The 70,743-nt window shown below is 39.8% G+C and overlaps 1 protein-coding gene across 1 annotated transcript; it reads right to left on the minus strand.

Moving 5' to 3' along the window:
- Positions 1-10,527: 10,527 nt before the first annotated feature.
- LOC128697958 (uncharacterized) lies at positions 10,528-60,394 on the minus strand. Its single transcript, XM_070092209.1, has 2 exons — positions 60,220-60,394; positions 10,528-11,728 (listed from the first exon to the last, which is right to left on the minus strand). Exon 2 carries the CDS (start codon positions 11,558-11,560, stop codon positions 10,667-10,669), a length of 894 nt encoding a protein of 297 aa, XP_069948310.1. The 5' UTR covers positions 11,561-11,728; positions 60,220-60,394; the 3' UTR covers positions 10,528-10,666.
- Positions 60,395-70,743: the final 10,349 nt, after the last annotated feature.

Consider the following 70,743-nt stretch of genomic DNA (forward strand, 5'->3'; position numbering starts at 1 on the left):
AGGGAGAGGAGGAGGAGGAGGGAGAGGAGGAGGGAGAGGAGGAGGAGGAGGGCGAAGAGGAGGAGGAGGAGGGAGAGGAGGAGGAGGAGGAGGGAGAGGAGGAGGAGGGAGAGGAGGAGTAGGAGGAGGAGGGAGAGGAGGAGGAGGAGGAGGAGGGAGAGGAGGAGGAGGAGGAGGGAGAGGAGGAGGAGGAGGAGGAGGGAGAGGAGGAGGAGGAGGAGGAGGGAAAGGAGGAGGAGGAGGAGGGAGAGGAGGAGGAGGAGGAGGAGGGAGAGGAGGAGGAGGAGGAGGGAGAGGAGAAGGAGGAGGAGGGAGAGGAGGAGGGAGAGGAGGAGGAGGAGGAGGGAGAGGAGGAGGAGGAGGAGGGAGAGGAAGAGGAGGAGGAGGAGGAGGGAGAGGAGGAGGAGGAGGAGGAGGAGGAGGGAGAGGAGGGAGAGGAGGAGGAGGGAGAGGAGGAGGAGGGAGAGGAGGAGGAGGGAGAGGAGGAGGAGGAGGGAGAGGAGGAGAAGGGAGAGGAGGAGGAGAAGGAGAAGGAGAAGGAGAAGGAGAAGAAGAAGGAGGAGAAGGAGAAGGAGAAGAAGAAGGAGAACAAGAAGGAGAAGGAGAAGGAGAAGGAGAAGGAGAAGAAGAAGGAGAAGAGGTAGTAATAATAAGTTGCCTTGAAGCATGACAAGCAAAGTCCACCCCTGACAGTGACATGATGAGATAACAACTGATAAGAACTGACGTTTGATGAGCATACTCAAGAGTGCAGTGATAAGAAAAGATTAGAGGTGACATTTGATGAGCATCGTACTCACTTTTTTTTAGCTGGTACACAAACATGTCTGTCTATTTGTCTGTCTGTCAAGCTCCCTGTCTATCTGTCTATCCATCTAGCTCTGTGTCTCAGAGAGAACCACAGACTGCGCCATCACCTTTGCTCACATCTTCAAGCAGAGTATAGCACTTTGTCTGGATTTTTGGGGTTATCCTAGGTAATTTACACTATGTATACTTGTATTTATGTGTACCTATGAGACAGAGATAGACAGAAAGAGATAGATTGAAAGAGATACAGAGACAGATACAGATAGACAGAGACAGGCTGACAGAGGTAGACAGAGATAGAGACGGAGATAGGCAGAGATCGACAGACCCTAAACTTGGGGTTAACATCACTTTCCTCTTAAAAGAGGAGTGTTAATATGACATTACATCAGTGAATCCTTCGTATCTGCAGCACTGTTTGCTCTAGCTGGTGCTCCCATGAGGTACTAAGAGGTCCCAGAATTTTTTAATGCTGCGCACACTGAGTGTTAGGACCCATTCTATGCTGACAAGGCATTTCAGGCCAATCGTGCCAAATTTGAAGGCAGGAAAAATAAAACGTATACAGTTATCTCCAGATCTCCAGATCTCCAGTAAGGCCCCACTTTACGGCGTTTTGCCTTACAGCGTTCCGCTAATACGGCGATGTCAAATTATGACCAAAATTTGCTATACGGCAAGCGGTCTTTCAAATATGGTGCCCCCCCCACCCAGTTTGTTTACATTTTCCGTGGCCACATCTATTATGTCAGGAAACTTTCCAAAATTTCAAGTGTTTTAAAGTTACTGCATATTTTATATGTACTCTGATAATTATACTTATGTGTACCTGTACCTAAATACACTTACACACTGTGCTGGTGTGCACAGTGTACACATTAAAATAGCTAAGTCTCTCTCTACTCATGACGCCAATACTACGTAATAATAATCACTCTTGGGCACACTAAATGTCTTATTTTACATCAATATAGGCATTTTCATTAATCCACTATGATATTTTCCTCAAAATTATATATGAAACCCATTACATAGCATATAAACATGATACATACACTCACAGAATAAAAATTGACATAAATATGAGATTTGTTTACAAAGCAGCTGTGTAGGTAGTGTCGGAAGAATTACAGGTCTCCCTCAACATTCGCGAGGGTTAGGGGATCAAGATCCTTGCGAATGTTGAAAAATTGCGAACGTTTGGTGCCCCAAAATATTGTAGGGAAATATAATACAATACTGCTTCCTTAACTTGTTGAACCATGAACAATCATAAAATACATGAAAACTTCGTTAATTGTACTAAATACATACATGTTATGGTTTAATAACATGTATGTTATTAAATACCACTGCCTCCACCACTGCCTCCACCAATGCCTCCACCACTTCCTCAACCACTGCGAGTCCCTACTACCCTCCCTCTGACCCCGCAACTGGCAGCCAGCCCTCCCACCACTCAGTGTGGTGAGTGTTTTGTTTGTTCATTATTTGCTATTAAACTACAGTATAAATAATGTAAACACATTCATGACTGCATATTGGAATGGCTATTTGGACAGGTATTGGACGGTGACATCATGTGTTTACTCTTGAACACAGCAAAGAATCAAACATTTCTGCTACTGCTAATAATAACAATAGTAATAATAATAATAATAATAATAATAATAATAATAATAAATGCGATAGAATTGAAGAAGGAAATTGTACAAAAATATGAGGGAGTGGTTGACACATCGTCAGTGTGGTTTTGTTTATGCTGGAGTGAGCATTAGTCTCCATGCTCTTCCAAACATTTCACAATAATTCACTGTGTTTGGTGCTTGTAGATTGAGTGCGACTGGAGTGGTAGAGGCAGTGGTTGAGGAAGCAGTTGAGGCAGTGGGTGAGGCAGTGGTTGAGGCAGTGGTTGAAGCAACGGTTGAGGCACTGGTAGAGGCAGTGGTTTAGGCAGGGGTTGAGGCAGCGGTTGAGGCAATGGCGGAGGCAGCAGTTGAGGCAGTGGTATTTAATAACATGTTATAAATAATAATAATACATAATATTAACATTTATTATTATTATTATTATTATTATTATGTATGTTATTAAATATCACTGCCTCATCCACTGTCTCACCCACTGCCTCGCCCACTGCCTCAACTGCTGCCTCGCCCACTGCCTCACCCAAGATACGATACTACGTGCCGCAAACTGCCCTTCTCACACTATACCATTCACTTATATATCCATACCTCACCTATGCTATCTGTGCTTGGGGTTCAACTGCAGCAACACACCTAAAGCCAATAATAACCCAACAAAAAGCTGCAGTAAGAATAATCACTAAATCCCATCTCTGGCAACACACCCCCCCCACTCTTCATAGATCTAAACTTACTCCCTGTTCAGTACATCCACACTTACTACTGTGCAGTCTACATCTACAGGACCTTAAATTCCAATATTAACCTTGACCTAAAATGCTTTCTTGATAGTTGTGACAGAACCCACAGGCACAACACCAGACACAAACATCTCTATGACATTCCCCATGTCCGACTAAACCTTTACAAAAATTCAATGAGTGTCAAAGGCCCTAAAATCTGGAACACCCTACCTGAAAATGCTAAAACTGCAGACACATTCATCACCTTCAAAACTACCATCAGAAAACATCTTATCTCCCTGATACACCCTGTCAACTAATTACACGAATACCACCTGGTGGTTAACACACTCACTCACCCATTTGACCATAAACAGAAATATCAATCTCAATCTCAAAATAATGAATCTTAACTAGTCATAAGTTGGCCTGTGATACTCCAATACTGAAACTATGTATAGTGCCAAAACAAAAGCATTCACATTGCTAAACTCACAAACTAGTATTTAGTCACTTAGCCATAATACCAACTTACCTCATAATTTTGTAATATTTTAAACTTAAGATTTAATATAAGTCTGCCCAAAATGCCTAGCCATGCTAGGTGCTCTAGTGGTACACTCTGTAATTATTATTATTTTTTACTTCCTCAACCATTGCCTCAACTGCTGTCTCACCCACTGCCTCGCCCACTGCCTCACCCACTGCCTCACCTTCTGTCTCACCCACTGCCTCACCCACTGCCTCGCCCACTACCTCAACAGCTTCCTCAACCGCTGCCTCTACCACTCACTCTACAAGTACCAAACATAATGAATTATTGTGAAATGTTTGGAACAGCACCGAGACTAATGCTCACTCCAGCATAAACAAAACCACACTGACGATGTGTCAACCACTCCCTCGCATTTTTGTACAATTTCCTTCTTCAATTCTATTGCATTTTTTATTATTATTATTACTATTGTTATTATTAGCAGTAGCAGAAATGTTTGATTCTTTGCTGTGTTCAAGAGTAAACACATGATGTCACCGTCCAATACCTATCCAAACAGCCATTCCAATATGCAGTCATGATGGGTTTACATTACTTATACTGTAGTTTAATAGCAAATAATGAACAAAACACTCGCCACACTGTTGGGAGGGCTGGCTGCCAGTTGCGGGGTTCAGAGGGAGGGTAGTAGGGACTTGCAGGTGGCTGGAAACTTAAATATGATTTGGAGGCTGGGAATTTGGCAGTTGGGAATTCGTGAATGTGTGAAGCCTGCGAAAGTTGAAAACGCGAATGTTGAGGGAGACCTGTACGTTTTCTCTAGTCAAACTGGGGGATAACTGTAGAAAAATATTCTTTTTGTATGCCTTTACTCTATGTATAGCAATTCATGACCCTTGTGGGTTTAGTGCTTTTTATAATAATAATAATAATATTATTATTAATAATAATATTATTATTATTATTATTATTATTATCAACATTATTATCTTCATTCACTCTAAAAATGGTGTGTTGCTGTTTGTTTCTTCTGAACTAACTTGTACAAAATGGAAGAGTACAGTGGACCCTCGACCAGCGATGGCATCGATTAACAATAAATATGACTAGCGATACATTTTATCGCAAAAATTTTGCCTCGATTAGCGCTAAACAACTCGACCAACACTATTTGTTCCGTCTGAGACGCGTCCACTTCTGGCCAGTGTTTACAAGCCAGCCAGCCACCGCGGTCGCTTCCAAGCATACAATAGGAACATTTCATATTATCACAGCCTTTTTAGTGATTGCACCTGCAAAATAAGTCACCATGGGCCCCAAGAAAGCTTCTAGTGCCAACCCTACAGCAAAAAGGGTGAGAATTACTATGGATATGAAGAAAGAGATCATTGCTAAGTATGAAAGTGGAGTGCATGTCTCTGAGCTGGCCAGGCTGTACACAAAACCCCAATCAACTATCGCTACTATTGTGGCCAAGAAAACGGCAATCAAGGAAGATGTTCTTGCCAAAGGTGCAACTATGTTTTCGAAACTGAGATCGCAAGTGATAGAAGATGTTGAGAGACTGTTATTGGTATGGATAAACGAAAAACAGATAGCAGGAGATAGCATCTCTCAAGCGATCATATGTGAAAAGGCTAGGAAGTTGCATGACGATTTAATTAGAAAAATGCCAGCAACTAGTGGTGATGTGAGTGAATTTAAGGCCAGCAAAGGTTGGTTTGAGAGATTTAAGAATCGTCGTGGCATACATAGTGTGATAAGGCATGGTGAGGCTGCCAGTTTGGACCAAAAAGCAGCTGAAAAATATGTGCAGGAATTCAAGGAGTACATAGAAAGTGAAGGATTGAAACCTGAACAAGTGTTTAATGGTGACACTGACAATGTTGTGAAACACTTTAGGAATGTCATAAAGGAACGGGAGGTACAGGCCTCTATGGGCAGATATGTTGTGCGACAGAGGTCCAGTGACTCTCAAGCTGGTCCTAGTGGCATTAAAAGAAGAAGGGAAGTAACCCCGAAAAAGGACTTGCCACCTCAAGTCCTAATGGAAGGGGATTCCCCTTCTAAACACTAAGACCATCAACACACTCCCCTCTTCCCATCCCATCAATCATCACCAGATCTTCAATAAAGGTAAGTGTCATGTAACTGTGCATGTCTTCTTCAGTTTGTGTGTGTATTAAAATTAATATTTCATGTGTTAAATTTTTTTTTTTCAATACTTTTGGGTGTCTTGCACGGATTAATTTGATTTCCATTATTTCTTATGGGGAAAATTAACTTGACTAACGATTATTCTGACTTACGATGAGCTCTCAGGAACGGATTAATAGCGTTAGTCGAGGGTCCACTGTATTTGTATTGTGAGGTAATTATTATTACAAACGAACATGAATGAACTAAAAGTAAACACACATTAACCCTTTGACTGTTTCAGGCCCCTTTCTGAAACTGTCATTCTATGTCGCTAAATTTTTGAAAAAAAATTATTTTTTCTTATGAAATGATAGAGAATCTTTTCCCGATGGTAATGACACCAAAAGTTCGAAATTTGGCCGAAAACTCATGGAATTACGCTCCCGCGAAGTTAGCGGTCTCGGCGACATATGCGTATCAGCGATTTTGCCGACTTTGAGCCCTGTTTTCAGCCAATTCTGTTGTTCCAGTTGACCAAACTCATAGCTATTTCTTTAGAACTCCATTTTATCTATCAGCTGAGTACAAGAAACCTCCCATTTACCAATTTGGACTACCCAATATTGTGGTCAGAAATTGGCAATTTGGCCAATTTCACACAAACTAAAAAAGATGCCAATTTCAAAATAGGGTCCAGAATAAACAAGGTAGACATTCTTTGCACTAAAATAACATATCCTCTGTTCATTAGTCACATCTCTAGGCCCCTCTTATATTATTATTGCTTTCTATTTTGATTTTTTATTCATACACAAAAATAAAAAATTTACTGTTATGCAGACTACTGCATTATTGTAAAAATGGTGTAAATAATATCAGTGCACTAGTGAAAGAATATTAGACTCCCCAGTTGACGTGTATTGGACGTGTGGTGTGATTTGTTTACTCCTGAACATTGGTAAAAATCGAACATTTCCGCTTCTTTGAGCTCAGTTTCAAGGTCGTTTTCATCATCAAAGTAATGAAAATCATCTCTATTTCTGTAATATGTTTTCCATTTCATCACCTAAGACCATGAAAACGCAAATACATCGATAAATACTATACGAAAATACACCTCAAAGTCGGCGTTTTAATCCAAAAAAACGATCAGTTTTTTTTTTTCTCATTACGCACTGTGTGCTGCAGGATTTTTTTTATGTGGTGCACACTGACCACACAGACCCAGTCTCTCACATGTGGGCCTACCAGCTTTCTTCCGCTTGATTTGAAGCCGCTAGAATTATTGAGTATATATACGTCTGAAACACTGGCTCGTAAGACGTATATATACGACCAAAACAGTCAAAGGTTTAATACGCATTTATTTCGCCTGACCAAGTGATCGTCCACTACATGTCCAGTTAGTGTTCTTACATTGTCTCAACTCTTTATCTTGTTCTCTCTCTCGTTTACTCTTTTGTTAACTAGTTGGCTCTCATTGACGATGGCATCTAAGGTTAGCTGTGATAAAAAGAGAAGTCATAAGCCTCTTGCTTTAAGTGCCAAGTTAGAGGATGATGGTGTACCATTCTGATTTTATTCAATAAACACCCTGCCACTCACCTCTCACACATTAATATTAATATTTTAAGGTATCAAGTGTGCTGTGTGTGTATCTTACCTTTTATTGTGTTTTTAATACCTATTTCTATTGCTAGCTTTATATAAGTTAGTGTAAACTTGTTGTCTGGCATTTATGCATATTTTATGTGTACTCTGATAATAATACTTGTGGACCTGTGTGGTAGCCGGGTGGAGGGACACCATTACGTTTTCTCTGCTCAGCCATCAGAGAAAACGTGAATGAATCTGCATTTGGCCCAGCCACTCCCTCACTCCGCTTTTCTTTACAATTTTCGGCATGAATTATTCATTACTTCTACCTTTGTATGATGTCATCTAAAGGTAGTTGTTAGAAATGATTAAATTCAGTGAACAAGGCATGTTGATGTTAATAATATGGCTCTGGGCCACAGTGTAGGTAGCCGGTAGGTGTAGCCCAGGCGGGCTACACCTACCGGCTGCCTACACTGACTTCCTACAAATAAATACTACTCACCTCTCTTCCTATATTAAGACTACACATATTTTAAGGTAAATAATGAGTGTACCTTATTTTACCTCTCTGGGATGTTTTAAATATTGTATATTAAGTATGACACGGGGAGCCATGGTTACCTACACCTGGGCTACCTGCACCTGACTTCCTACAAATAAGTACAGGAGGGCCCCACTTATACGGCAGGTTAGGTTCCAGGCTACCGCCGTAAAGCGGAAATCGCCGTAAAGTGGAACACCCTTTTTTTCCACTTATAAATGCATACAAACACTAGATAACAAGTTTACACTAACATATATTAAGTTAGCAATAGAACCAGGCATCAAAAAACAATAAAAAAGTACAATACACACATAGTGCACTCATTACTTACCTTAAAATATTTATAGTCTTAATCTAGGGTGAGACAAGTAGTATTTATTGTAAGAAATCAAGTGTGGTACGTATGGTAATAGCCAGGCTACCTTACCAGGCCACCCCACCCACACATACTATTCTATGATATTTAAGCATCCCAGAGCGATAAAATGTATATACAGTTCACTCATTACTTACCTTAAAATATTTGTAGTCTTAATGTAGGGTCAGGAGTAAGTAAATGAGATAAAACGAATAAATGAGAGAGAGAAAGAATGAGTACATGAGAGGGGGCAGGCGCAGAGTTATGTAAACAAACCAGGCGAAGGTAAGTTTTGTAAACAAACGAAGTGTACACGTCTGGTTTGTGTACAAGTTACATTGTGTACAGGTTGTCTCTACATTGATACGGTAGAATTAATAAAGAAGAACACTCCCATTCTCATGTAACATCATTTTGAGAAGAAATGAAGCTCTGAGTGAAGGCAATGGAAATAAGTCACACTGACTTTTTTGGGTTATCCTAGGTTCTTGGAGGAGGACAATGAAGAACTAACCACTGATGAGCTAATAGATCAACCACACGTATGTTGTTATGTATGATAATCTATGTAACTGTATTTGTGTATACCTGAATAAACTTACTTACATACATACGAAAGGAATAATTTTCTACAGTTACCCCCAGTAACACAGTTTCTCTTATGTTAGATTAGAGAAAATGTTATTCTTGCCGTCACTTGTACAAGTTATGTGGCTCCCACATCTTATATTTATGTTTATTTATTCTATTGTGGGGTGTATTTATCATCTTTTTATGTTATGTATCGTGTTTATTATATAATTTAAAAAAAAATATCATGGATGGATTAATGAAAATGTGTATATTAACGTAATATACGACATTTAATGAGACTCGGTGAGTATTGTTATTATTATCATTTCTAATATGGTGTCACTTGTGCAAGTCGTCTGCTACCACATCTCACATTTATGTTTATTTATTCTACTGTGGGGTGTATTTATCTTATTTATATGTTATGCATCGTGTTTATTATATAATTTTGAAAAAAATATCATGGATGGATTAATGAAAATGTGTATATTACCGTAATATACGACATTTAATGAGACTCGGTGAGTATTGTTATTATCATTTCTAATATGGCGTCACTTGTGCAAGTCGTCTGCTACCACATCTCACATTTATGTTTATTTATTCTACTGTGGGGTGTATTTATCTTATTTATATGTTATGCATCGTGTTTATTATATAATTTTGAAAAAAATATCATGGATGGATTAATGAAAATGTGTATATTACCGTAATATACGACATTTAATGAGACTCGGTGAGTATTGTTATTATTATCATTTCTAATATGGCGTCACTTGTGCAAGTCGTCTGCTACCACATCTCACATTTATGTTTATTTATTCTACTGTGGGGTGTATTTATCTTATTTATATGTTATGCATCGTGTTTATTATATAATTTTGAAAAAAATATCATGGATGGATTAATGAAAATGTGTATATTAACGTAATATACGACATTTAAATGACTCGATGATTATTATTATCATTACTAATATGACGTCTGGAGACATAAGACACTTACCAATTTTAATGTGTACCTGCATGCCAGCACAGTATGTAAGTTTATTTAGGTACAGGTATACATAAGTATAATTATCAGAGTATATATAAAATATGAAATAACTTTTAAAAACATTTGAAATTTTGGAGTTTCCAGACAAAATGGAGAGACTTAGTGCTTACTGAGCTCATGGAGAATGTAAACAAACAGGGTGGGGCACGGTGACCGTATTAGAAAGTCAGGTGGGGGGAGCCGTATAGCGAGTTTTGGTCATAATTTGAAATGTCCGTATTAGCGGAACGCCGTAAAGTGAAACGCCGTAAAGCGGGGCCTTCCTGTACTACTCACCTCTCTCCCTACATTAAGATTACAAATACTTTAAGATAAGTAATGAATTTACTGTGAATGTATTTTACTTTGTGTGTTTTTAATACCTAGTTCTATTACTAACAATAAAATTTAGTGTAAACTTGTTGTCTGGCAATTATTTGCATTTATAAATGGAAAAAATGGCGTTCTGCCTTCCGGTGACAGCCTGGAACCTAACCCGCCATATAAGTGGGGCCCTACTGTATATACGTTTAGACCGTTTAAGGGTTAACACACATTTGTAGCTGGGCGAGGCAGGGTGACCTAAAAAGAAAAACAAGTTTTTTTTTTTTAAATTTAGTAATAAACACATAATATATAAAGATAAATTTCCACAAACATAAAATTTAACTTATGAAGTTAAAACGGAACAAAATTATATTGATTACATTTGTAAAAAGGATGTGTATGTAATTTCAAGTTTTACAGTAAACCTAAAAGATGGTCAAGTGATCTGTACACTGCCCAAGTATCATTTGCCAAGGTTGAGAAGTCATAATTATCTGCTGTTTCTTCATTGCTAAGTCGATCACACTGAGCTGACATCAACGACACAGCTTGCTTCACACAAAACTTACGTTCTCTACTCAAAGCTTCTTCAGGGGTTTCTCTGCTGCTACTGAGAGAACTGACTTGTGTATTTCTAGCCTGAGTTGCAGGAAAAGTTGATAGGAGGTCATCCTTTTGTTTCTTGGAAGGTGTTCCATTATCAGAGTGGACTGAACAATGTTCAAAGGTAGCATTTGATACTTGTAGTGAAGATTGTGGAGCAGGTAAAACTCTTGACTGAGAAGGCTTATCTTCCAATTTTGAAATCTCTGGAACCTCTTCATTGAGATTTTGTACATCTAGTTGTCTTCCATTAATAGATTGCAGTAACTTTGAGTCTGGTGAGCTCTTTGTAACAAGTGAAAAATCACTGTGGTATGCTGTGTATGTGTCAGGTATGCTAACATCTAAGGTAGAAACTGAAGAGGGGGCAGGCGATACAGTGTGCTGCGAAGGTGATGAAAATGAGCGATCAGGTGAGGTAAATACCACACCCATGGTTCTTCTAGGTCTGAGAGTGACAGCATGACGCAGGCCACACCAACGAGGCTGCTGGGTTAAGGGAAATGGGCCTCCCTTCTGCATTAAATCTACTATAGGCTCAGGTACTATTACCGGCTCCGGTGGTGGGATGGTTAGCAGATTAGCATACACAGACATATCCATTTTCACTGCTTGATCAGGAGCATTTGAATCTGCCCACCATCCTTTAGGGGATTTCTGCTGCACTATAGGTACTACTTGACGGGGTGCTAACTTAGCCACCATCTCCAGTAATTCTGGGTAGGATGAGTGATCACTGTAGGGCACAGTGAAGATTCCTTTTCCATGCTGACTGCTGTATGGACCATTGGACCAGCCAACATACAGTGCTGTCAGTACAATACTGATTGTTGGCTGTTCTTGACTCCACTTTTTGTGAGCACTAACCTGGAACTAGAGAGAAATAATGAGTAGCAAACATTACAGTGTGTACCATAACAACCATCAATAAAATTGTTTACCAACATAACACAGTAAATATTTGACATAAGGAACTAACAGAGGGGAATGGGTTGCTGGTAATGGCAACTGTGTAGATAGGGATGAGATTATATTGCCACAACTGACACACACACACACACACACACACACACACACACACACACACACACACACACACACACACACACACACACACACACACACAGGAGCACATAAGGAAAAATGAGGGGACTAAAGAAATTGAAGGAGCTAAGCTATATGCAGAGGCCCTAACAGACCACTGCAGTGCCCAGGAAAAGCTGAGAAGGAAAAAAAGACAGATGAGTGAGTACAGGGACATCAACTAGAGAAGAGATTGAAGGAAGGAATGCCTTAATAGAGGAAATTAAATTGTCTAAAGGGATGCACAGGGAAATGCAGTGAGAGGATGAAAGGGAGAGGTCAATTTTTGTCTATGGGCTCCAGGAAGTTGAAGGGGAAACTTATGAAGCAAGAAGACAGGAGAAAAAAAGTGATTGAAAGTATCATGACAGCAATAGGAGAGGATGACATGACCCACTTGACAAATTTTCTGAGAATTGGGTGGTTTGCAAGAGGAAAAGAACAGCCAAAGTAATTCTGAAGACAGAATCAGCTCAAAACAGGATCCTGCAGGAGAAAGCACGACTAAGAAACATACCAAAGTACCAGAGGGTGTACCTCGACCGAGACAGAACACAAGAACGCAGAAACTGAAAGAGAAAGTACAAAGACACAAGGAGGAACAAAAAGCAAAGATGGAGATGAGCAGGAGAACCCAGACTCAGGGGGAAGAGCAAATACAACCTCTGTCAGAACAACCCACAGAAGGACTTCAACCACAACAACTGCAATGCAACCCAATAACCTAAACCAAAACCCACACACTGTGCCCTCTGCCCTCATCACAAACTCTACTCCCACAGCAACCCCCCATAGTTCCCCGCCAGGTCTCCCTGTCCCCCAACCTTTACGTTCTCCCCAGACCACAGTTTTAGAAAAGAAGTTGGAGGTTTGGTATATGAATGCGGATGGAATAACAAATAAATGTGAGAGTGGCACGAAACTCGCCAGAATGATAACAGACACAATCTTCCCACCTGGATATCAGATCCTGAGGAAAGATAGAGGGAGCAGAGGGGAAGGAGTTGCACTGCTCATTAAAAACTGATGGGGATTTGATGAAATGGAAGGAATGGACGAAAATGGCAAAAGGTAGGTACAGTAGGTACAATTCAGTCTCGGGGACATAAGGCAGTCATCGCAAAGATGTATAACCCACCACAGAAATGCAGGAGGCCAAGAGAAGAATATGAAGAGAGCAACAGAGCAATGGTGGACACACTAGCTGAGGCGGCCAGAAGAGCTCACATGGGTAAAGGAAAGTTACTAGTTATGGGCAATTTCAATCACAAGGAGATTGATTGGGAAAATCAAGGGCTGTATAGCCCTTGTGGCTTAGCACTTCTTTTTGATTATAATAATAATGGAGCCACATGGGGCTCCCAAAACATGGAGAGCCAAGATGATGGATGTGGTACTGGAAAATCTCATGCATCAATATGTTAGGAACACTGCCAAAGAGTAAAGGGGGAGGATGAACCAGCAAGACTGGACCTCATATTCACCCTGAGTAGCTCAGGGTGAACATGAGCCCCTTGGAGCTAGTGATCACATGGTTCTGAGCTTTGAATACATAGTAGAGTTACAAGTGGAGAGGGTAACAAGAGTAGGATGGGAAAAGCCAAATACAAAAGGGGGTATTACCCAGGAATGAGGAACTTCCTGCAGGAGTTTCAGTGGGAAAGAGAATTGGTAGGAAAGTCAGCAAACGAAACTATGGACTATGTAACAACAACATGCAAGGAGGGAGAGGAAAGGTTTGTTCCTAAGGGCAATAGAAATAATGGTGTAGGGAGGCAAAAACTAAGTGCACTAGAGAATGGTAAAGTACAGATGACAAAGAACCCAGGAAAATAAAGAGATTAGTTGAAGAGCCAGAAATTAGTATACACAGATAAGGAGGGAGGCACAGCAACAGAACGAAAACGACACAGCATCAAAAGTCAAGTCTGACCCAAAGCTGTTGTATAGACAATAGTCAAGGACCAGGTAATCAGGCTGATGAAAGAAGATGGGGAGCTCACACAAAATGACCAAGAAGTATGTGAGGAGCTCAACCTGAGATTTATGGAAGTAGTGGAACCTCGGGTTATGAACGCCCCACCACTCAAATTTTTCAGGATACGAACCGTCATTCGGTCGATTTTTTGCTTCAGGATACGAAAGAAATTTCAGGATGTGAACTTCCTCCTCAAGGGAGGTTCCTTAAATAAATAAATAAATAAATAAATATATATTTCTTTGCAAAGGTTACAATATGATTGGAGCAAAGAAAGCCACTATCATGCCGAGGCATTTCAAGCAGAAATGCCTACTTATGACTAAAGTCTAGACAGGTGATAAGTGTACGTACTAATAGTGGTTACCAATGTTTTGCTGATGGTGGCACCAACTACTGGCAGCCTTTTGAAGTTTCTCCTTACTGTTATTATTATTACTATTATATTGTATTATAATAATAATAGTTGTCGGCGGCAGCAGCAGCAGCAGTAGTGGTAGTAGTGGTAGTTGTGATAGTAGTGGTGGTAGTAGTAGTACATATGTGATGAGGGGCTCTTGATCTAGGGAATCGGATCTCTGCTCGAGGTCCTTAAATTAATAATAATAATAATAATAATAATAATAATAATAATTATTATTAATAATTATAATTATTATTATTATTATTATAATGCATACAGTGGAACCTCTACTTACAAGTTTAATCCATTACATGACCTTGTTCGCAACTGGATTTGCTCGTTTGCAGAGTCAACTTTCCTCATTTAAATTAATTGAAATGGAATTACGTAATTCGTTCCAGTGGAATTCCAGGCACGAGAAAATACTTTAATAATTTCCCTAATATCAATTCTACAGCTTATTTATCTATCACAATTCATGTAATATGACATAATAAACAATATTAACATATAAACATGATTTATACACTAGAATGAATAAAATACATGTCATTAGGTATGTGGGTAGTGGTGATGACAGCAGCCATTGTTGTTGGGGTTTATAGGGCCACCAAACCGGCCATTCCTGCTCCTGACTACATGTGTAGAGAACCTAGGATAACCCAAAAAAGTCAGACAGAGTGACTTATAAGTGCTACACTCTTAATGCTTCACTTAATTGCTACACTCTTAATGCTACACTCTACCACTGCTACCTCATGATGCCTGCCACTGCTGCTTCATGCTGTCTGCCACTGCTACCTCATGATGTCTGCCACTGCTGCTTCATGTTGTCTGCCACTGCTACCTCATGATGTCTGCCACTGCTGCTTCATGTTGTCTGCCACTGCTGCTTCATGTTGTCTGCCACTGCTACCTCATGATGTCTGCCACTGCTGCTTCATGATGTCTGCCACTGCTGCTTCATGTTGTCTGCCCCTGCTACCTCATGATGTCTGCCACTGCTGCTTCTTGTTGTCTGCCACTGCTGCTTCATGTTGTCTGCCACTGCTACCTCATGCTGTCTGCCACTGCTGCTTCATGTAGTCTGCCACTGCTACCTCATGATGCCTACCACTGATGTCGCCAAAGAATCGAACATTACTACCATTTTGAGCTCCAATTAAAATCATATTTATTTTTGTAGTATATCTTCCATTCTATCACATGAGGTCAAATAAAACGAGAATACAACCATAAAAACCATACAAAAATATACCGCTAAGGGGAGGCTAATGGCTGAGAAGTGAACTCCGTTATTTATGGTCCGATTTCTTTCATTTTTGGTATATGTTAAGTAGCATCTTTTCATCATACATTGCCCAAGTTTCAATAAGATAGTCCAACAAACAACTGAGATCCAATTCCCTAGATCAAGAGCAAGAGCCCCCCTCACCAGTGTCATTTAACCTCCCTTGAGGCCCGCTCGCATCTGGAAATTTTGCTTGCGTCTAGAAGCAAAAAATCAACCGAGCAGCTGCTCGTATCTGCAAAAACTCGCACGTGGATGCACTCATAAGTAGAGGTTCCACTGTACTACTAATAATGATAATACATAATAATTATGTACAGTGGAACCTCGGCTTATGAATTTAATCCGTTCCGTGACCTTGTTCGTATCCTGAGTTGTTCGTATGCTGAGTCAATTTTCCTCATTTAAATTAACGGAAATGCAATTAATTCATTCCAGCCTCTCAGGAGTCATGACACAACAATGCTAATATCAACTCTATGGCTTAGTTATCTATCACAATTCATCTAATATGACATAATAAACAATATTAATAACACAGAAACATGATATATACTCTAGAATGAATAAAATAGGCCATAATATGGCAAGTGATGGCGACACCGGCAGCGGCAGAAAGCATCCGCCATTTACTCTTCCACTCTTGTATCTTCCCAGTCCATAACCCCCACACCTAGCTTGTGTTTATCTATGATTAGTGGTGAGGTTGTCACATATGTAACTACAGGTGTGGTCAAAACAGATGTATATATAGGTGAAGACATGATCACTGTGGCCACAGTGGTTGTGGTAGCGGCAGCGGCGGCCACAGTGGTGGTGGCGGCGGCCAGCTGCCTCACTCTATGCTGCTGCCTTCTTCGTTTCTCTATGTTTTTTCATAGTTTCTAATCACTTCTTGCTGATTGTAACCAAATACTGTCTCTTTGGGTGAGGCATTGTGTAAGAAATTTGTACAATATAAGACAAAATTACGCATCCCCAGGGTCTGCTGCGATCACTCAGAGCAGCATACCTCCTCTTCCTTTTGACTCTTGGTTGGCGCTGAGATAGCTATGGTCATAGCAGCTGTACCTACAGCCACCCAGAGGATTACCAATTTCTATTCTGAAGCATTTGGCACAAAAATATGAAAAAAAAAAACATACGAAAAATGTCTAAAAATGACAACGTATTATTATTATATCGTATTATTATTATTAGTAGTAGTACATACATATTATTACATACATATTATAATTAATATTATTAATTTAGGGAACTGGAGCACAGATCAAATTCCATAGATCAAGAGCCCATCACCACGTACATACAGGTCCTCCATCAATAATCCAGCATCATTGGGACCTGTAGTGTGCCGGATTACTGAGTTTGCCGAATTACAGAGTGGTTAGGTTAGAATACACTTAATAAAATTAACCAACTTGACTTACACAAAGTTCATTGAACATCGGCAAAAATCGAACATTTCCGCTACTTTCAGCTCAATTTCAAGGTACTTTTCGTTATGAAAGCAATCAAATTCATGTCTATTTCTATAATATATCTTCCATTCTATCAAATGAGTCCAAAAAATGAGAATACAACCATAAAAACCATACGAAAATGTACTGCAAAGAGGCGGCTAATGGCTGAGAAGTGAACTCCCTTATTTATCGTCTGTCTTTTTTATTTTTGTTATACGTTAAGAAGCATCTTTCCATCATACATTGCCCAAGTTTCAATGAGATAGCCCAACAAACAACCGAGAAAATTTTTTTTTACCAAAAATCATGTAGAGCAAGCCCAAGCCAGGTACTGGAAATAAGTCACTTTGTCTGACTTTTCTGGGTTATCCCAGGTTCTCTATACATACACTGCTATGTATGATAATCTATGTAACTGTATTTGTGTATACCTGAATAAACTTATTTACTTCTAGTCTGTCAACTGAGTACAAGAAACTGCCCATTCACTTATTTCAACTACCCAATAAAGTGGCCAGAAATCGGCAATTTGGCCGATTTCACACAAATTTCAACAGATGCCAATTTCAAAATAGGATCCAGAATAAACAATGCAGACATTCCTGGCACTAAAATAACATTTTCTCTGTTCATTAGTCACGGCTACAGGCTTCTCTTATATTACTCTTGCTTACCATTTGGAATTTTTATTCACAAAAAAATATAAGATTTACTGTTATGCAGACTACTGCATTATTGTAATAATTGTATAAATAATGTCAATCCATTCTTGAGTCCGTATTGGAATTTAGACTGGCAGGCGGACAGGTATTGGACAGTGACATCATTTGTTTACCCTTGAGTTTTGCTAAAGAATAGAACATTTTCGCTACTGTGAGCGCAATTTCAAGGTACTTTTCATCATGAAAGCAATCAAAATCATATCTATTTCTGTAACATATCTTTCATTCTATCAAATGAGACCGAAAAAATGAGAATATAACCATAACAACCATACAAAAATATACCGCTAAGCGGCCGCTAATGGCTGAGAAGTGAACTCTGCTATTTATGGTCCGATTTCTTTCATTTTTGGTGTACGTGAAGAAGTATCTTTCCATCATACATTGCCCAAGTTTGAATGAATAAGATAACCCAACAAACAACTGAGAAAATATTAATAATAATAATAATAATAATAATAATAATAATAATAATAATAATAATAATAGTAATATCTTTATTTACTACACGTACATGTACAAGGTATACAGGCCTAGCTGACATCAGTGACATACTACTGTATAGAAAGGCACTTGTTATGCTGAGTATTTCAAGAAAATTAGGTCAGTGTCCCGGGATAACACCCACACTAGTCGACTAACACCCAGGTACCCATTTACTGATGGGTAAACATAGACAACAGGTGTAAAGAAACACGCCTAATGTTTCTACCCTGGCTGGGAATCGAATATTTACCAAAAATCATATATGGTTAACCCAAGCCAGGTACTAAAAATAAGCCACGTTGACTTTTTTTTGGGTTATCCTAGGTTCTCTACACATATGCTGCTATGTGTGATAATCTACAGAGAGAAAATAACTTTTTTGTTTCATGCTTATGGTGGAGTACGAGTGTATATCATAGTTAGCCCTCTGCTATACTCCGTTTTCTCTAATACAGTGGACCCCCCGCTTTACGATCAGCTCCCAATGCGACCAATTATGTAAGTGTATTTATGTAAGTGTGTTTGTACGTGTATATTTGGGGGTCTGAAATTGACTAATCTAATTCATAATATACCTTATGGGAACAAATTCGTTCAGTACTGGCGAGACTGAGTTCATGACAACCAACAGTGGCTTCAAAGCCACCTTATCTTTAATGGATAATGTACTGTGTAGGTGCTTTACATAATGAGAAGCATTTCTTTTATTCATTGGAACCATGGCTAGGGCTAAAAGTAAGCAGGTTAAAACAATAAATGGAGAAAAAGAAATTGGAATAACTTATGCAGCAAGTAGCGCCACCAAACAGTACCAGCAGGTTGGTGTGGCGACCCTGAAAATTTGAAATTATGCTAGCCAAAATTAGTGCCGAATAACTGAAGGAACCGAATAACTGATTGCCGGATTTGTGATGGCGGACCAGTACTACTACTAATAATAATTGTTATAACAATAATAATACAATGTAATAATAATAATAATAATAATAATAATACAACATAATAAAAATAATACAATGTAATAATAATAATAATAATAACAATAATAACACTAAGGAGAAACTTGAAAAGGCTGCCAGTAGTTGGCGCCACCATCAACAAAACATTGGTAACCACTACTAGTACACCTTTCATCTGTCTAGACGTAAGTCTGTAAGTACAGTGGACCCTCGTTTTTTGTAATTAATCCATTCCAGAGTGTGTGACTTTTATCGAAAATGACAACTGGCAAATCCACTCTCCCCATAAGAAATAATGTAAATCCAATTAACCCTTTGACTGTTTACGCCGTATAAATACGTCTTACGCACCACTGTTTCTGACGCATATATACTCAATACTACTTAGGTAGTAGGTTGGTAGACAGCAACCACCCAGGGAAGTACTACCGTCCTGCCAGATGACTGTGAAACAAAAACCTGTAACTGTTTTGCATGATGGTAGGATTGCTGGTTTCTTTTTCTGTCTCATAAACACACTAGATAACAGGGATATCTTGCTACTCCTACTTACACTTTGATCACACTTCACAGACACGCACATGCATATAAATATATACATACATCTAGGTTTTTCTCCTTTTTCTAAATAGCTCTTGTTCTTTTTTATTTCTTCTATTGTCCATGGGGAAGTGGAAAAGAATCTTTCCTCCGTAAGCCATGCGTGTCGTATGAGGCGACTAAAATGCCGGGAGCAATGGGCTAGTAACCCCTTCTCCTGTATACATTTACTAAAAAAGAGAAGAAGAAAAACTTAATAAAACTGGGATGCTTAAATGTGCGTGGATGTAGTGCGGATGACAAGAAACAGATAATTGCTGATGTTATGAATGAAAAGAAGTTGGATGTCCTGGCTCTAAGTGAAACAAAGCTGAAGGGGGTAGGAGAGTTTCAGTGGGGGGAAATAAATGGGATTAAATCTGGAGTATCTGAGAGAGTTAGAGCAAAGGAAGGGGTAGCAGTAATGTTAAATGATCAGTTATGGAAGGAGAAAAGAGAATATGAATGTGTAAATTCAAGAATTATGTGGATTAAAGTAAAGGTTGGATGCGAGAAGTGGGTCATAATAAGCGTGTATGCACCTGGAGAAGAGAGGAATTCAGAGGAGAGAGAGAGATTTTGGGAGATGTTAAGTGAATGTATAGGAGCCTTTGAACCAAGTGAGAGAGTAATTGTGGTAGGGGACCTGAATGCTAAAGTAGGAGAAACTTTTAGAGAGGGTGTGGTAGGTAAGTTTGGGGTGCCAGGTGTAAATGATAATGGGAGCTCTTTGATTGAACTCTGTATAGAAAGGGCTTTAGTTATAGGTAATACATATTTTAAGAAAAAGAGGATAAATAAGTATACACGATATGATGTAGGGCAAAATGACAGTAGTTTGTTGGATTATGTATTAGTAGATAAAAGACTGTTGAGTAGACTTCAGGATGTACATGTTTATAGAGGGGCCACAGATATATCAGATCACTTTCTAGTTGTAGCTACACTGAGAGTAAAAGGTAGATGGGATACAAGGAGAATAGAAGCATCAGGGAAGAGAGAGGTGAAGGTTTATAAACTAAAAGAGGAGGCAGTTAGGGTAAGATATAAACAGCTATTGGAGGATAGATGGGCTAATGAGAGCATAGGCAATGGGGTCAAAGAGGTATGGGGTAGGTTTAAAAATGTAGTGTTAGAGTGTTCAGCAGAAGTTTGTGGTTACAGGAAAGTGGGTGCAGGAGGGAAGAGGAGCGATTGGTGGAATGATGATGTAAAGAGAGTAGTAAGGGAGAAAAAGTTAGCATATGAGAAGTTTTTACAAAGTAGAAGTGATGCAAGGAGGGAAGAGTATATGGAGAAAAAGAGAGAGGTTAAGAGAGTGGTGAAGCAATGTAAAAAGAGAGCAAATGAGAGAGTGGGTGAGATGTTATCAACAAATTTTGTTAAAAATAAGAAAAAGTTTTGGAGTGAGATTAACAAGTTAAGAAAGCCTAGAGAACAAATGGATTTGTCAGTTAAAAATAGGAGAGGAGAGTTATTAAATGGAGAGTTAGAGGTATTGGGAAGATGGAGGGAATATTTTTAGGAATTGTTAAATGTTGATGAAGATAGGGAAGCTGTGATTTCGTGTATAGGGCAAGGAGGAATAACATCTTGTAGGAGTGAGGAAGAGCCAGTTGTGAGTGTGGGGGAAGTTCGTGAGGCAGTAGGTAAAATGAAAGGGGGTAAGGCAGCCGGGATTGATGGGATAAAGATAGAAATGTTAAAAGCAGGTGGGGATATAGTTTTGGAGTGGTTGGTGCAATTATTTAATAAATGTATGGAAGAGGGTAAGGTACCTAGGGATTGGCAGAGAGCATACCTGGAGTTTACCTGGAGAGAGTTCCGGGGGTCAACGCCCCCGCGGCCCGGTCTGAGACCAGGCCTCCTGGTGGATCAGAGCCTGATCAACCAGGCTGTTGCTGCTGGCTGCACGCAAACCAACATACGAGCCACAGCCCGGCTGATCCGGAACTGACTTTAGGTGCTTGTCCAGTGCCAGCTTGAAGACTGCCAGGGGTCTGTTGGTAATCCCCCTTATGTGTGCTGGGAGGCAGTTGAACAGTCTCGGGCCCCTGACACTTATTGTATGGTCTCTTAACGTGCTAGTGACACCCCTGCTTTTCATTGGGGGGATGGTGCATCGTCTGCCAAGTCTTTTGCTTTCGTAGTGGGTGATTTTCGTGTGCAAGTTCGGTACTAGTCCCTCTAGGATTTTCCAGGTGTATATAATCATGTATCTCTCCCTCCTGCGTTCCAGGGAATACAGGTTTAGGAACCTCAAGCGCTCCCAATAATTGAGGTGTTTTATCTCCGTTATGCGCGCCGTGAAAGTTCTCTGTACATTTTCTAGGTCGGCAATTTCACCTGCCTTGAAAGGTGCTGTTAGTGTGCAGCAATATTCCAGCCTAGATAGAACAAGTGACCTGAAGAGTGTCATCATGGGCTTGGCCTCCCTAGTTTTGAAGGTTCTCATTATCCATCCTGTCATTTTTCTAGCAGATGCGATTGATACAATGTTATGGTCCTTGAAGGTGAGATCCTCCGACATGATCACTCCCAGGTCTTTGACGTTGGTGTTTCGCTCTATTTTGTGGCCAGAATTTGTTTTGTACTCTGATGAAGATTTAATTTCCTCATGTTTACCATATCTGAGTAATTGAAATTTCTCATCGTTGAACTTCATATTGTTTTCTGCAGCCCACTGAAAGATTTGGTTGATGTCTGCCTGGAGCTTTGCAGTGTCTGCAATGGAAGACACTGTCATGCAGATTCGGGTGTCATCTGCAAAGGAAGACACGGTGCTGTGGCTGACATCCTTGTCTATGTCGGATATAAGGATGAGGAACAAGATGGGAGCGAGTACTGTGCCTTGTGGAACAGAGCTTTTCACCGTAGCTGCCTCGGACTTTACTCTGTTGACGACTACTCTCTGTGTTCTGTTAGTGAGGAAATTATAGATCCATCGACCGACTTTTCCTGTTATTCCTTTAGCACGCATTTTGTGCGCTATTACGCCATGGTCACACTTGTCGAAGGCTTTTGCAAAGTCTGTATATATTACATCTGCATTCTTTTTGTCTTCTAGTGCATTTAGGACCTTGTCGTAGTGGTCCAATAGTTGAGACAGACAGGAGCGACCTGTTCTAAACCCATGTTGCCCTGGGTTGTGTAACTGATGGGTTTCTAGATGCGTGGTGATCTTGCTTCTTAGGACCCTTTCAAAGATTTTTATGATATGGGATGTTAGTGCTATTGGTCTGTAGTTCTTTGCTGTTGCTTTACTGCCCCCTTTGTGGAGTGGGGCTATGTCTGTTGTTTTTAGTAACTGTGGGACGACCCCCGTGTCCATGCTCCCTCTCCATAGGATGGAAAAGGCTCGTGATAGGGGCTTCTTGCAGTTCTTGATGAACACAGAGTTCCATGAGTCTGGCCCTGGGGCAGAGTGCATGGGCATGTCATTTATCGCCTGTTCGAAGTCATTTGGCGTCAGGATAACATCGGATAGGCTTGTGTTAATCAAATTTTGTGGCTCTCTCATAAAAAATTCATTTTGATCTTCGACTCTCAGTCTGGTTAGCGGCTTGCTAAAAACTGAGTCATATTGGGACTTGAGTAGCTCACTCATTTCCTTGTTGTCATCTGTGTAGGACCCATCTTGTTTAAGTAGGGGCCCAATACTGGACGTTGTTCTCGATTTTGATTTGGCATAGGAGAAGAAATACTTTGGGTTTCTTTCGATTTCATTTATGGCTTTTAGTTCTTCCCACGATTCCTGACTCCTAAAGGATTCTTTTAGCTTAAGTTCGATGCTTGCTATTTCTCTGACCAGTGTCTCCCTACGCATTTCAGATATATTGACCTCTTTTAGCCGCTCTGTTATTCTTTTCCGTCGCCTGTAAAGGGAGCGCCTGTCTCTTTCTGTTTTACATCTACTCCTCCTTTTTCTTAGAGGAATAAGCCTTGTGCATACATCGAGTGCTACCGAGTTAATCTGTTCTAGGCATAAGTTGGGGTCTGTGTTGCTTAGTATATCTTCCCAGCTTATATCGGTTAGGACTTGGTTTACTTGGTCCCACTTTATGTTTTTGTTATTGAAGTTGAATTTGGTGAATGCTCCCTCGTGACTAATCTCATTATGTCGGTCTGGGGCTCCGCGCATACATGACTGAACCTCAATTATGTTGTGATCTGAGTATATTGTTTTTGATATGGTGATATTTCTTATCAGATCATCATTGTTAGTGAAGATGAGGTCTAGTGTATTCTCCAGTCTAGTAGGCTCTATTATTTGCTGGTTTAAATTGAATTTTGTGCAGAGATTTAAAAGCTCGCGTGAGTGTGAGTTTTCATCAGAGCTGCCTCCTGGTGTTATTACTGCAACAATATTATTTGCTATATTCCTCCATTTTAGGTGCCTTAAGTTGAAATCCCCCAGGAGCAAGATGTTGGGTGCAGGAGCTGGAAGGTTTTCCAGACAGTGGTCAATTTTTAACAGCTGTTCCTGGAATTGCTGGGATGTTGCATCCGGAGGCTTGTAGACTATCACAATGACTAGGTTTTGGTTCTCGACCTTTACTGCTAAAACTTCCACTACATCATTTGAGGCATTTAGCAGTTCTGTGCAAACAAGTGACTCTGCAATGTACAGGCCAACCCCCCCCTTTTGCCTGTTCACTCTGTCACATCTGTATAGGTTGTAACCTGGGATCCATATTTCGTTGTCCAAGTGATCCTTTATGTGGGTCTCAGTGAAAGCCGCGAACATTGCCTTTGCCTCTGCAAGCAGTCCACGGATGAAAGGTATTTTGTTGTTTGTTGCTGGCTTTAGACCCTGTATATTTGCAAAGAAGAATGTTATCGGACTGGTGGTATTGTTGGTACTGGGGGGGGATTTTTTTTTCCGGCATTAGTATCTGTATCTGTTGGTTTGGAGTGGAGGCCATCGACTGTGGTTCCACTCCAGGAATGACTGGATTTGGTGTACGATTTCTGCCATTTCCTGCCAGTTTTTTTTCCTTCCTGGCACTAAAAAACCTCTCCCTCTTGAGTGGCTGTGGCTACCCAGGTTTTCCCATGGCCTGGATGTTTTGTATCTTTTTGTCCCCTTTAGATGGTATGCCTGGCAATTTAAGTTATAGCACAGTCTTTCCTGTACTGAAGAGGTACACAGTTCAGGGTGAAAAAGCTTACAGGAAGGGAGTTTGCATTTTCCTGTTGTCATATGGGCATGGCATTTCCTAGGGTGGTCATAGTTGCACGTCCCATCTGTTTTTCCAGATTTCCCATGCCAGCAGATACCGAGTGCATAGTATGTGCACAGGCTTGGTTTCCGTTTGCCTTGGGTTTCTGTGACTGTATTCCCTGTTGGTGCATGTTTCCCTGTCTTACTTCTATCCTCCCTAGCACCAACAATGGAGCTCCCACCATTTGTTTTTGGTAATATATCCTCACTATTGCTAGTGGAGTCCTCTTGTTTGCTATTTCCTGCGGTATTTCTAGTTTGCAATATTGGTTTTATCTTATCTTTGACTACACTTGTTTCCCTACTATGGCTCCTGTCCCCTATGCGGTCATTCATATGTATTCCTTCCTGCGTATAATTCCCGACTACCTGGACAAAATCTCCAGCTTCACCATTACTGTCTCCCAGGACAGCATCTCCAGCTTCCCCATTACTGTCTCCCAGGACAGCATCTCCAGCTTCACCATTACTGTCTCCCAGGACAGCACCTCCAGCTTCACCATTACTGTCTCCCAGGACAGCACCTCCAGCTTCCCCATTACTGTCTCCCAGGACAGCACTATCAGCCCCCCATTTACTGACTACCAGGACATCATCTCCAGCCTTACAGTTTCTGACTACATGGCCAGTATCAAGGGCAGTACCATTCAGCCCGGACTTTTTATGTTCCCATCTGTTGTAGAAAGCTTCCAGGTTTTCTATGAAAGCAGCTTTGATGTTGACCTCTTTTAATACCCTTGTGATTTTAGTCCACAGATTTATCTCATTTGGGCATACCCAAAAACACTTCCCTGTTTTAATACTGCTTGTAGCTAGTTCTTGGATATCTGCACAAGGGGCGTGACACCAATTTCCACAGAAATGACAATTTATGCATGTGGAAGCCCGTTTGTTTGACTGACCACAGACTACACACAGCTTCATAATGATTTGAATGGTTTATTTACTGCAATTCTACTAGCAACCTCTTGAATATTCTATTAATAACCTGCTAGGTGGTGCACAACGAAACCGTTTGAAACCAGTCCAGGGTTCGGACCAGTCAAGGGTTCGGACCAGTCAAGGGTTCGGACCAGTCAAGGGTTCGGACCAGTCTATCTGATCTGATCAGTGGGTCACTTATTTAAACCATACTGGTCGGTGATTTGAGCTAACACATGAAGGATCTACTGGAAATTATCTACCCGAGTAATATGTGATTTGATTGATACAAAAGTATAACTTGCGTGTTGAAGAGCCGGTGACTGCTGGCACTCCTACAATGACGAACGGTCGAGCCTCCACCTTTGTTTATCAATCGCTGTATCTAGCTTCTCTATTTTTTTTTTTTCCGTCTCCACCACAATAAATGCTATATTATCACTATAGTTGACTGGTGCAAATTTTGGAGGAAGGGCGCTTTTTCTGTAGTAATAATTGCTTCTCGTTGTGTATATTGCGACCGCTGGTAACTACAGGTTATATGAAATTCACAGTAACGTCTGGTATTTCAAGAAAAAGAAACTAATGAAAGTCACTCCACTTCACTAAGTACCATTATAATACTGGTTAGTTGCTACTACAACACTGTATTCTGCTATTCACTGGTATCACTAGATTATATGCGAGTACACTAGCAGGCCAGGAAGATTATTAAAAACAGCTGACCTGTGGTAAGTTTCTGGCGACTTCTGGCACCTGCCTCTATAGGCTTATCACTTCATTTACAAATTCACCTGTTTTCAAATGACACTTTAGCCTTTATCATCAATATACTAGGGAGCCACTGTAGTATACACTATACACTATGTATACTCAATGCTTTCAGGGAGACTTTCTTTCCTCTGACACAAAGTTCAATATTATTATTTTTCCACACGGGACAGGCGTATGATTCCCATCTGGCAGTAAACTCTGCTAGGAAGTGCACACTAATTCTCCTTTTTTTACTCAGTATATAATGTTTTCCGCCCAAGATTGGTTCCAGGCGCTAGAGGGATGTATCGTATAGGATTGATGACACAAATTAAAGTTCTAGCACGTAAGAGCGACCGTGAAAACACCAGAAAAACCGGGAGCACAACGAGGCACGCTGACACGCTATGAAACATGCATATGAAGCATGCATAGTTCCTTTGTATAAAGGCAAAGGGGATAAAAGAGAGTGCAAAAATTATAGGGGGATAAGTCTGTTGAGTGTACCTGGTAAAGTGTATGGTAGAGTTATAATTGAAAGAATTAAGAGTAAGATGGAGAATAGGATAGCAGATGAACAAGGAGGCTTTAGGAAAGGTAGGGGGTGTGTGGACCAGGTGTTTACAGTGAAACATATAAGTGAACAGTATTTAGATAAGGCTAAAGAGGTCTTTGTGGCATTTATGGATTTGGAAAAGGCGTATGACAGGGTGGATAGGGGGGCAATGTGGCAGATGTTGCAAGTGTATGGTGTAGGAGGTAGGTTACTGAAAGCAGTGAAGAGTTTATACGAGGATAGTGAGGCTCAAGTTAGAGTATGTAGGAAAGAGGGAAATTTTTTCCCAGTAAAAGTAGGCCTTAGACAAGGATGTGTGATGTCACCGTGGTTGTTTAATATATTTATAGATGGGGTTGTAAGAGAAGTAAATGCGAGGGTCTTGGCAAGAGGCGTGGAGTTAAAAGAATCACACACAAAGTGGGAGTTGTCACAGCTGCTCTTTGCTGATGACACTGTGCTCTAGGGAGATTCTGAAGAGAAGTTGCAGAGATTGGTGGATGAATTTGGTAGGGTGTGCAAAAGAAGAAAATTAAAGGTGAATACAGGAAAGAGTAAGGTTATGAGGATAACAAAAAGATTAGGTGATGAAAGATTGAATATCAGATTGGAGGGAGAGAGTATGGAGGAGGTGAACATATTCAGATATTTGGGAGTGGACGTGTCAGCGAATGGGTCTATGAAAGATGAGGTGAATCATAGAATTGATGAGGGAAAAAGAGTGAGTGGTGCACTTAGGAGTCTGTGGAGACAAAGAACTTTGTCCTTGGAGGCAAAGAGGGGAATGTATGAGAGTATAGTTTTACCAACGCTCTTATATGGGTGTGAAGCGTGGGTGATGAATGTTGCAGCGAGGAGAAGGCTGGAGGCAGTGGAGATGTCATGTCTGAGGGCAATGTGTGGTGTGAATATAATGCAGGGAATTCGTAGTTTGGAAGTTAGGAGGAGGTGCGGGATTACCAAAACTGTTGTCCAGAGGGCTGAGGAAGGGTTGTTGAGGTGGTTCGGACATGTAGAGAGAATGGAGCGAAACAGAATGACTTCAAGAGTGTATCAGTCTGTAGTGGAAGGAAGGCGGGGTAGGGGTCGGCCTAGGAAAGGTTGGAGGGAGGGGGTAAAGGAGGTTTTGTGTGCGAGGGGCTTGGACTTCCAGCAGGCATGCATGAGCGTGTTTGATAGGAGTGAATGGAGACAAATGGTTTTTAATACTTGACGTGCTGTTGGAGTGTGAGCAAAGTAACATTTATGAAGGGATTCAGGGAAACCGGCAGGCCGGACTTGAGTCCTGGAGATGGGAAGTACAGTGCCTGCACTCTGAAGGAGGGGTGTTAATGTTGCAGTTTAAAAACTGTAGTGTAAAACACCCTTCTGGCAAGACAGTGATGGAGTGAATGATGGTGAAAGTTTTTCTTTTTCAGGCCACCCTGCCTTGGTGGGAATCGGCCAGTGTGATAATAAAAAAAAAAAAATAATTATAGCGGCTTCAAATCAAGCGGGAGAAAGCTGGTAGGCCCACATGTGAGAGAATGGGTCTGTGTGGTCAGTGTGCACCACATAAAAAAAATCCTGCAGCACACAGTGCGTAATGAGAAAAAAAAAACTGATCGTTTTTTTGGATTAAAAAGCCGAATTTGAGGTGTATTTTCGTATAGTATTTATTGTTGTATTCGCGTTTTCATGGTCTTAGGTGATAAAATGGAAAACATATTACAGAAATAGAGATGATTTTCATTACTTTGACGATGAAAACGACCTTAAAACTGAGCTCAAAGTAGCGGAAATGTTCGATTTTTACCAATGTTCAGGAGTAAACAAATTACACCACAAGTCCAATACACGTAAACTGGGGAGTCTAATATTCTTTCACTAGTGCACTGATATTATTTATACCATTTTTACAGTAATGCAGTAGTCTGCATAACAGTAAATTTTGTATTTTTTTGTATGAATAAAAAATCAAATAGAAAGGAATAATAATATAAGAGGGACCTAGAGATGCGACTAATGAACAGAGGATATGTTATTTTAGTGCCAAGAATGTCTACCTTGTTTATTCTGGACCCTATTTTGAAATTGACATCCTTGTTTAATTTGCATGAAATTAGCCAAATTGCCAATTTCTGACCACTATATTGGGTAGTTCATATTGGTAAATTGGCAGTTTCTTGTGCTCAGCTGATAGATAAAATGGAGTTCTAAAGAAATAGCTATGAGTTTGGTTAACTGGAACAACGGAATTGGCTGAAAACAGGGCTCAAAGTCGGCGAAATTGCCGATATGCATATGTCGCCGAGACCGCTAACTTTGCGGGAGTGTAATTCCGTGAGTTTTCGACCAAATTTCGAACTTTTGGTGTCATTACCATCGGGAAAAGATTCTCTATCATGTCATAAGAAAAAATAATTTTTTTTTTTCAACAATTTATCGACATAGAATGACAGTTTCAGAAAGGGGCCTGCGACAGTCAAAGGGTTAATTCATTCCAGACACCCAGAAGTATCAAAAAAAAAAGTTTTTTTTTTTACCTTAACCCTTTCAGGGCTTCCAACATACTAGTATGGCTTATGCTCCAGTGTCCATGACGTACTAGCATGCATAAATTCTAGCGCCTTCAAATCTTGCGGGTAAAGGCTGGTAGGCCTAGATGTGAGAGAATGGGTGTGTGGTTGGTGTGCATGGTAGAAAAAAAATCTGGGACCCAGTGGCGCATTGTGGGAATGCCATGTTAGTAGACCTTGTTCACCATGCCTCGCAGTAAGAAGCTCCTCACTTCTCAGCGAATTGGGACACTTTTGTTCCCCAGTGACAGTTCTAATACAGATGGAAGTGCCAGTGAAGATGAATTTCAAGGTTTTGGTGAGGTTTTGACCGAAACTAATGACCATAATATCGGTAATAGTGAGGAAAACCCAGACGACCCTCAGCCTTCCACCTCTGCTGCTGGGCCGTCTTGTTCACGTTCAGTTGTACCAGAATCAAAGAGGAAACTCCTATTTTCCCAAATCCCAGACTCAGATGTGAGCATTGGAGATGATAGCGATAGTGATTATGAACTACAAGCTCTTGAAATCAGTTCCAATAGTGAAAGTGAAGTGGAATATTATCTAGTGAAGCATCAGTATATACGACGATATATGTGCTCTGGTAGTGTGCCATGTGCTATTCGAAGGGGAAGGAGTACATCTCGGAGTACATCCCGTGGCTGTACAACAGGAACAGACAGTGAAAATGACGATGATAGTGTTGCAATTGGGATGGAAAATGCGCATGGTGGTGGTAGTGGTGGTGCCGGCCGTGAGGCACCAGCAGTGGGCCATGCTGCCACCCACGCCACTGCCTCAGCTGATCTACAACAAAGCAAAGCCCACCATCCCCCACCCACCCACCACACCAGCCTCCACAACCACAACCTCTACAACCACATGCCTCGCATGGGCCAGTAGGCCTTCTGCAGTGTTCCTCCATTCTTATGTTCTTATGTTCTTATGTAACCACCTGTAATTGTCCAGTACCCACCAGCAGACTGCACCTGGGACTGGCAAGAAGCTGTCAATTTTGTTCCAAATCCCCAACCAGTTTGATGAAAGCCAAAGTGGAATACGGCCATGTTGTACACTGGGGAACAATGCCACTGAACTGGAATGTTTCAAGTTATTCTTTAACGAACCCCTGATGGAAATTATTGTCAGGGAAAGCAACAGATACTACGAGTACACCATGGAAAACACAATACTTTCACAAAGCTCACGGCTACACAGGTGGAAGGTGACAACTGTGGCTGAGATGTATCTTTTCTTTGCCACAATAATGCTTATGCCACTTGTGTATAAGCACAGTTTGAAATCATACTGGTCAACAGACCGCCTGATTGCAACCCCAGGTTTCAGTGATATAATGCCAGTGAATCGATTTGTGCTACTATTACGTATGCTTCACTTCTCAAACAAAACCAGGCCTGACAGAAATAACAGGTTATATAAGATTAGGAATGTGCTTGTGTATCTGAAAGAGAAATTCAATATGTATTTTTATCCCTTCACGAAGCTTGTAATTGACGAGTCTTTGATTCTGTTCAAAGGAAGACTCTCTTTCAAGCAGTACATACCAAGCTTTGGTATAAAGTTGTTTGTGCTTTGTGATTGTTACAGTGGTCTTATATTGGATATTATTGTGTACACTGGAAGTTATTCATTGCAAAATACCAGGAAGTTATTGGGCATCTCTGGTGATGTTGTTAGAACAATGATGGAACCATACCTTGGTAGGGGGCATATATTATATACTGATAACTGGTACACAAGCCCCTCACTCAGTGATTTTTTGTGAGTGAACATGACAGATGTGTGTGGCACAGTGCGTGCAAATCGTAAACATATGCCCAGGTTTGACGCTGGCACTCGTAGAGGTGAGGTGCAGGCATTTGCTGCCAATGACATCATGGCATTTTGGTGGCATGACAAACGAGATGTCACACTGTTGTCATCAATTCCCCCTAATGAAATGGCAGACACTGGCAGGCAGCATAGAGAGAGCAACAAACCCATTCTAAAACCTGCAGCTGTGATTGATTACACCTTCAATATGCGCTCAGTGGACAAATGTGATGTGCAGATTGGGTTTGCTGATTGTGTTTGCAAGAGTTATAAGTGGTACATAAAACTCTTTTTTCCATCTTCTGGGCATTTCCATGCTCAATGCTTATATGTATAAGATGAGGACCAGAAACAAACCATCATATGCCAAATTTTGTTTGTCTATCATCATACAAATAGTATTCAACTACCAAGGAACAACACCTGCAATAGACTGCCCACTAAATTATCAACAACTATCTTCTTGCTTGAAGCATAGTGATCACTTCCTAATACAACTGCCTGCTACTACTTTCAAGAAAAAGGCTCAGAAGAGGTGTTACGTCTGTGCACATACAAAAAGAACACCCACAACAATGCAGAGACACTCGTTTTATGTATGAGGAGTGTAAAACACCACTGTGCATGACACCATGTTTCAAATTCAATTCAGTTCAATTCAAAGTTTATTCTCTATAAGAATTACAATTCTGAGTTTACAGAATTTGGTTATTGTGTGGTTTACATGTAGTAAAATAATAATTACAGAGTGTACCACTAAAACACCTAGCATGGCTAGGCATTTTGGGCAGACTTAGATTAAATCTTAAGTTTAAAATATTACAAAATTATGAGGTAAGTTGGTATTATGGCTAAGTGACTAAATACTAGTTTGTGAGTTTAGCAATGTGAATGCTTTTGTTTTGGCACTATACATAGTTTCAGTATTGGAGTATCACAGGCTAACTTATGACTAGTTTATGGTCAAATGGGTGAGTGAGTGTAAGTGTGAACCACCAGGTGGTATTCGTGTAATTAGTTGACAGGGTGTATCAGGGAGATAAGATGTTTTCTGATGGTAGTTTTGAAGGTGATGAATGTGTCTGCACTTCTAGAGTTTTCAGGTAGGGTGTTCCAGATTTTAGGGCCTTTGACATACATTGAATTTTTGTAAAGGTTTAGTCGGACACGGGGAATGTCATAGAGATGTTTGTGTCTGGTGTTATGCCTGTGGGTTCTGTCACAACTATCAAGAAAGCATTTTAGGTCAAGGTTAATATTGGAATTTAAGGTCCTGTAGATGTAGATTGCACAGTAGTAAGTGTGGATGTACTGAACAGGGAGTAAGTTTAGATCTATGAAGAGTGGGGGGGTGTGTTGCCAGGGATGGGATTTAGTGATTATTCTTACTGCGGCTTTTTGTTGGGTTATTATTGGCTTTAGGTATGTTGTTGCAGTTGATCCCCAAGCACAGATAGCATAGGTGAGGGATGGATATATAAGTGAATGGTATAGTGTGAGAAGGGCAGACTTCCACAGGCTGCAGAACTTCTAGAAACATTCCCTGTGACTGTCTATGTGTATATAAAATATAGAAAAATAGTAATAAACAACATTTTATATCATTTGTGTGTGTAAACAACAATTATAAACAATATAAGGACAACAGTGTTTGTGGAGTTATTGTGTAGTAAATACATAAAGATAAAAAAATTATAAAATAGTGCTCATATTGGTCTCACAGGCCATAAAAGTTACTTGGAAAAAAAAAATTAAAAAATAATAGAAAATAGTACCTAAAAACAAAAACAAATACAGTGGACCCCGACATTCGATATTAATCCATTCCTGAGAGCCATCGAATGTCGAAAATATCAAAAGTCGAATTAATTTTCACCATAAGAAATAATGGAAATCAAATTAATCCGTTCAAGACACCCAAAATTATGAAAAAAAAATTTTTACCACATGAAATTAAGTTTAATGCAAGAGAATAATTACAATAACAACAATAACAATAGAATTGACACTTACCTTTAATGAAGATCTGGTGATGATTGATGGGATGGGAGGAGGGGAGAGTGCTGAAGGTGTTAGTGTTTAGAAGGGGAATCCCCTTCCATTAGGACTTGAACTGGCAGCCTCACCATGCCTTACCACACTGTGTATGCCACTACGATTCTTAAATCTTTCAAACCATGCTTTGCTGGCCTTAAATTCACTCACATCACCACTAGTTGCAGGCAATTTCTTCACCAAATCATCATGCACTCCAACACACGCACTCCACTTTCGTACTTTGCAATTATTTATTTCTTCATTTCAATAGTCATTAGCACCTTTTTTCTCGAAGGGTTGGCACTAGAAGCTTTCTTGGGGCCCATCGTTACTTATTTTGCAGAAACAAGCACCAAAAACAGTGATATTATTATTATTATCACACTGGCCGATTCCCACCAAGGCAGGGTGGCCCGAAAAAGAAAAACTTTCACCATCATTCACTCCATCACTGTCTTGCCAGAAGGGTGCTTTACACTACAGTTTTTAAACTGCAACATTAACCGAATGTATCCAGTGAATAGCAGAATACAGTGTTGTAGTAGCAACTGACCAGTATTATAATGGTACTTAGTGGAGTTGAGTGACTTTCATTAGTTTCTTTTTTCTTGAAATACCAGATGTATACTGTGAATTTCATATAACCTGTAGTTACCAGCGGTCGCAATATACACAACAAGAAGCAATTATTACTACAGAAAAAGCGTCCTTCCTCCAAAATTTCCACCAGTCAACTATAGTGATAATATAGCATTTATTGTGGTGGAGACGAAAAAACCTAGAAAAGCTAGATACAGCGATTGACAAACAAGGGTTGAGGCTCGACCGTTCATCATTGTAGGAGCTGCCAGCAATCACCGGGTCTTCAACACGCAAGTTATACTTTTGTATCAATCAAATCACATATTACTCGGGTAGATAATTTCCAGTAGATCCTTCATGTGTTAGCCCAAATCACCGACCAGTATGTTTTAAATAAGTGACCCACTGATCAGATCAGACTGGTTCTGAACCCTCGACTGGTCCGAACCCTTGACTTGTCCGAACCCTTGACTGGTCCGAACCCTTGACTGGTTTCAAACGGATTCGTTGGACAATAAAGCAGACTGTAAACGGATGGGGTTGTAGGCACCCTTATCAAACACAAACAATAAATATAAATCAGGAACGTACACGGTAAGCTGTCCAATATACAAGTACAGTTAGAAATAGAAATACAAATAGCTAGAGCTTCATTTAAGGAGGTTATTAATAGAGTATTCAAGAGCACAGTGTCATCAGCAAAGAGCAACTGTGACAACTCCCACTTAGTGTGTGATTCTTTATCTTTTAACTCCACGCCTCTTGCCAAGACCCTCGCATTTACTTCTCTTACAACCCCATCTATAAATATATTAAACAACCACGGTGACATCACACATCCTTGTCTAAGGCCTACTTTTACTGGGAAATAATTTCCCTCTTTCCTACATACTCTAACTTGAGCCTCACTATCCTCGAAAAAACTCTTCACTGCTTTTAGTAACCTACCTCCTACACCATACACCTGCAACATCTGCCACATTGCCCCCCTATCCGCCCTGTCATACACCTTTTCCAAATCCATAAATGCCACAAAGACCTCTTTAGCCTTATCTAAATACTGTTCACTTATATGTTTCACTGTAAACACCTGGTCCACACACCCCCTACCTTTCCTAAAGCCTCCTTGTTCATCTATCCTATTCTCCGTCATACTTACCCTCTTCCATACATTTATTAAATAATTGCACCAACCACTCCAAAACTATATCCCCACCTGCTTTTAACATTTCTATCTTTATGCCATCAATCCCGGCTGCCTTACCCCCTTTCATTTTACCTACTGCCTCATGAACTTCCCCCACACTCACAACTGGCTCTTCCTCACTCCTACAAGATGTTATTCCTCCTTGCCCTATACACGAAATCACAGCTTCCCTATCTTCATCAACATTTAACAATTCCTAAAAATATTCCCTCCATCTTCCCAATACCTCTAACTCTCCATTTAATAACTCTACTCTCCTATTTTTAACTGACAAATCCATTTGTTATCTAGGCTTCCTTAACTTGTTAATCTCACTTCAAAACTTTTTCTTATTTTCAACAAAATTTGTTGATAACATCTCACCCACTCTCTCATTTGCTCTCTTTTTACATTGCTTCACCACTCTCTTAACCTCTCTCTTTTTCTCCATATACTCTTCCCTCCTTGCATCACTTCTACTTTGTAAAAATTCTCATATGCTAACTTTTTCTCCCTTACTACTCTCTTTACATCATCATTCCACCAATCGCTCGTCTTCCCTCCCGCACCCACTTTCCTGTAATCACAAACTTCTGCTGAACACTCTAACACTACATTTTTAAACGTACCCCATACCTCTTCGACCCCATTGCCTATGCTCTCATTAGCCCATCCATCCTCCAATAGCTGTTTATATCTTACCCTAACTGCCTCCTCTTTTAGTTTATAAACCTTCACCTCTCTCTTCCCTGATGCTTCTATTCTCCTTGTATCCCATCTACCTTTTACTCTCAATGTAGCTACAACTAGCAAGTGATCTGATATATCTGTGGCCCCTCTATAAACATGTACATCCTGAAGTCTACTCAACAGTCTTTTATCTACCAATACATAATCCAACAAACTACTGTCATTTCACCCTACATCATATCTTGTATACTTATTTATCCTCTTTTTCTTAAAATATGTACAGGAGGGCCCCACTTATATGGCGGGTTAGGTTCCAGGCTACAGCCGTAAAGCGGAAACCGCCGTAAAGTGGAACACCCTTTTTTTCCACTTACAAATGCATACAAACACTAGATAACAAGTTTACACTAACATATATTATGTTAGCAATAGAACCAGGCATCAAAAAAACAATAAAAAAGTACAATACACACATAGTGCACTCATTACTTACCTTAAAATATTTATAGTCTTAATCTAGGGTGAGACAAGTAGTATTTATTGTAAGAAATCAAGTGTGGTATGTATGGTAGTCAGCCAGGCTACCATACCAGGCCACCCCACCCACACATACTATTCTATGATATTTAAGCATCCCAGAGCGATAAAATGTATATACAGTTCACTCATTACTTACCTTAAAATATAGGGTGAGATGAGTAGTATTTATTGTAAAAAATCAAGTGTGGTATGTATGGTAGTCAGCCAGGCTACCATACCAGGCCAACCCACCCACACATACTATTCTATGATATTTAAGCATCCCAGAGCGATAACATGTATATACAGTTCACTCATTACTTACCTTAAAATATAGGGTGAGATGAGTAGTATTTATTGTAAAAAATCAAGTGTGGTATGTATGGTAGTCAGCCAGGCTACCATACCAGAGAGAAAGAATGAGTGCATGAGAGAGGACAGGCGCAGAGTTATGTAAACAAACCAGGCGAAGGTAAGTTTTGTAAACAGTGTACACGTCTGGTTTGTGTACAAGTTACATTGTGTACAGGTTGTCTCTACATTGATACGGTAGAATAAATAAAGAAGAACACTCCCATTCTCATGTAACATCATTTTGAGAAGAAATGATGCTCTGAGTGAAGGCAATGGAAGTAAGTCACTCGGACTTTTTTGGGTTATCCTAGGTTCTCTACACATATGTTGTTATGTATTTGTTATGTATCGTGTTTATTATATAATTTTGAAAAAAATATCACGGATGGATTAATGAAAATGTGTATATTAACGTAATATACAACATTTAATGATACACCAAGCTCAGACAGCGTAAACAAACAAACTGAACAGGTTGTGGACGATCACTCGGTCAGGCGAAATAGACGGTATTAATTCGTGTCCAGTTTTAGTTCATTCATTTATAATGTACATTTGTAAGAGTTTGTGAAACTTTTACCTTATAATATTTTTATTAGTATTATAATAATTAAATCACGAAACAAATACTCTTACACTGTGTACAAGTTAGTACAGAATTATAGCTATAAAGTGAAGGCATACAAAAGGAATATTTTTCTACAGTTATCCCTAGTAACAGGTGACGGGCTAGAGAAAACGTAATTCTTCCGACACTTCTACAAACCGTTTGGTAAACATCTCATATATATTTGTATAAATTTTTATACTGTGGGTGCATGTATCATGTTTGTGTGTTACATAATGTGTTTCTTATATAATTTTGAAAAAATATCATAGATAGATTAAGGGAAATGTCTATATTAACGTAATATGCGACATTAATGCGCCCAAGAGATTATTATTATTATTATTATTATTATTATTATTATTATTGCATCAAGAGTAGAGAGACTTAGTGATTTTAATGTGTACCTACATGCCAGCACAGTGTGTAAGTTTATTTAGGTACAGGTGTACACAAGTTTAATTATCAAGTACAATACATATAAAATATACAATAACTTTAAAACACTTGAAATTTTGGAAAGTTTCCAGACATAATAAGGAGATGTGCTCAGGGAGAATGTAAACAAACTCGGTGGGCAGCTGTGACCGTATTAGAAAGACAGGTGGGGGGAGCCGTATAGCGAGTTTTGGTCATAATTTGAAATGTCCGTATTAGCGGAACGCCGTAAAGCGGGGCCCTGCTGTATTACCTATAACTAAACCCCTTTCTATACAAAGTTCAATCAAAGGGATCCCATTATCATTTACACCTGGCACCCCAAACTTACCTACCACACCCTCTCTAAAAGTTTCTCCTACTTTAGCATTCAGGTCCCCTACCACAATGACTCTCTCACTTAGTTCAAAGGCTCCTATACATTCACTTAACATCTCCCAAAATCTCTCTCTCCTCTACATTCCTCTCTTCTCCAGATGCATACACGCTTATCATGACCCACTTCTCGCAACCAACCTTTACTTTAATCCACATAATTCTTGAATTTACACATTCATATTCTCTTTTCTGCAGTGAATGTGTAGTGTATAAAAAAATCTTGTCGCACATGGTACATGATGGGAAAAACAAACCTCTGACCTTGTGTTTGGTTTACAATAGTTCAACTATGAGGTGTTTTCTAAGACTATTTTTGATTGTTTTATTGATTGTTTCATGGTATCTTTTGATAAAAATGAAGCCACAATACTGAAAAAGAGACGACTCTGGTTAGTTTCAGGATTGTTAGTAACTAGAAATCGAGCTCAAAGTAGCAGAAATATACAATTTTTTATTATTTTCCTGAGAAGAGAGAAGACCCCTCTACATGCCTTGGTCTGTTTAAAGGGTTTTTACTAAATCTACTTCAATTACTGGGATGCCCTAAACCATGACCCTCATGTCTGATTATATTTCATTACCAGAGACAGGAAGAAAATCTTTGACTTTTCATGTGATGAATTCAAAATAAAGGACATGTAATACTGAAGAGGCCTAAGGACATGATTAACCCTTTGACTGTCGCAACCCCAAATCCTGAGGTGTCTCCTGGTGTCACAAAATTTAAAAAAAAAAAATTATTTTTTCTTATGAAATGATAGAGAATCTTTTCCCGATTGTAAAGACACCAAAAAAACGAAATTTGATGGAAAACTGACGGAATTACACTCTCACGAAGTTAGCGACTTCGGCGATATCTAAAAACCGGCAATATCGCCCACTTTGAGCCCTATTTTCGGCTAATTCCGTTATTCCAGTCAACCAAACTCATAACTATTTCTTCAGAACTCTATTTTTTCTATCGATTGAGTACAAGAAACTGCCCATTTACCGATTTCAACTACCCAATAACATGGTCAGAAATTTGCAATTTGGCCAATTTCACGAAAATTAAAAAATACGACAATTTCAAAATAAGGTCCAGAATGAACAATGCAGACATTCCTGGCTCTAAAATAACATTTTCTTTGTTCATCAGTCATGTCTCCAGGTCCCTGTGATATTACTCTTGCTTTTTATTTTGAAATTTTATTCAAACAAAAAATTGAAGATTTACTGTTATGCAGACTACTGCAATACTGTAATAATTGTAAAAATTACATCAACCCATTCATGACTGCGTATTAGAATGGCTATTTGGACATTTATTGGACAATGACATCATTTGTTCACTTTTGAACATCGGCAAAAATCAAACATTTCCTGTACTTTGTGCTCCATTTCCAGGTTCTTTTTATAGTAAAATTAATCAAAATCACCTCCATTTCTATAATATAGTTTCCATTCTATCAAATGAGACCAAGAAAACGAGAATAAAACCACAAATACTATACGAAAATAGACCACAAAGTCGGCATTTTAATTAAAAAAAACGGTCGGAGTTTTTTTTTTCTCATTATGCACTGCGTGCTCCAGGATTTTTTTTATGTGGTGCACACTGACCACACAGACCCATTCTCTCACATGTGGGCCTACTAGCTTTCTCCTGCCTGATTTGAAGCCGCTAGAATTTATGAGTATATATACGTCAAACACGGTACCTCGCAAACGTATATATACGGCCGCGACAGTCAAAGGGTTAATGAACTGGGGAAATATTACTTAAGTGGCTGGAATGTCTACAGTATTTATTTCTGACTTTATTTTAAATTGGAATTTATTAAATTTTGTGTAAAATTGGCCAATTCATCGGCTTCTGTGCACTTTATAGTGCACTTCTTATAGTTGAGTGGGTGCTTCTTGTGTTCAACTGATACAAATGAAGATACACTAGCAATGGAACTGGCTTAAAATAAGAAGTGAAGTGAGGAAAATTGCCACTGCTTAAACTGCGCCCAGATCAAAAACTTTATGTATGCATTGTTCCACAAGTTTTCCATTAAATTTAGTATTTTTGGTGTCATCATGAGAAAAAATTTCTGTACCATTTTATACAATTTTTTTTAATTGGCAACACTGTCAACACTTTTAATTCTGGAGCTTCTGACAGAGAAGTGATTAAAGGAGATGGTATAAAGCACCGTTAACCCTTTGACCGCTTCAGTCGTATATACGTCTTACATGCCACTGTTTCTGACATATTTATACATGTAAATTCTAGCGGCTTTAAATCAAGCGGGAGAAAGCTGGTAGGCCTACATGAGAGAGAATGGATCTGAGTGGTGGGTGTGCACCCTGTGAAAAAAATCTGGGACTCAGTGGTGCATTGTGGGAATGCCATCTTGGTAGTCCATTTTTACCATGCCTCGCAGTAAGAAGTACCTCACTCCTCAGCGGACTGGAGGTCTTTCGTTCCCAAGTGATAACTCTAACAGCGATGAAAGGGTCAGTGAAAGTGAATTCCATGGTTTTCAAGCAGATGTGACCAAAAACAGTGCCCAGGATAACATAATTAGCGATGAAAACCCAGATGACCCACAACCTTCCACCTCTGGTGCTGGGCCGGCTCGTTCACGTTCACCTGCACCAGGATGAAAGAAGAAACTATTGGCCCATGTACAAGACTCAGATGTGAGCAGTGAAAGTGATAGTGATTTCAAAGCTACTGAAAGCAGTTCTAGTTGCATCAGTGAGGGTGAATATTCCCCAGTGAAGCGGCAGTATGTACTACGTAGCATGCGGTCTGGTAGTGTGTCATATGCTGTTCCAAGGGGAAGGAGTAAATCTCGGAGCACATCCCATGGCCCTACACCACGACCTGATAGTGAAGATGACAACAGTTACGATGGGTATGAATGATGTGAGTGAGGCAGCAGGCGGTGGTGGTGATAGTGATGGTGGCATGAGTCATGTGGCACCAGCAGCGAGCCACGCTACTACTGACGCTGCTGACTCTGCACAACTACAACCAGCCTCACTCAACCCCACACTCCCACAACAACCACAACCTGCAAAACCACAACAATGTTTCAATATCCAGAACCCACCAGCAGACCATATCTGGGATTGGCAGGAAGGTGACGAGTTTGTTCCCAGTCCCAATGACTTTGATGAAACACAAAGTGGAATACGGCCATTGTGTACACTTGGGAACAATGCTACTGAACTGGAATGCTTTCAGTTATTCTTTGATGAACCCCTGATGGACATTATTGTCAGGGAAACCAACACATACTATGAGTACAAAATGGCAAATACAGTGGACCCCCGGTTAACGAACTTTTTTCATTCCAGTAGTATGTTCAGGTGCCAGTACTGACCGAATTTTTTCCCATAAGGAATATTGTGAAGTAGATTAGTCCATTTCAGACCCCCAAACATACACGTACAAACGCACTTACATAAATACACTTACATAATTGGCAGCATTTGGAGGTGATCGTTAAGCGGGGGTCCACTGTACAATTCTCTCACCAAGATCACGGCTACACCAGTGGAAGGACACAACTGTGGCAGAGATGTACCTGTTTTTAGCCACAATAATGCTTATGCCACATGTGTATAAGCACACTGTCACCACATACTGGGCAACAAAACGCCTGATTTCAACCCCAGGTTTTAGTGACATTATAGGTGTGAATCGTTTTTTGATGCTGTTACGTATGTTACACTTTTCAGACAAAACAAGGCCTGACAGAAGCGACAGGTTACATAAGATCAGAAATGTGTTTATGTACCTGAAACAAAAGTGTTGCATGTATTTTTATCCCTTCAGGAAGCTTGTTATTGACGAGTCTTTAATTTTATTCAAAGGAAGACTCTCATTCAAGCAATACATACCAAGCAAGAGGAAACGCTTTGGTATAAAGTTATTTGTAGTGTATGATATTTCCATGCTAAATGCTTATAACATATAGAAGTTGAGGACCAACAACAAACCAAAATATGGTGAATTTTGTTTGTCAGTCATCAGACAAATAATCACCAAGTACCAAGGAGCAACACCTGCAATAGACCAGCGCCCACAAAATTACCAACACATGCCATCTCATTTGAGGCCTGGTGATCACTACCCCATACAACTGCCTCCTACTGCTTTCAAGAAAAGTGCTCAGGTGTTTTGTAAGTCTACATACCACAAAATGCCCACAAACACGCAGAGATACTCGTTTTATGTGTGAGGAGTGTCAAGTGCCACTCTGCATATACCCATGTTTCAAAGAGTTCCACAAACTGCAGCAGTTCTAGGAAAGTGTTTAGTGACTGTACATATGTTTTGTATTGTTTGTTTGTGTAAACAAGTTTTATACACAATCAAATAGTGATAATGTTTGTTCAGTTATTGTGTTGTAAAAAATGAGTGTATATTTGAACAATGACCTTACTTTGGTCTCACAGGCCACATAAGTTACTTAGAAAAGAAAAATGCCGGAAAATACAAGAAACCTTCGAATTGGAGTAAATAAAAGAATACCGGGTGGGCGGCATTCGCCGCTGTTGCCATATGCCGCTCATTTTCTGCCAACTTTGTGCCTCTGTATCTTGGTAAGTACTGATTGCAAAATTTTTTTTTAGGCTTATGTTATGGGGCTATAGGACCCAACATGTATTTATAAGTAACAGTTACTCTGGAATACCTAATTATATTGAATTGATGGGGACTTTGCTCTAAATGTCAGAAGGACTGATCAACCTTATGACTGAGAGGCAGCTGGGTCAAGCCTATTTTTCTCAATATAATAGGTTATACTATAGACACATAAACACACAATTTAAATAAGTAGTTTATAAAGTTGTATTTCTTTTTGTAAAAGTAAAATTAAGGTGTGGTAGAATTGTGGTAACTGGAGAATTGTGCTTGGCAACAGTCTTTTGTTTTGGTGGGAGGAGCTTAGCCAGGCTCTCTCTCTCTCTCCCTCTCACTGACTCTCTCTCTCTCTGTGGCTGACCTTCAACCTGGCAGGATCTCTGGGTCCTTCTCCTATCTTTTGGGGCATCATGTGTGCTCCAGGGGTGAGTTTTTATAATTTAAGTTGTGGCCACCATACCCAGGGTGACTAAAGTGTGTCAAAACACTGGTTAGCCCAGAGTTATGTCAAGAGAGAAGGACAGAAGTTAATAAGGTACACCATGTGGGAGAACAGCTAAGGAGTGTGTAGATCTTTGTTTTTAAAGTGTGAGGCTGTAATTGTATATTCTGTACATATCTATTGAGAATACAGTTATATTTTTATAGTAGTAGTTTACATAACCTGTGAAGAGGGCTGGTGAAAGGGTATCAGAGACACTCAAGATGATCAGCCATGATGTAAGTATTACCCCTAGACAAATAAGGCCATTAAGTAAAAGCTACCCCACACTAGAACATGTAGTGAGAACCTTACTATCAAAGTAATAAGGGACAAACCAACGTAACATGGGAGCTTGACCGGGAGAGTTATTCGACTGCTAAAATAACTCAAAACATTCTTTGAACTACGTATATGTGCTGGTATGGGGTAATAACAGTTGCATGTTTCTGGTAGAAGATTTACCAAGGTGGTGTCAGTGGAAGTGTTGTTTTCATATATTAGTTTACAGGTTGTTTTTCTCCTAAGGTGGGAGAAAGGTTGAGTAACACATTTTTGTTGTGGTTATGGTAAGTGCTATGTGCATAGTTTACATTCAATTTGTGTTATTTTATGTGCCTGTGGGAAAACTTTGTCCACTGATACTGTAAGAGGGAAGCAAGTGTTTAAAGATAAAAACTATGTCAGAAGATGAGTCTTCAGATTTTTTAGGCTTCAGGGAAGAAGGTAATAATTCATCAGTAAACATGCCTGTTAACAGTGAACATGAGGGATCACCTACTCCAGGTGATATGGAAATGGAGAGAATGAGACTGAAATTAGCTATACTAGAGGCTGAAATGAAATTAATGAAAGCTAAGGAGGAAGAACGTCAGAGGTTAGGAGGTTCAGAACAAGAGCCTGAGCAGTACTTTAACATAACTAAAGCTGCAAATTTTGTCCCTAAGTTTACAGAGAGTGACCCAGATAGATATTTTTCTTTTTTTGAGAAGACTGCTCTGGAGCAAGGATGGCCCAAACAGAAGTGGGCTACCCTAGTTCGCACGCAACTTGTGGGTAAAGGATTCCAGAGAGTAGAGACTCTGGAGGGGCAAAATTTTTCTGATTATGATAAGATTAAAGAGGAAGTATTGCTTGCATACCAAATGATACCTGAGAAATATAGACAAAAGTTCAGGAATCAAAAATTTCAGGATGGGCAGACCTTAACTGAGTTTGGGAATGAGAAACTGTTCCTTTTTAAGAAATGGGTTTGTTCCAAAGGAGTTAATAAAGACTATAACAAATTAGTAGATCTGATGGTTCATGAGGAATTGTACAATACAATCCCTGTTGACCTCAGACAATATCTGGAGGACAAAAACCCAGATAATCTTTCAGAAGCACTGGATCTAGGTGACCGATTCTTGGCTCGCAGGGAATTGGTAAGTAAAAACAGTCATGCTGCTTTTAAAAATTTCCCCACTCATTCTAAACCTTATTCCAAGTCCTATGGTCATAAAGGTAAGTGGGACAAGAATTTTCAGGGACAAATGAAGGCTGAGGTGCCCTCTAAAACAGAAGGAAAAGGTAAGTCAGCTGGAGTTCAAAGTTTACCTAGACAATCAGATAATGCTTCAGGTCCTCGAGTAAACAGTACCAGTCCTACACCAAATGGTAAAAATACCTTTAAGAGTTATGCCTGTTACTACTGTAACAAAACTGGACACACTCAAAAGTTTTGCTGGTCAAGGCGGCGAGATCAGGAAAGGGAGGAACCATCCCAGAGGACTCTAACTGCAGAGATACATCCAGTTACCTGCATTAGGTCTTCAAGGCAAGGTGAGGAGGAACCTTTGGATCTAGACCCCAGGATGTGTATATTTTCTAGTAGGTCCGCAGTTGGTTTGCAAAAGGATGTAGGCAGAGTTGAGAACATACTGTCCTTGAGAGATGGATGTAGCACCTACTCTTTGCTACATGCTGGAGTGCTGCCAGTGTCTAAGGATACCTATACTGGGGTAGATATATTGTTGAAGGGTATTACGGGTTCAACCATAAGGACACCTGTACACAAATTATGGGTAGAATCTGCATACCAAGTTGGCTATCTCCCTGTAGGTATCTCAGATGAAATTCCCTTCGAAGGGGTCGACCTCTTATAAGGGAATAATGTTATGGGCCTGTTAGACAGTGAGGAACAACTAGTTTGGGGGAAACCAAGTCTGAAATGTTGGGAGGAAATGGCTAGGAAAACCCTGCCAGACCTTCTCCCTGATGGTTCCACCATGAGAAGCATGGCTCATGATCATGCTACCAACAGTCTTCATGATATTTCTCATGAGGATGGTGAGGGCTTAAGTTTGGTAACTCTGCTTTCTGATGTTGAACTGCAGTCAACTGAAGAAAAGGATGTTCCAGCCAGAGCTGAGCATGATTGGAGAATGGATCAGTTAAATAGTGTGAGAGAGGCTGCACCTGCTAGGGTGCAATTAATTTCTGTGCAGGAAAATGTCGCTGTTGCTGAGGAAGAGATTTTACAGTTAAATAAGTGTTTTCATTTCAGGGAGGAAACTCTTACAAAGAATTCACCTCTGTTTGCAGTATCGATCTAAGGAGAACAAGGGTTTTGTCCCCAGATGGTGATGTCCAAGGATTCCAGGCATTTCTTCTGGTCTCAGCTGTGGGAGACTGTCAGAGAGCATATTGAGACCTATCATGTCTTTCAATTTATAGGGAAACCTAGTCTAAGTATTAAACCTGTTCCCCTCCAGTCTATTTCAGCACCAGGTGAACCCTTCAGCAAGCTGGTAGTAGATGTACTTGGTCCATTCCCAAGGACCAAACTGGGAAATGATTATTTACTCACAAATATTTGCTCCACTACCAGGTACCTGGAAGCAGCCCCTCTGCATAAGATAACAGCTCATGTAGTCTTAAGGGCTTTGATGAAGTTCTTTTTTCATGTTGGTTTTCCTCAAGCAGCACAAACAGATCAAGGGCCTAACTTTACCTCAAAGTCTTTTAGAAATGTTTTGAAGGGACTAAAAGTAGAGCCTCAGTGTTCAACTGTGTATCACTCTCCATCTCAAGGGGAAATAGAGAAATTACATCAAACCCTCAAGACAATGATGCAAGCCTATGGTATAGACAATACTAACAACTGGGATGAGAGGATCCCTTTCTTTGTATTTGCTGAGTGGGGAAGCACTCTGGAATCTCTGAGCTATTGGCTTGGGGAGGATGGTGATGCTCCCCCCTCGGACCTTTTTCTCAGTTTCAGACACTGTTTGGCTCGTATGAGGTGGATGGTACCAGTGAACATGCCCATCAACCAGACCAGGATGATGATGTGGGACCATAATGTGGACCATGATACTCTGGAGGCTGGAGAGGAAGTGCTGATACTGGAGCCAATTCATGTGAAAATCTGTATGGCAAGTTGCTGTGAGCTGAACATGTTGTGGGGGAAGTTCCCAGGGGTTAGATATAAAATCCACACCCCCAAGCAAGAAAAGAATGAGTATAGTGTACACAGTAACCAGTTAAAGGGTTTGAAGTTCTGTCAAAAATTCAGAGAGACCAATGTTTTAATGGAATGTAAAGGGCTGCAAAACAATAATCTGTATGAAATACCAAAAGCGTATTTAAAAAATAACATGTGTGTAAAAGATTTTGGGAAATGCATGCTTGGGTTTAATGAGAAAAATGTTGGAGAGTTGGCTCAGCCACCTTGGAACTTTATAAAAGTTTGGGATGTCAGTAATGGGGAAAAGTTGAAACTCCATGAAGAAATTGTTAAGGAAGCTGAGCCAATTCAACAATTTTTGTGTGGGAAAAATCTGTATGAAAAATTGGAGATGGAGGAAGAAGTGAAATTCTTCCAACACCAGTTTGTAGTGCTTAGTGAGAGTCAGTGGGCATTCCCATGCTTCATGGTTCCCAAATTAGATGGCACCCTGGGCATAAACACTGACTACCACAGAGTACGTTTAACAACTAAGGTTTACAGAATTAGAAAGATTGATACTTATGCACTAAAAGATGCAAACATTTTAAATAAGCTAAAACATGGAAGATGTGATTTCCATGGTCTGTGTTCAAGCACCATTTTAATGTGTGTAATGCAAATTGTGTTCATTGTGTGTTTAAAATTTGTGTGTGAGATGGAACGTGATGGTGTTTGTGTAAACTTGATGTATCCAACCTGGGTGCAAAGAGATGTCTTTGGTGTTTGCTGTTGCACTGCGAGAGGTTGCAGAACTGTTACTGTCTATGAACAACCTTCTAAGTTTAAATGTCAACATTTTACCACAGGAAAGAAAATTTTCATTTTGGGGCTGGCTATTCAGCATTTGTACATGTCTCAGGATCTCTTCATCCTGTTCCTGTGTATGGTGACTAAAATCAGACTCTTAAAATGGGCTTTGTTCCTACAGGCTTTTAATTTGAAAGTTAAATATATAAAAGGCTAAGAGAATGTGGTTGCTGATGCTCTCTCTAGATGTTTCATGTAGATGCATGGTGCGTACTTTGTACATAGTGTTTGTTTTGTGCTGACCTTGTTGTTTTTGCAGTGGTGAACTCTCAGCGAGCCTGAGTACTCTCTACCAGCCATCTGACTGTGAAGGGGTCGAGTCAGAGCCAAAAGTGTGACTAGGGTCAGGGTGTACGTAAATGTGAGTTAAGGCAGTGGTTGACAACCTTCAGTAACATGAGACGTTCAGGAAGGTATGTTGTGTCTTGGTGTGCTCTATATACAAAACGGCCCGACGGTTTGCCTTTGTGGTCCCCTGGACCCCTCCATGTTCTATGTCAGCCTCCTCTTCATAAGTTTGGAGGATCTGTGTGGAGTGGGACCTCGGAAGATGGGCTTGAGTGCCTGACCATGTTAAGGATCGTGAGTGTTGACTGGAAGTCTCACTGTTTGGTTCGGCCACCAAGTGAGAGACACCTTGACATGTTTTGTGAAGTTTTCTGCCTGGTGTACACCTGACTGCTCTGGGTTTGGCTCTACTCTCATCTCCTGATCAGGAAGATGCCACCCTGGAGTACCAGTTGCTTGCTGGATTACCGCAGCAGAGGCACAGGCCTGTTGGTGCGGGCTTTCACAGTGGGCATTGTGTGCAATTTTTGCATTGTAATGTGTATTGTTTAAAAGCCACTAAAATTGTAAATAGTTACACCCTTGAGTATATGGGTATGGTTAAAATGCTTTTATAAAAAATTCTGCAATCTGTTGTAAATAACAGTAAAGTGAAGAGTAGTTATGGTGCTAGGAAATATTTAGCATTTCTAGTAATCTTGTTTACCGCCTTCAGACTTAAGCAATATACTTTTACTAGCCGTATCCTGAGGGACACGGCTAGCTTTTGTGAGACTTCGTCTGGAGGTGGGGGTGTTATGGGGCTATAGGACCCAACATGTACTTATAAGTAACAGTTACTCTGGAATACCTAATTATATTGAATTGATGGGGACTTTGCTCTAAATGTCAGAAGGACTGATCAACCTTATGACTGAGAGGCAGCTGGGTCAAGCCTATTTTTCTCAATATAATAGGTTATACTATAGACACATAAACACACAATTTAAATAAGTAGTTTATAAAGTTGTATTTCTTTTTGTAAAAGTAAAATTAAGGTGTGGTAGAATTGTGGTAACTGGAGAATTGTGCTTGGCAACAGTCTTTTGTTTTGGTGGGAGGAGCTTAGCCAGGCTCTCTCTCTCTCTCCCTCTCACTGACTCTCTCTCTCTGTGGCTGACCTTCAACCTGGCAGGATCTCTGGGTCCTTCTCCTATCTTTTGGGGCATCATATGTGCTCCAGGGGTGAGTTTTTATAATTTAAGTTGTGGCCACCATACCCAGGGTGACTAAAGTGTGTCAAAACACTGGTTAGCCCAGAGTTATGTCAAGAGAGAAGGACAGAAGTTAATAAGGTACACCATGTGGGAGAACAGCTATGGAGTGTGTAGATCTTTGTTTTTAAAGTGTGAGGCTGTAATTGTATATTCTGTACATATCTATTGAGAATACAGTTATATTTTTATAGTTGTAGTTTACATAACCTGTGAAGGGGTATCAGAGACACTCAAGATGATCAGCCATAATGTAAGTATTACCCCTAGACAAATAAGGCCATTAAGTAAAAGCTACCCCACACTAGAACATGTAGTGAGAACCTTACTATCAAAGTAATAAGGGACAAACCAACGTAACACTTAAAACATGCAATAAAATAATCCTAACATTTTGGTAAGAATTTTTTTTTCTATTTTTTTCGAATATTTTGCGACATAGAATGACAGTTTCAGAAAGGGGCCTGCGACAGTCAAAGGGTTAAGAAAAGAGTGAAATAATGAAGTCACAATATGCCTGTGTTCAGTGATCTACTAATATGCCTGAAGACTGAAGACATAAAGGGGAGGTTATTTAGATTCGATGTGTTGAAGGATTCGAGAATGGTATTTCCTTGGACTGAAAGCCCCTTAGCCTCGCCAATGAAAGTCAATGAAGACAAATTTCAGTTGCTCTCCTATGGGAAAATTTGAGATGATAAAGACTGGATCAAAGTATCAAAGTAAAACAAACTCAAATCACTTAATAGAAAGAATTTTTAATATGAGAGACTTTGGAGCGATAATTACAATGTTATAATCACAGCAGCAAGGAAACTGATAGGCTTCATAAATACAACATGTGATGCTAGGCTAAGTACAGTACCACCACAGCAACAAGTACAGTACCACCACAGCAACAAGTACAGTACCACCACAGCAACAAGTGCAGTACCACCACAGCAACAAGTACAGAACTGCCACATCAACAAGTACAGTACCACCAAAGCAACAAGTACAGTACCACCACAGCAACAAGTACAGTACCACCACAGCAACAAGTACAGTACCACCACAGTAACAAGTACAGTACCACCACAGCAACAAGTACAGTACCACTACAGTAACAAGTACAGTACCACCAAAGCAACAAGTACAGTACCACCATAGCAACAAGTACAGTACCACCACAGCAACAAGTACAGTACCATCACAGCAACAAGTACAGTACCACTACAGCAACAAGTACAGTACCACCACAGCAACAAGTACAGTACCACCACAGCAACAAGTACAGTACCACCACAGCAACAAGTACAGTACCACCACAGCAACAAGTACAGTACCACTACAGCAACAAGTACAGTACCACCATAGCCAGGGTTGGTCTTAAGCCGAGTGAACCGATTGCTCCCAATTGGGCCCCGCAGTAGAGTGTAATCTACTCTCAGCTTGTCAAGTACACATAACAACACAAGGTTAAAAAAAAGGGGGGGGGGGCTTCGGATACATGTTGGCGAATTTCCCCAAAAGCAGTGGTGAAGTTGCCTGATGGGGTGGTGATTGTACCTGACATCAGACATTAACCCGTAAACTGTCCAAACGTATATATACGTTTTTTTCAACATTTGAAAGTATGTAAAAAAAGTAGACCTTTTTGATTTTTTACATTTGAAAATATGTAAAAACACTTTGATCTACTTTTTTTTTTTTTTGTTGAAAATATGTAAAAAAACGTAGATCTACTTTTGGAGCACTGCACATGTGAACGTAGATCTGCTTGGACCATTTACGGGTTAATCCTTAAACTGTCCAAATGTAGATCTATGTTCACATGCATAGCTCTCCAACCTTGATTTTCCCCATTTGAAAGCATGTAAAATAAAACGTAGATCTACATTCGGAGCCCCCCGCACGTGGATGTAGACCTATGTTTGGACAGGTTATGGGTTAAAAACAGTCTGCAATGGATGCCATGTTTATTTTTTTTATCTTTATCTTTTTTAGGATCCTGTGGTTTCTGAAAATATGAGTAAAAGACCAAGGAACATCGGCAAATATTTAAGTGGCAGTAAGAAGAGGGCTGTAGCCAAAGCAAAGAAGGCTGAAGCAGAAAAGGAGAAAGGTGCATTAGATAAGTATTTCAACAAAACTATTTCAGAAAATGCAGAAAAGCAAGTAGAGCCACAACACAGTGAAGATGATAACACCGAAAGAAGCCAGTCTGAAGAAGTTATGCAAGACAATCAAAGAGGGAATTTATTTACTGACTGAGATTGACCATCTCGGAAATGTTAAATCTGACAAACAAGGAGACTCGCCTGTTGACATGCCTGCTGGTACCTCTGAGGCAAGGGAGAATGGGAATTCTAAATCTGCCAGTCCTGTAGAATTAACAGATGATCCTGCAACTAGGCCAGAAATGATAAGTAAGAGTTCAAAGGACTATTTAGTGAAAAAGGAGCTTCAAAGGACTATTTAGTGAAAAAGGAGCAGCTACAATTATAGTAGAATTTTTCCCCAAGAATTAGAGTGGTTCATGTTTTTCAAAATTTCACTGCAAAAGAAAACTGCCAAATGGTGAAATTGTAGATCGTCCATGCCTAATATACTCTGTATCAAGTGATAAAATCTTCTGTTACTACTGCGAGCTTTTTGATAATGCAGCAAGTGCACTTGGAAGTAGTGGCTTTAATGACTGGCCAAACATTCATACACGACTAGCCGAGCATGAGAACTCCAAAAATCATTTGCAAGCTATGCTCAGTTATGTGAACTGCAGCAAAGATTATCTGCTGAGAAACTATTGATGAAGTGACAGAAAAACTAACCAGACAAGAAGCAAAATGCTAGCATGAAGTATTTAAGCCACTGGTAGCCACTGTACAGTTTTTGGCAGAAAGAAGGTTGAAATTCCGGGGACCTGAGGAACACACAGGAACACCACATAATGGAAATTTCCTTGGTGTTGTTGAGTTGCTAGGAAAGTTTGATTCCGTAATGCAAGATCTGCAAAAAATCTAGAATAAGGAAATATATGATCATTATTTAAGAAAAAGAATCCAGAATGAACTTATTAACCCCTTGACTGTCGCAACGCTCAATCCTGAGGTGTCTCCTGGCGTCGCAAAATTTAAAAAAAAAAAAATTATTTTCTTATGAAATGATAGAGAATCTTTTCCTGATTGTAATGACACCATAAAACGAAATTTGATGGAAAACTGACGGAATTACGCTCTCGCGAAGTTAGCGATCTCGGCGATATTTACAAATCGGCAATTTCACCCACTTTGAGCCCTATTTTCGGCTAATTCCATTGTTCCAGTTGACCAAACTCATAACTATTTCTTTAGAACTCCATTTTCTCTATCGATTGAGCCCAACAAACTGACCATTTACCGATTTCAACTACCCAATAATGTGGTCAGAAATTTGCAATTTGGCCAATTTCACAAAAATTAAAAAATATGACAATTTCAAAATAAGGTCCAGAATGAACAATGCAGACATTCCTGTCTCTAAAATAACATTTTCTTTGTTCATCAGTCATGTCTCCAGGCCCCTCTGATATTACTCTTGCTTTCTATTTTGAATTTTTATTCAAACAAAAAATAGAAGATTTACTGTTATGCAGACTACTGCAATACTGTAATAATTGTACAGATAATGTCAACCCATTCATGACTGCATATTAGAATGGCTAGTTGGACATTTATTGGACAATGACATCATTTGTTTAATTTTGAACATCGGCAAAAATCAAACATTTCCCCTACTTTGAGCTCCATTTCCAGGTTCTTTTTATAGTAAAACCAATCAAAATCACATCTATTTCTATAATATGTTTTCCATTCTATCAAATGAGACAAAGCAAACTAGAATACAACCATAAATACTATACGAAAATAGACCACAAAGTCGGCATTTTAATTAAAAAAATGGTTGGAGTTTTTTTTCTCATTATGCACTGCGTGCTCCAAGATTTTTTTTATATGGTGCACACTGACCACACAGACCCATTCTCTCACATGTAGGCCTACCAGCTTTCTCCTGCTTGATTTGAAGCCACTAGAATTTATGAGTATAATGTATATACGTCAAACACAGTACGTACCTCGTAAGATGTATATATACGACCGAAACAGTCAAAGGGTTAATATAATGGGTCAAGGTTGCTAAGTATTTTGCAGTAATTCTCGACTGTGCTCCTGACATCAGTCATCAGGAGCAAATGTCAATGGTAATTAGATATGTAGCTGATGGTGTACAATCAAGTGCTCCAGCAAGAGTATATGAACATTTCATCAAGTTTTTTGTGGTGGAAAGTAATACAGGTGAAAATTTGTAGAATACCCTTCTACATGAACTTTTTCTCATTATGCACTGTGTGCTGCAGGATTTTTTTTTCATACTGCGCACACTGACCACATTGACCCATTCTTTCATATGTAGGCCTACCAGCTCTCTCACTAGATTTGAAGGCACTAGAATTTATGCATACTAGTATGGCACCAACCCTGAAAGGGTTAAAGCTACATAGAGTGATAAAATTCTTATTCAGCCCACTCTTCACTTACCTTAAAATATTTGTAGTCTTAACGTAGGGTGAAAGGTGAAAAGTATTTATTTGTAGAAAGTCTTGTAGTAGGTAGGGTAGTGTAGGGAAGCCTGCCTGGCCACCCCACCCACTATGTAAACAAACAGACGATGCGTCTGGTTATGGTTCATCAACATTCATACAAACACCTTACATTGTGTACAAGTTGTCTCCACAGTGGCACAGTACAATACATAAAAACCAACACTTCTATTCTCATGTAATTTTTAGAAGGAATGATGCTCTGGCAAATCATTATTATTATCATCATTATTACAAATTATTTTTATTAAAAGTTGTTATTAATACAAGTTATTATTATTACAAGTTGTCGTTATTATAATCATAAAAAATAAGCACTAAACCCACAAGGGTCATGAATTGCTATATATATAGGGTGAAGGCATATGAAAGGAATATTTATCTACAGTTATCCCCCAGTGTTTGACTAGAGAAAACGTAATTCTTCCGACACTCCTACAAAGCCGCTTTGTAAACAAATTTCATATTTATGTCAATTTTTATTCTGTGGGTGTATGCATATTGTTTATTTGCTATGTAATGTGTTTCTTATATAATTTTGAAAAAAATATCATAGATGGATTAATGAAAATGTCTATACAGGTCCGCCATCACAAATCCGGCAATCAGTTATTCAGTTCCTTCAGTTATTCGGCACTAATTTTGGCTACCATAATTTCAAATTTCCAGGGTCGCCACACCAACCTACTGGTACTGTTTGGTGGCACTACTTGCTGCATAAGTCCTTCTAATTTTTTTATTCTCCATTTGTTATAACCTGCTTACTTTTAGCCCTAGCTATGGTTCCAATGAATAAAAGAAATGCTTCTCGTTGTGTAAAGCACAGACACAGTACATTGTCCATTAAAGATAGGTGGCTTTGAAGCCACTGTTGGTTGCCATGAGCTCAGTCTCATGATGCAGAATATGCTTTATTATTGTGCTGATATCAACACTATAGCTTATTGCCTATCACAATTGATCTAATATGACACAATAAACAATATAAATAACAAAACATGTTAAATACTCCAGAATGAATAATATTTGGCATTATACTGAGCAGTTCGACGGAGGTATGAAGAGGATATGGTATAAAAATATCATTCTCCTATCCTTGTCTTGGGGGCTTATATTAGATAAAATGAAGTATAGCACAGGGCTAACTGTGATATACACTTGTACTGCACCATAAACCTGAAACAAAAAAGTTATTTTCTCTATACAGATTATCACACATAGCAGCATATGTGTAGAGAACCTAGGATAACCCAAAAAAGTCAGACAACATGGCTTATTTCTAGTACCTGGCTTGGGTTAGCCATATATGATTATTAGATTCCCAGCCAGGGTAGAAACATTGGGTGTGTTTCTTTATACCTGTTGTATATGTTCACCCATCAGTAAATGGGTACCTGGGTGCTAGTCGACTGGTGTGAGTGTTATCCTGGAACACTGACCTAATTTGCTTGAAATACTCTGCATAACAAGCGGCTTTCTATATAGTAGTGTGTCACTGATGTCAGCTAGGCCTGTATACATTGTACTTTTTTTTTTTTTCAACAAGTCGGCCGTCTCCCACCGAGGCAGGGTGACCCAAAAAAAGAAAGAAAATCCCCAAAAAGAAAATACTTTCATCATCATTCAACACTTTCACCTAACACATAATCACTGTTTTTGCAGAGGTGCTCAGAACACAACAGTTTAGAAGCATATACATATAAAGATACACAACACATCCCTCCAAACTGCCAATATCCCAAACCCCTCCTTTAGAGTGCAGGAATTGTACTTCCCATTTCCAGACTCAAATCCGGCTATATACAAATAACCGGTTTCCCTGAATCCCTTCACTAAATATTACCCTGCTCACACTCCAACAGATCGTCAGGTCCCAAATACCATTCATCTCCATTCACTCCTATCGAACACGCTCATGCACGCCTGCTGGAAGTCCAAGCCCCTCGCCTACAAAACCTCCCTTACCCCTTCCTTCCAACCTTTTCGAGCCTTCCTTCTCCTACAGATTTAAATGCTCTCCATGTCATTCTACTTTGATCCATTCTCTCTAAATGACCAAACCACCTCAACAACCCCTCTTCAGCCCTCTGATCAATACTTTTATTAACTCCACACCTTCTCCTAATTTCCACACTCTGAATTTTCTGCATAATATTTACATCACACATTGCCCTTAGACAGGACATCTCCAATGCTTCCAACCACCTCCACGCTGCTGCATTCACAACCCAAGCTTCACACCCATATAAGAGTGTTGGTACTACTATACTTTCATACATTCCCTTCTTTGCCTCCATAGATAACGTTTTTTGACTCCACATATACCTCAACGCACCACTCACCTTTTTTCCCTCATCAACTCTATGATTAACCTCATCCTTCATAAATCCATCCGCCGACACGTCAACTCCCAAATATCTGAAAACATTCACTTCTTCCATACTCCTCCCAATTTGATATCCAATTTTTCTTTATCTAAATCATTTGATACCCTCATCACCTTACTCTTTTCTATGTTCACTTTCAACTTTCTACCTTTACACACACTCCCAAACTCATCCACTAACCTTTGCAATTTTTCTTTAGAATCTCCCATAAGCACAGTATCATCAGCAAAAATCAACTGTGTCAATTCCCATTTTGTATTTGATCCCCCATAATTTAATCCCACCCCTCTCCCGAACACCCTAGCATTTACTTCCTTTACAACCCCATCTATAAATATATTAAACAACCATGGTGACATTACACATCCCTGTCTAAGACCTACTTTTACCAGGAAGTAGTCTCCCTCTCTTCTACACACCCTAACCTGAGCCTCACTATCCTCATAAAAACTCTTTACAGCATTTAGTAACTTACCACCTATTCTATATACCTGCAACATCTGCCACATTGCTCCTCTATCCACTCTATCATATGCCATTTCTAAATCCATAAATGCAATAAAAACTTCCCTACCTTTATCTAAATACTGTTCACATATATGCTTCAATGTAAACACTAGATCTACACATCCCCTACCCACTCTGAAACCTCCTTGCTCATCCGCAATCCTACATTCTGTCTTACCTCTAATTCTTTCAATTATGACCCTACTGTACACTTTTCCTGGTATGCTCAGTAAACTTATTCCTCTATAATTTTTACAATATTTTTTGCCCCTTCCCTTTATATAAAAGGACTATACATGCTCTCTGCCAATCCCTAGGTACCTTCCCCTCTTTCATACATTTATTAAACAAAAGTACCAACCACTCCAACACTATATCCCCCCCTGCTTTTAACATTTCTGTCATGTTCCCATCAGTTCCAGCTGCTTTACCCCCTTTCATTCTACGTAATGCCTCGCGTACCTCCCCCACACTTACATTCTGCTCTTCTTCACTCCTAAAAGATGGTATACCTCCCTGGCCAGTGCATGAAATTACCGCCTCCCTTTCTTCCTCAATATTTAAAAGTTCCTCAAAATATTCTTGCGATCTACCTAATACCTCCCTCTCCCCATCTACTAACTCCCCTACTCTGTTTTTAACTGACAAATCTGTATGTTCCCTAGGCTTTCTTAACTTGTTTAAATCACTCCAAAATTTTTTCCTATTTTAATTAAAATTTCTTGACAGTGCCTCTCCCACTCTATCATCTGCTCTCCTTTTGCACTCTCTCACCACTCTCTTCACCTTTCTTTTACTCTCCATATACTGCTCTTCTTATAACACTTCTGCTTTGTAAAAACCTCTCATAAGCTAACTTTTTCTCTTTTATCACACCCTTTACTTCATCATTCCACCAATCACTCCTCTTTCCTCCTGCCCCCACCTTCCTATAACTACAAACTTCTGCCCCACATTCTAATACTGCATTTTTAAAACTCATCCAACCCTCTTCAACCCCCCCACTAATCATCTCTACACTAGCCCACCTTTCTGCCAATAGTCGCTTATATCTCACCCGAACTTCCTCCTCCCTTAGTTTATACACTTTCACTTCCCTCCTACTTGTTGTTGCCACCTTCCTCTTGTCCCATCTACCTCTTACTCTAACTGTAGCTACAACTAAATAATGATCAGTTGCCCCTTTATAAACATGTACATCCTGGAGCCTGCCCATCAACCTTTTATCCACCAATACATAATCTAACAAACTACTTTCATTACGTGCTACATCATATTTGTATATTTATTTATCCTCTTTTTCATAAAATATGTATTATTACCAAATCTCTTTCTACACATAGGTCAATTAAAGGCTCCCCATTTACATTTACCCCTGGCACCCCCAATTTACCTACTACTCCCTCCATAACATTTATACCCACTTTAGCATTGAAATCCCCAACCACAAGTACACTCACACTTGGTTCAAAACTCCCCACGCATTCACTCAACATTTCCCAAAATCTCTCTCTCTCCTCTGCACTTCTCTCTTCTGCAGGTGCATATAAGCTTACTATAACCCACTTTTCACATCCAGCCTTTATTTACTCCACATAATCCTTGAATTAATACATTTATAGTCCCTCTTTTCCTGCCATATCTTATCCTTCAACATTATTGCTACTCCTTCTTTAGCTCTAACTCTATTTGCAACCACTGACCTAATCCCATTTATTCCTCTCCACTGAAACTCTCCAACCCCCTTCAGCTTTGTTTCACTTAAAGCCAGGACATCCAGCTTCTTCTCATTCATAACATCCACAATCATCTCTTTCTTATCATTTGCACAACATCCACGCACATTCAGACTTCCCACTTTGACAATTTTCTTCTTATTCTTTTTAGTAATCTTTACAGGAAAAGGGGTTACTAGCCCATTGTTCCCGGCATTTTAGTTGACTTTTACAACACGCATGGCTTACGGAGGAAAGATTCTTATTCCACTTTCCCATGGATATACAGTGGTCCCTCGCTTTTCGTAGTTCTCGGCAATTGTAAATTTCGGCAATCATATGGATATTTTCGTAAAAACATGGGCTCGATTTTTATAGGTTGACTCGCGAGTCGTAGTTCGTCTGGGATGCATACCCATGGCGTGAGCCGTGGCGGAAGCCAGTCTGGCATTGTTTACCAGTGAGCGAAAGTCCCATCACGTGCTCCAGCGAAATATTTCATAATACAGTGGACCCCCGGTTAACGATATTTTTTCATTCCATAAGTATGTTCAGGTGCCAGTACTGACCGAATTTATTCCCATAAGGAATATTGTGAAGTAGATTAGTCCATTTCAGACCCCCAAACATACACGTACAAACGCACTTACATAAATACACTTACATAATTGGTCGCATTCAGAGGTAATAGTTATGCGGGGGTCCACTGTACATGTATTCCATTTATTTTAGTGCTTGCAAGTACTAAATAAGCTACCATGGCTCCAAAGAAAGCTCCTAGTGCCAAGCCTGTGGTAAAGAAGGTGAGAAATACGATTGAATTTAAGAAAACCATCATTGAACAATATGAAAGTGGTAAAAGTGTGGCCGAACTGGCCAGGATGTATAAGAAACCCTACACAACCTTATGTTCCATAGTGGCCAAGAAAAAGGAAATCAAGGATGCTGTTGTTGCAAAGGGGGTAACTATGCTGACAAAAATGAGATCACCAGTACTCGAAGAGGTTGACAAGTTATTATTGGTGTGGATAAATGAGAAACAATTAGCAGGAGATACTCTTATGACTGATTATTTATGAAAAGGCTAGGCAGTTGCATGACGATTTGGTAAAGAAATTGCCTGCAACTAGTGGTGATGCGAGTGAATTTAAGGCCAGCAAAGGCTGGTTTGAGAGATTTAAGAACCGTACTGGCATACACAGTGTGGTAAGGCATGGTGAGGCTGCCAGTTTGGACCACAAGGCGGCTGAAAAATATGTGCATGAATTCCAGGAGTACATAGAGGCTGAAGGACTGAAACCTGAACAAGTGTTCAATTGTGGCAAAACAGGCCTCTTTTGGAAGAAAATGCCAAAGAGGACCTTCATTACACAAGAGGAAAAGGCAATGCCAGGACACAAGCCTATGAAAGACAAGCTGATGCTAATGTTCTGTGCTAATGCTAGTGGGGATTTCAAAGTGAAGCCATTACTAGTGTACCATTCTGAAAATCCCAGAGTGTTCAGGAAAAACAATGTTATGAAGAGTAAATTGTGTGTGTTTTGGAAATCTAATAGTAAGGCATGGGTCACGAGGGACCCATGTGTTGAGAAGAATTACTAATTTGTACTTATATTGGAGAACGTGGCAGCAGGTGCTGACTGTTTTCGTCGAGTGGTTCATTGAAGTGTTTGGCCCTAGTGTGAAGGAGTATCTGCTGGAAAAGAAATTGGATCTCAAGTGCCTGCTAGTAATGGACAATGCACTTGCTCATCCTCTAAACTTGGATGACCTAATTTTCGAGGAGTTTGGGTTTATCACAGTAAAGTTCTTGCCCCCGAATACCACTCCTCTCCTCCAGCCCATGGACCAGCAGATCATTGCAAACTTTAAAAAACTCTACACAAAAGCAATGTTTCACAGGTGCTTGACTGTGACCACAGACACTCACTTGACCCTAAGGGAATTTTGGAGAGAACACTTCAGCATCCTCCACTGCATAACCCTTATAAGTATGGCTTGGGAGGGAGTGACTACCAGGACTTTGAACTCTGCCTGGAGAAAATTGTGGCCAGATTGTGTCGACAAGAGGGATTTTGAAGGGTTTGGGACTGACCCTGATGAGCCTATGTCTGTTGTAAAATCAATTGTGGCACTGGGGAGTTCCATGGGGTTAGATGTGAGTTTGGAGGATGTGGAAGAATTGGTGGAAGACCACAACGAAGAGCTCACCACTGAGAAGCTGCAAGAGCTTCAGCAGGAAGAGCAAGAGATCGCAGCTCAGAATCTTGCTGCAGAGGAGGAGGAAGAGAGATGGAAGAAGGTGCCTTCTTCAGAAATTAAGGAGATTTTTGCAATGTGGGGTAAGATGGAAAGATTTATGGAGAAACATCACCCTAACAAGGTTGTTGCAAACCATGTTGGCAACATGTACAGTGACAAAGTCTTGGGCCATTTTAGGGAAGTGTTAAAGAGATGCCAGAAACAGAGCTCTCTGGACAGTTATTTTGCGAGACAGGACTCCAGTGACTCTCAAGGTGGTCCTAGTGGCATTAAGAAACAGAGAAGAGAAGCAACCATAGAAAAGCAATTGGTACCTGAGGTGTTGCTGGAAGGGGATTCCCCTTCCAAACTATAAACAATCCACTCTCTCTCCTCCTCCAGTCTCCCATACACTAAGAAGAATCTCCAATAAAGTTAAGTGTTATGCTGCTAATGTTTCATTCATCATTTCCCATTGTATTGTTTACGTACTACATGTATATTTCATGTAAAAATTTTTTTTGTTTTAATACTTCTGGGTGTCAGGAACGGATTAATTGTATTTACATTATTTCTTATGGGGAAAATTGATTCGCAAATTGTAAATCTCCTTTATAGTAGCTCCTCCAGCAACGGATTAATTACGAAAAACGAGGGACCACTGTAAAAGGAAAAGTAATAAGACCAAGAACTATTAAGATAAAATCAAAGAAAACTCAGATGAGTGTGTTTAAATAAATGTGTGCATGTATGTGTAGCGTGACATAAGTGTAAGTAGAAGTAGCAAGACATACCTGTAATCTTGCTTATTTATGAGACAGACAAAAGACACCAGCAATCCTACCATCATGTAAAACAATTACAGTGGACCCCCGGTATTCGATGTCATCAGTATTCAATAAATCCGGTTTTCGATGCATTTTAACGCAAAAATTTTTTTCTCGGTATTCGATACGATTCGTACGAGACCTGTCCACGTGTAGCCTGAACTGCCCCGTGTGTGCTAGTGTTTACAAGCCAGCCAGTGTGCGCGCATCTAAGGATACATTCGGTACATTCCATATTATCTATATTATCACTGTGTTTGGTACTTGTTTCTGCAAAATAAGTCACCATGGGCCCCAAGAAAGCTTCTAGTGCGAACCCTTCGAGAAAAAAGTCGCTAATGACTTATGAAATGAAGAAAGAGATAATTGCAAAGTACGAAAGTGGAGTGCGTGTGTCGGAGCTGGTCAGGTTGTATAATAAACCCCAATCAACCATCTCTACTATAGTGACCAGGAAAACGGCAATCAAGGAAGCTGTTCTTGCAAAAGGTGCAACTGTGATTACGAAACAGCGACCGCAAGTGTTAGAAAATGTTGAGAGATTGTTATTGGTGTGGATAAATGAAAAACAGATAGCAGGAGATAGCATCTCTCAAGCGATCATTTGTGAAAAGGCTAGGCAGTTGCATGACGATTTGGTAAAGAAATTGCCTGCAACTAGTGGTGATGTGAGTGAATTTAAGGCCAGCAAAGGTTGGTTTGAAAGATTTAAGAATCGTAGTGGCATACATAGTGTGATTAGGAATGGTGAGGCTGCCAGTTATGTTGTGCGACAGAAGTCCAGTGACTCTCAAGCTGGTCCTAGTGGCATTAAAAGAAGAAGGGAAGTAACCCCGGAAAAGGACTTGCTACCTCAAGTCCTAAAGGAAGGGGATTCCCCTTCTAAACACTAACACCTCTCCCCTCCTCCCATCCCATCAATCATCACCAGATCTTCATTAAAGGCAAGTGTCAATTATTTTATTGTTATTGTAATTATTCTATTGCATTAAACTTAATATTTCATGTAGTAAAAATTTTTTTTTTCATACTTTTGGGTGTCTTGCACAGATTAATTTGATTTCCATTATTTCTTATGAGGAAAATTGATTCGGTTTTCGATATTATCGGTATTCGATGAGCTCTCAGGAACGGATTAATATCGAATACTGGGGGTCCACTGTACAGGCTTTCGTTTTACACTCACTTGGCAGGACGGTAGTACCTCTCTGGGTGGTTGCTGTCTACCAACCTACTACCTACATGTACATGTAGTAAATAAAATTATTATTATTATTATTATTTATTATTTTCTCAATTGTTTGTTGGGTTATCTTATTGAGACTTGGGCAATGTATGATGGAAAGATACTTCTTAATGTACACCAAAAATGAAAGAAATCACACTATAAATAGCGGAGTTCACTTCTCAGCCATTAGCGGCCGCTTAGCGGTATATTTTTGTATGGTTGTTATGGTTATATTCTCGTTTTTTCGGTCTCATTTGATAGAATGAAAGATATATTACAGAAAAAGATAAGATTTTGATTGCTTTTATGATGAAAAGTGCCTTGAAATTGCGCTCACAGTAGCGAAAATGTTCTATTCTTTAGCGAAGCTCAATACCTGTCCACCTGCCAGTCCAAATTCCAATACGGAGTCAAGAATGGGTTGACATTATTTATACAATTATTACAGTAATGCAGCAGTCTGCATAACAGTAAATCTTCTATTTTTTTGTGAATGAAAATTGCAAATGAAAAGCAAGAGTAATATATGAGGGGCCTGTAGTCGTGACTAATGAACAGAGAAAATGTTATTTTAGTGCCAGGAATGTCTGCATTGTTCATTCTGGACCCTACTTTGAAATTGGCATCTGTTGAAATTTTGTGAAATTGGCCAAATTGCCAATTTCTGACCACTTTATTGGGTAGTTGAAATAAGTGAATGGGCGGTTTCTTGTACTCAGTTGACAGACTAGAAGTAAATAAGTTTATTCAGGTATACATAAATACAGTTACATAGATTATCATACATAGCAGTGTATGTATAAAGAACATAGGATAACCCAAAAAAGTCAGACAAAGTGACTTATTTCCAGTACCTGACTTGGGCTTGCCATATATGATTTTTGGTAAATATTTTTTTCTCTCAGTTGTTTGTTGGGCTGTGTTATTGAAACTTGGGCAATGTATGATGGAAAGATGCTTTTTAATGTACAACAAAAATAAAAAAGACGGACGATAAATAAGGGAATTCACTTCTCAGCCATTAGCTGCCTGTTTGTGGTATATTTTCGCATGGTTTTTATGGTTGTATTCTCGTTTTTTGGTCTCATTTGATAGAATGGAAGATTTATTACAGAAATCGACATGATTTTGATTGCTTTCATGAAGAAAAGTACCTTGAAATTGAGCTCAAAGTAGCGGAAATGTTCGATTTTTGCCGATGTTCAATGAACTTTGTGTAAGTCAAGTTGGTTAATTTTATTTAGTGTATTCTAACCTAACCACTCTGTAATCCGGCAAACTCAGTGATCCGGCACACTACAGGTGCCAATGATGCCGGATTTGTGATTGAAGACCTGTATTAATGTAAAATAAGCCACTTCATGTGCCCAAGAGAGATTATTATTACGTAGTATTACTATGGCAACATGAGTAGAGACTCTTAGTGATTTTAATGTGTACCTGCAAGCCAGCACAATGTGTAAGTACAGTGGACCCTCGGCTAGCGATATTAATCCGTTCCTGAGAGCTCATCATTAGACGAAATTATCGTTAGCTGAATTAATTTTCCCCATAAGAAATAATGGAAATCCAATTAATCCATTCTGGACAACCAGAATATTAAAAAAAAAAAAAATTTTTTTCATGAAATATACATTTCCCTACAAAGAAAACAATGAGACATGCACAATAACTATATAAATAAATGTTAAAATGACGCTTACCTTTATTGAAGAGTATTGATGAGTGATGAGACACTGTTTTTCTTGAACACACTGGGATTTTCAGAGTGATACATGAGTAAAGGCTTCACTTTGCAATCCCCACTAGCATTACAACAAAACAAGAAAGTTAGCCTCTCTTTCATAGACTTGTGTCCAGGGAGTGCCTTTTCCCCTTGAGTAATGTAGGTCCTGTTTGGGATTTTCTTCCAGAACAGGCCCGTTTCGTCACAAATGAACACTTGTTGGGGTTGGAATTTTTCAGCTTCGCCATGCCTTATCACACTGTGTATGCCACTACAATTCTTAACCCTTTCAGGGTCCATGCCGTAGATCTATGGCTATACGTTGAGGGTCCAAACCGTAGATCTACGCCAAGAGCTCAGCTCACTGATAAGCTGTGAGCGGTAAATTTGGGCCTAGATATGAGAGAATACATCTATATGGTATGTGTGCACCACATAAAACAAATCCTGCAGCACACAGTGCATAATGAGAGAAAAAAAAACTGAGACTGTAATTTTCGATTAAAACATCGACTTTGCAGTGTTTTTTTGTATGTTTTTTATAGTTATATTTGCAATTTCTTGGTCTCATTTGATAGAATGGAAGACATATTACAGAAATAGAGATGATTTTGATAAGATAAGATAAGATTTCGTTCAGATTTTTAACCCCGGAGGGTTAGCCACCCAGGATAACCCAAGAAAGTCAGTGCGTCATCAAGGACTGTCTAACTTATTTCCATTGGGGTCCTTAATCTTGTCCCCCAGGATGCGACCCACACCAGTCGACTAACACCCAGGTACCTATTTGCTGCTAGGTGAACAGGACAACAGGTGTAAGGAAACGTGTCGGAATGTTTCCACCCGCCGGGAATCGAACCCGGGCCCTCCGTGTGTGAAGCGGGAGCTTTAGCCACCAGGCCACCGGGCTTTAGCAATCGAAATGGGTTGAAACTGAGCTCAAAATAGCAGAAATGATCAAATTTTGTCGATGTTCAGGAGTAAACAAATGATTTCACACGTCTAATATACACAAGCTAGTGGGTCTAATATACGTTCACAAACGTGGTGATATTATTTATACAATTATTACAATATTGCATAACAGTTATCTTCTATTTTTTGGTTTGAATAAAAATTCATTATGTGAATAAAAAATTAAAATGGAATTCATTTGCAAAGCCTGAAAACATAGCTAATGAACAGAGGAAATGTTAGTTTAGTGCCAGGAATGCCTGCATTGTTTATTCTGGACCCTATTTTGAAATTAGAATATTTTGAACTTTGCATTAAATTAGCCAAATTACCAATTTCTGATCACTTTATTTTGTAGTTAAAACAGTTGACTTGGCGATTTCTTGTGCTCAATCGATAGAATAGAAGTAATACTAGTGAAATAGCTAAGAATTTTGTCAACTAGAATAATGTAATTGGCCTAAAATGGGATTCAAAGTTGGCAAAACTGCCGATGTGTAATATCGCTGACGCATCAAAATTCACGAGAATATAATTTCGTCAATTTTCCATCAAATTTTGTGCTCTTTGTTTTAATACTTTCAGAAAAAGATTCTCTACCATTTCATAAGAAAAAATAACAAAATTATTTTTTGAAAATTCTTGGACCCTGGAGCGCACTTTGAAATTTGGCCTCTGGACCCTGAAACGGTTAAATCTCTCAAACCAACCTTTGCTGGCCTTAAATTCACCAACATGAGCACTAGTTCCAGGCATTTTTTCCTGTTCACCTGGGTGTTAGTCGACTGGTGTGGATCACATCCTGGGGGACAAGATTAAGGACTCCAATGGAAGTAAGTTAGACAGTCCTCGATGACTTACTGACTTTCTTGGGTTATCCTGGGTGGCTAACCCTCTGGGGTTAATTGTTTCTCGGTAATTGTTTCTCGTTAAGCCACACCAGCAACACACTCTCCACATCTTCGAGCAGTAAAGCTGACAGTGGTGCAGCAACACCTGATGGTGGTGCAGCAGCAGCTGACCGTGGTACGATAGTATTTTGATAGCATTTCTCTCCCTTTTTACCACAGGGTTGGCACTGGAAGCTTTCTTTGGGAACATGGTGGCTTATTTAGCAGTTACAAGCACTATAAACAATGGAATTATAAAAAATGTATAGAATGTATGCATGAAACCGGCCACCCAGGCTTGTAAACAATGATGGTAGGGCAGCTGAGGCACTCAGGCTGGACGGACAGGTTCGGGACAAATCATGCTGGGCGAGTTTTTTATCGTTAGCCAGGCTAAAATATTTATGCTCAAACGCTTCATTGGGCGGATTTAACATTATGCGATGTGTTCGTTAGCTGAGGATCCATTGTATATTTAGGCACAAGTACACATAAGCATAATTATCAGAGTACATACATATACTGTATATATATTGTATATATATATATATATATATATATTGTAGGTAGTAGGTTGGTAGACAGCAACCACCCAGGGAGGTACTACCGTCCTGCCAAGTGAGTGTAAAATGAAAGCCTGTGATTGTTTTACATGATGGTAGGATTGCTGATGTCTTTTGGCTGTCTCATAAATATGCAAGATTACAGGTATGTCTTGCTACTTCTACTTACACTTAGGTCACACTACACATACATGTACACATTTATTTATACACACTCATCTGAGTTTTCTTTGATTTTATCTTAATAGTTCTTGGTCTTATTACTTTTCCTTTTATATCCATGGGGAAGTGGAATAAGAATCTTTCCTCCGTAAGCCATGCGTGTTGAGTTAGAGCTAAAGAAAGAGTAGCAATAATGTTGAAGGATAAGCTATGGCAGGAAAAGAGGGACTGTAAATGTATTAATTCAAGGATTATGTGGAGTAAAATAAAGATTGGATGTGAAAAGTGGGTTATAATAAGCGTGTATGCACCTGGAGAAAAGAGAAGTGTAGAGGAGAGAGAGAGATTTTGGGAAATGTTGAGTGAATGCGTGGGGAGTTTTGAATCAAGTGTGAGAGTAATGGTGGTTGGGGATTTCAATGCTAAAGTGGCTAAAAATGTTATGGAGGGAATAGTAGGTAAATTTGGGGTGCCAGGGGTAAATGTAAATGGGGAGCCTTTAATTGAGCTATGTGTAGAAAGAAATTTGGAGATGGGAAGTACAGTGCCTGCACTCTGAAGGAGGGGTGTTAATGTTGCAGTTTAAAAACTGTAGTGTAAAGCACCCTTCTGGCAAGACAGTGATGGAGTGAATGAGTAATGGGAACATATTTTATGAAAAAGAGGATAAATAAATATACAAGGTATGATGTAGCACGTAATGAAAGTAGTTTATTAGATTATGTATTGGTGGATAAAAGGTTGATGGGTAGGCTCCAGGATGTACATGTTTATAGAGGGGCAACTGATATATCGGATCATTATTTAGTTGTAGCTACAGTTAGAGTAAGAGGTAGATGGGAAAAGAGGAAGGTGGCAACAACAAGTAAGAGGGAGGTGAAAGTGTATAAACTAAGGGAGGAGGAAGTTCGGGTGAAATATAAGCGACTATTGGCAGAAAGGTGGGCTAGTGCAAAGATGAGTAGTGGGGGAGTTGATGAGGGTTGGAATAGTTTTAAAAATGCAGTATTAGAATGTAGGGCAGAAGTTTGTGGTTATAGGAAGAGGGGGCAGGAGGAAAGAGGAGTGATTGGTGGAATGATGAAGTAAAGGGTGTGATAAAAGAGAAAAAGTTAGCTTATGAGAGGTTTTTACAAAGCAGAAGTGTTATAAGAAGAGCACAGTATATGGAGAGTAAAAGAAAGGTGAAGAGAGTGGTGAGAGAGTGCAAAAGGAGAGCAGATGATAGAGTGGGAGAGGCAATGTCAAGAAATTTTAATGAACGACATGACGGAAGGAATAGATTCAGAGGTGTCCCTGTTTGCAGATGATGTGAAGTTTATGAGAATTCATTCAGACGAGGACCAGCAGAACTACAAAGAGATCTGGACAGAAACTGGCTCCTGGAGTTCAACCCCACCAAGTACAAAGTCGTGAAGATTGGTGAAGGACAAAGAGAAAAAATTTTGGAGTGAGTTAAACAAGTTGAGAAAGCCTAGGGAAAGTATGGATTTGTCAGTTAAAAACAGAGTAGGGGAGTTAGTAGATGGGGAGATGGAGGTATTAGGTAGATGGGGAGATGGAGGTATTAGGTAGATGGGGAGATGGAGGTATTAGGTAGATGGGGAGATGGAGGTATTAGGTAGATGGGGAGATGGAGGTATTAGGTAGATGGCGAGAATATTTTGAGGAGCTTTTAAATGTTAAGGAAGAAACAGAGGCAGTAATTTCATGCACTGGTCAGGGAGGTATACCATCTTTTAGGAGTGAAGAAGAGCAGAATGTAAGTGTGGGGGCGGTACGTGAGGCATTACGTAAAATGAAAGGGGTAAAGCAGCTGGAACTGATGGGATCATGACAGAAATGTTAAAAGCAGGGGGGTATATAGTGTTGGAGTGGTTGGTACTTTTGTTTAATAAATGTATGAAAGAGGGGAAGGTACCTAGGGATTGGCGGAGAGCATGTATAGTCCCTTTATATAAAGGGAAAGGGGACAAAAGAGACTGTAAAAATTATAGAGGAATAAGTTTACTGAGTATACCAGGAAAAGTGTACGGTAGGGTTATAATTGAAAGAATTAGAGGTAAGACAGAATGTAGGATTGCGGATGAGCAAGGAGGTTTCAGAGTGGGTAGGGGATGTGTAGATCAAGTGTTTACATTGAAGCATAATATGTGAACAGTATTTAGATAAAAGTAGGGAAGTTTTTATTGCATTTATGGATTTAGAAAAGGCATATGATAGAGTGGATAGAGGAGCAATGTGGCAGATGTTGCAAGTATATGGAATAGGTGGTAAGTTATTAAATGCTGTAAAGAGTTTTTATGAGGATAGTGAGGCTCAGGTTAGGGTGTGTAGAAGAGAGGGAGACTACTTCCTGGTAAAAGTAGGTCTTAGACAGGGATGTGTAATGTCACCATGGTTGTTTAATATATTTATAGATGGGGTTGTAAAGGAAGTAAATGCTAGGGTGTTCGGGAGAGGGGTGGGATTAAATTTTGGGGAATCAAATTCAAAATGGGAATTGACACAGTTACTTTTTGCTGATGATACTGTGCTTATGGGAGATTCTAAAGAAAAATTGCAAAGGTTAGTGGATGAGTTTGAGAATGTGTGTAAAGGTAGAAAGTTGAAAGTGAACATAGAAAAGAGTAAGGTGATGAGGGTGTCAAATGATTTAGATAAAGAAAAAATAGATATCAAATTGGGGAGGAGGAGTATGGAAGAAGTGAATGTTTTCAGATACTTGGGAGTTGACGTGTCGGCGGATGGATTTATGAAGGATGAGGTTAATCATAGAATTGATGAGGGAAAAAAGGTGAGTGGTGCATTGAGGTATATGTGGAGTCAAAAAACGTTATCTATGGAGGCAAAGAAGGGAATGTATGAAAGTATAGTAGTACCAACACTCTTATATCGGTGTGAAGCTTGGGTTGTAAATGCAGCAGCGAGGAGACGGCTGGAGGCAGTGGAGATGTCCTGTTTAAGGGCAATGTGTGGTGTAAATATTATGCAGAAAATTCGGAGTGTGGAAATTAGGAAAAGGTGTGGAGTTAATAAAAGTATTAGTCAGAGGGCAGAAGAGGGGTTGTTGAGGTGGTTTGGTCATTTAGAGAGAATGGATCAAAGTAGAATGACATGGAAAGAATATAAATCTATAGGGGAAGGAAGGCGGGGTAGGGGTCGTCCTCGAAAGGGTTGGTGAGAGGGGGTAAAGGAGGTTTTGTGGGCAAGGGGCTTGGACTTCCAGCAAGCGTGCGTGAGCGTGTTAGATAGGAGTGAATGGAGACGAATGGTACTTGGGACCTGACGATCTGTTGGAGTGTGAGCAGGGTAATATTTAGTGAAGGGATTCAGGGAAACCGGTTATTTTCATATAGTCGGACTTGAGTCCTGGAAATGGGAAGTACAATGCCTGCACTTTAAAGGAGGGGTTTGGGATATTGGCAGTTTGGAGGGATATGTTGTGTATTTTTATATGTGTATGCTTCTAAACTGTTGTATTCTGAGCACCTCTGCAAAAACAGTGATAATGTGTGAGTGTGGTGAAAGTGTTGAATGAT

Source organism: Cherax quadricarinatus, chromosome 38 (assembly GCF_038502225.1).
Source record: "Cherax quadricarinatus isolate ZL_2023a chromosome 38, ASM3850222v1, whole genome shotgun sequence".
Taxonomy (NCBI): Eukaryota; Metazoa; Arthropoda; class Malacostraca; order Decapoda; family Parastacidae; genus Cherax; species Cherax quadricarinatus.

What these genes read in the sequence shown, in the direction of transcription:
- LOC128697958 (XM_070092209.1), bottom strand. Translation starts at nt 11,560, where the DNA reads ATGGTGGCTAAGTTAGCACCCCGTCAAGTAGTACCTATAGTGCAGCAG.